We start from the raw sequence: 72,089 nt of genomic DNA, 5'->3' as shown, positions 1-72,089 counted from the left end.
CAGTTATGTATGCATTTGTGAATAGACTGTTTTGTGGCTTAGAGTGTGAGCATATGTCTATTTTGAGTTGTTGTTGTTGTTGCATTGCTAGGTAATTAGCATGCATGATTAGCCTGTGGGGCTGTAGCTAATTCCCATGGTGAGGAATTAGTGAGTGAATTCTTGTGGAATTGTTGCTGATGTTAGCATACTAGATGAGTAGTGTGCATAGTCTAGCCTTTGGGGCTGTAGCTAATTCCCATAGTGAGGAATTAGTGAGTGAGTCATTAGATCTCAATGAGTGGGACTAGTGAGCTCAGTAGCCGTATCCAGAGGGATCGGTGAGCTTGGACTATATGTTCAAGAAGAGTCGGTACCGCATTTCATGGAGTCTCATTGCATAATGAATGCATGGCATAGCCTGTGGGGCTGTAGCTAATTCCCATTGTGAGGAATTAGTGAGTAAATCGTTGTGTTGTGTTGTTGGTGTTGAATATGGTTTGAGGATTATACATATGATATATATTATTGTTGAATATGATGTTGGAGTTAATACTGCCGTTGTTGAGTGTGTAGTCCGGTTAGGGTGATTTGATGCGTTATTTACTTAACATTACATAATGTTGTATAATGCCTATTATATTGATTGAGGAACTCACCCTTACGCCTATTTTTCAGGTAACGAGAAATGAGTTGAGTAGAAGCTTATGCTTGGAGTCTAGAGTAGTTTCTTATGGGTCATGCTCTGATAGATGTAACATCGGGAAGGGATGTTTGACTAATTTGATAGAAATTGTTGAATGATTTACATGTATTGTGCTACATGTTTTACGTTGATGTTGAAATTATTCCGCTGCGAATTATGCAAAAGAACATTATTTTGATTTAAATAAATGAGCATGACAGGATTTATGATGATTGTTGTGAGATGATTGTGTGACACCCTTCGGGGCATAATTACTCTGATGAATATATGTGTATTTTAATTATAATAATTTGGGGTATTTAGAAGGGTGTTACATTAGTGGTATCAGAGCATAGTCGGTCGAGTCGAGTCGTAATTATTCTGTTTTCCCTGTACGGTATAGGTGTTGAGTAACCTATCAGTACTTATTGTTTAGCTTGTTTGGGTTTCAGAATAGAGATGGCTGGAAGAGGTAGAGATGATGCTGCGATTGCTGAGGCTCTGGGTATGCTAGCTGGAGTACTTGGAGGAAATCCGAATGTTATGGGAATGGGAGCTGCTCGTCAGTTGAGTGAGTTCCAGAAGAATAATCCTCCAATGTTCAAGGGAGCATACGATCCAGATGGTGCTCAGAAGTGGTTGAAGGAGATAGAGAGAATCTTCCGAGTAACTGAGTGTGCTGATAACCAGAAGGTCAGGTTCGGTACACATATGCTGTCAGAGGAGGCTGATGATTGGTGGGTTGCTACCCGCACTGAGTTGGAAACTGCTGGAAATGCTGATATTTCTTGGGCTGTGTTCAGAGAGAGATTTCTGAGGAAGTATTTTCCCGAGGATGTCAGAGGGAAGAAAGAGATAGAATTCTTGGAACTGAAGCAGGGTAACCGGACTGTTACGGAATATGCTGCTAAGTTCACAGAGTTGTCAAAGTATTACACTCCCTATAGTGAGGCTGCTGGAGAATTTTCCAAATGTGTAAAGTTTGAGAACGGGTTGCGCCCCGAGATCAAGCAGGCGATTGGATATCAGCGAATCAGGGTGTTTTCTGATTTGGTTGACTGTTGCAGAATATTTGAACAGGATTCCAAGGCTAGAGCAGAGAGCTATCAACAGAGGGTTGATAGGAAGGGTAAGAATCAGATGGATCGTGGAAAACCGTATGCAGCTGGCAAAGGTTTTCAGAGGCAGAGTGGGATGAAGAGGCCTAGTGGGGGAGACTCTAGTGCTCCTGTTAAGTGTTACAGATGTGGTCGGGCTGGACATCGTGTTCATGAGTGTACCAGTGCTGAGATGAAGTGTTTCAAGTGTGGCAAAGGTGGTCATTTGGCTGCAGAGTGCCGGTTGAAGACTGTAACTTGTTTCAACTGTGGAGAGGTGGGTCATATCAGCCCACAGTGTCCTAAGCCGAAGAAAGAGAATCGGTCAGGAGGCAAGGTCTTTGCTTTATCAGGTTCTGAGACTTTTGCAGATGATCGTTTGATCCGAGGTACGTGTTATATTAATGGCTTTCCTCTTATAGCTATTATTGACACAGGTGCTACTCATTCTTTTATATCTTTGGATTGTGCTGTGAAACTTAAGTTAGAGATATCTGAGATGTTTGGAAGTATGGTGATTGATACTCCTGCGAAGGGTTCAGTGACTACTACTTCTGTTTGTTTGAATTGTCCTTTGAGTATTTTTGGTAGAGCCTTGGGATAGATCTTGTGTGTCTTCCATTAGTGCAGATTGACGTTATTCTGGGTATGAACTGGTTGGTGTTCAACCGAGTTTCTATCAACTGTTTTGATAAGACTGTGATATTTCCTGAGATTGAAGAAGGAAAGAGTTTGTTTCTATCAGCCAGGCAGGTGAATGAGGAAGTGGCAGATGGGGCAGAGTTGTTTATGCTGTTAGCGACTTTGGAAGCTAAAGATAAACTGGTGCTTGGCGATCTAGCTGTAGTGTGTGATTTTCCTGATGTGTTTCCGGAAGAAGTGAATGAATGGCCACCAGAACATGAAGTTGAGTTCTCGATTGATTTGGTACCTGGTACTAGACCGATATCGATGGCTCCGTATCGTATGTCTGCTGTTGAGTTAACTGAATTGAAGAGTCAGTTGGAAGATTTGTTAGATAAGAAATTTATTCGTCCGAGTGTGTCACCGTGGGGTGCACCAGTACTATTGGTTAAGAAGAAAGAAGGTACTATGAGGTTGTGTGTGGACTACAGGCAATTGAATAAAGTGACGATCAAGAATCGGTATCCTTTACCGAGGATTGATGATTTGATGGATCAATTGGTTGGTGCTAGTGTGTTCAGCAAGATAGACTTGAGATCTGGGTATCATCAGATACGTGTGAAAACTGAAGATATTCAGAAGACTGCTTTCAGAACGAGGTATGGACATTATGAGTATTCTGTAATGCCTTTTGGTGTGACTAATGCGCCTGGAGTATTTATGGAGTATATGAATAGGATTTTTCATCCGTATCTAGATCAGTTTGTCGTGGTGTTTATTGATGACATTTTGGTGTATTCGAAATCTGAAGAAGAGCATGCTGAACATTTGAGAGTGGTGTTGGAAGTTCTACGAGAAAAGAAGTTATTTGCTAAACTGTCGAAGTGTGAATTTTGGTTAGAAGAGGTTAGTTTTCTTGGTCATGTGATTTCAAGAGGTGGTGTTGCTGTTGATCCTTCTAAGATAGAAGCGGTATCTAAGTGGGAAGCTCCGAAGTCAGTTTCTGAGATAAGAAGTTTCCTTGGACTTGCAGGTTATTATAGGAAGTTCATTGAGGGATTTTCTAAGTTGGCGTTACCGTTGACGATGTTGACTAGAAAGGGGCAAGCATTTGTTTGGGATTCAAAATGTGAAGAAGGTTTCCAAGAGTTAAAGAGAAGGTTAACTACTGCTCCTATTCTGATATTACCGAGTTCGTCGGAACTATTTGAGGTTTATTGTGATGCTTCATTGTTGGGTTTAGGTGGTGTGTTGATGCAGAATAAGCAGGTTATAGCTTATGCTTCGAGACAGCTAAGGGTTCATGAGAGGAACTATCCGACACATGATTTAGAGTTGGCAGCTGTGGTATTTGTTCTTAAGTTGTGGAGGCATTATTTGTATGGATCAAGATTTGAAGTTTTCAGTGACCATAAAAGTTTGAAGTATTTGTTTGATCAGAAAGAGCTGAATATGAGACAGAGGAGATGGTTAGAATTTCTGAAGGATTATGATTTTGGTTTGAATTACCATCCGGGTAAAGCAAATGTAGTGGCTGATGCATTGAGTCGGAAATCATTACATATGTCTATGTTAATGGTGAAGGAATTGGATTTGATTGAGCAGTTTAGAGACTTGAGTTTAGTGTGTGAGAGTACTCACAATAGTGTTAAATTGGGAATGCTGAAGTTAACGAGTGGTATTCTGGATGAGATCAGAGAGGGTCAGAAATCCGATATGCTGTTGGTTGATAAGTTGACTTTAGTGAATCAAGGCCAAGGTGGTGAATTCAGAGTTGATGAGAATGGTATTTTGAAATTTGGTAGCCGGGTGTGTGTTCCGGATGTTGCTGAGCTTAAGAAGAGTATCCTCGAAGAAGGACATCGTAGTGGTTTGAGTATTCATCCTGGAGCTACGAAGATGTATCATGATTTGAAGAAGTTATTTTGGTGGCCGGGAATGAAAGGAGACATTGCAAGTTTTGTGTATTCTTGTTTGACTTGTCAGAAGTCAAAGATTGAGCATCAGAAGCCGTCTGGGCTAATGCAACCGTTGGCTATTCCAGAGTGGAAGTGGGACAGTATCAGTATGGATTTTGTTTCTGGTTTGCCAAGGACAAGTAAGAATTTTGAGGCTATTTGGGTGATTGTTGATAGATTGACGAAGTCGGCTCATTTCATTCCGATCAGAATGGATTATCCGTTAGAGAGGCTAGCCGAGTTGTATATTGAGAAGATTGTAAGTTTGCATGGTATTCCGTCTAGTATTGTTTCGGACAGAGATCCTAGATTTACATCGAAGTTTTGGGAAGGTTTGCAGAAGGCTTTGGGGACTAAGCTGAGATTGAGTTCTGCATATCATCCGCAGACTGATGGTCAGACGGAGAGGACGATTCAGTCGCTAGAGGATCTTTTGAGAGCTTGTGTTTTGGAAAAGGGAGGTGCTTGGGATTGTTATTTGCCTTTGATTGAGTTTACCTACAACAATAGTTTTCATTCGAGTATTGGTATGGCACCGTTTGAAGCTTTGTATGGCAGGAGATGTCGGACACCGTTATGTTGGTACGAGTCCGGTGAGAGTGCTGTGGTCGGACCGGAGATTGTTCAACAAACTACAGAAAAGATTAAGATGATTCAGGATAAGATGAGAATTGCTCAGAGTCGTCAGAAGAGTTATCATGATAGGAGAAGGAAGTCACTTGAGTTCCAAGAGGGAGATCATGTGTTTCTTCGTGTTACTCCGATAACTGGTGTTGGTCGAGCCTTGAAGTCGAAGAAGTTGACACCTCGATTCATTGGTCCTTATCAGATTTTGGAGAGGATAGGAGAGGTAGCCTATCGTATCGCTTTACCGCCGTCGCTTGCGAATCTGCATGATGTTTTCCATGTGTCTCAGTTGAGGAGATACATTCATGATCCGTCGCATGTTGTCCAAGTAGATGATGTACAGGTGAGAGATAACCTGACTGTTGAAACATCACCTATGAGGATCGAGGATCGAGAGTTGAAGCAGTTGCGGGGTAAAGAGATTGCCTTGGTGAAGGTAGCTTGGGGAGGACCAGCAGGTGGCAACATGACTTGGGAATTGGAGAATAAGATGAAGGAGTCTTATCCAGAGTTGTTCGCTTGAGGTATGTTTTCGAGGACGAAAACTCTTTTAGTGGGGGAGAGTTGTAACACCCCAGTTAAAATAAGCTAATTATTTAATTTAAATTAATATTTTATTTATTAATTTAAGTGAATAATTAGAAGTTTGGATTAATAATATTATTATTTTGGAATAATAATTATTGGGATTATTATTATTGGATTATTATTTTTATTATTGGAATAAAGTGGAAATCAGAAAAAAAGGTCCCATTGGGTAAAAAAAAGGTTATTGTTTTCACGTGAAAAAGGAAAAAGAGGCAGAACGTGGAAAAGGGCAAAAAGAGAACCAGAGAACAAGGGTTGAAGGGAGGAAAAGCTTGAAGCTGCAGAATTTGCCGGATTAACTCAGGTAAGGGGGGTTTACCGTTGATTAACGGGTATTGTATGATAATATGTCATGGGTAGTGATAGACCTTTAATTTACCTTTGAATTGGATGATTATGAGGAATTTGTGGAAATAATTGATGAACGAAATTGGGTGATAATCGAAAGAAATTCGTAGGAATTGTATGTGATAATGTTAGGAGTTGTGAAATCGAATAGGGAATGATTCGGGTTAGATGATATGAGTGATTTCTGTGTAAATGTGGACTGTGGAAGGTTAGATCGAATAGAACTCGTAGCAGGAAAAACCATAGCAGATCTGGAAATCTGGCTTCTGGTCATACGCGTATGGCTCTAGGCAATACGCGTATGAGAATGGGCAGTACGCGTATGGATGAGGCCTTACGCGTATGGGAGAAAAAGATGACATTTTGAACGTGAATTGGTCTCTGGTGGTACGCGTAATGGGATATTGTTACGCGTAGCATACGCGTACGAGATAGGTGATACGCGTATGAGTTGGGCGAGGAAACGCGCAATACGCGTATGAGAGTGGGCATTACGCGTATGGAGTTGGCCAGGTTTGGGCAGTACGCGTATGGCATGGGCAATACGCGTATGGGCAGGATTGTGAATTCCTGTGCTGTTGTTGTGCAGTTTTGACTGTTTAGGCTGAGTAGTGAGACTTAGCTGAGGTATGATGTAATAGGGATCAATTCCCGTTGTTTTGAGTAGTATAGGTATTAGTAGAGTGTGCTAATACTGTGTTTGATTTTATGGCATGTTGTGATATGCTTTTGTGATGAATGTATTGACAATATGTTGATGATAGGTGTTGATATGCATGATGCTGTGAATGTATCAGTTATGTATGCATTTGTGAATAGACTGTTTTGTGGCTTAGAGTGTGAGCATATGTCTATTTTGAGTTGTTGTTGTTGTTGCATTGCTAGGTAATTAGCATGCATGATTAGCCTGTGGGGCTGTAGCTAATTCCCATGGTGAGGAATTAGTGAGTGAATTCTTGTGGAATTGTTGCTGATGTTAGCATACTAGATGAGTAGTGTGCATAGTCTAGCCTTTGGGGCTGTAGCTAATTCCCATAGTGAGGAATTAGTGAGTGAGTCATTAGATCTCAATGAGTGGGACTAGTGAGCTCAGTAGCCGTATCCAGAGGGATCGGTGAGCTTGGACTATATGTTCAAGAAGAGTCGGTACCGCATTTCATGGAGTCTCATTGCATAATGAATGCATGGCATAGCCTGTGGGGCTGTAGCTAATTCCCATTGTGAGGAATTAGTGAGTAAATCGTTGTGTTGTGTTGTTGGTGTTGAATATGGTTTGAGGATTATACATATGATATATATTATTGTTGAATATGATGTTGGAGTTAATACTGCCGTTGTTGAGTGTGTAGTCCGGTTAGGGTGATTTGATGCGTTATTTACTTAACATTACATAATGTTGTATAATGCCTATTATATTGATTGAGGAACTCACCCTTACGCCTATTTTTCAGGTAACGAGAAATGAGTTGAGTAGAAGCTTATGCTTGGAGTCTAGAGTAGTTTCTTATGGGTCATGCTCTGATAGATGTAACATCGGGAAGGGATGTTTGACTAATTTGATAGAAATTGTTGAATGATTTACATGTATTGTGCTACATGTTTTACGTTGATGTTGAAATTATTCCGCTGCGAATTATGCAAAAGAACATTATTTTGATTTAAATAAATGAGCATGACAGGATTTATGATGATTGTTGTGAGATGATTGTGTGACACCCTTCGGGGCATAATTACTCTGATGAATATATGTGTATTTTAATTATAATAATTTGGGGTATTTAGAAGGGTGTTACACATCTCACTAGTGTGGGGAAATTTTATTGATTGTTTTCTAATGTCCTTAATAGTATTACCAAGTCTAAAATTAAGATCTCACTATGAGATATTGAAGAAAATACAACCAAACTTGTCTTACTTTAGAGCTTGGGGTTGTCTGGGTTATGTCAGAATTTTGGATCTGAAGCGAGTTAAACTCTCTAGTAGACCCTATGAATGTGTCATCATTGGGTATGCAACAAATAATTAGTCATATAGATGTGATGACAAACTTCATTACGTGTTTTTTATGAGGAAATTAGGATGAATTCGGAAGAATATTGACCAAAAGAGAAGCCAAAGTGTGAAGAAAAAGCATAAATCCAAGACAAGGAAGAAATAAACACTTAGTGAAATTTGTGAATAAAAAATGAAGAAAACAAAAGATTTGCTTCTAGGATTCTCGCGTCTAGGATGCATCTCATTGCGGCGCGATGAGTCTTGCATCGCGACGCGATACTGACTTGTCACGGCGCGACGACTACTTTTTGGTTGACTCGTAATTTTCTATTTAAAGGGTTGTTTGACTACTTTTTTAGGATTATGAATTTTGGAGAAAAAGTGAGAGCTAGGGACAATTAAGAGGTGATTTTGGAGCACATTTGAGACATTTGATAGCAATTATTCCATAGATTTTGATGATGAATACTTACCTAACTCATGGTATTTGTTAATTTATCAATGAGTAGCTAAGTTTCTGTAGATTAAGTCTTTTTGAGATGAACCTTATTATTACTCTATTGAATCATATTTATGTTTTATATTTGTTGAGTACTTTTAATGTTATTGTCTTATTTAAATTGTCCTTGTGTTTAATACTTATTTAAATTAGTCTATTTATCTGATATAGGCAATTTATTCAAGTTTGTAGTTAACTAGGGATATGTAATTAGAAATTGTTACTTATGAATTAACGCACTTAGAACGCCTAGTTTAACTTTGAATTGGCCTAAGGAATTAGGGGATTATCGTATAAATTAGTGAGTTGCACACTAAGGAATTATGTGCAGTAGTTTTGTTAATTCGCAGTGAGATAATAACTTAATTGAAACTCAATAAATACGCTGATCATCAACAGATAAAAATAAAGGAATTCAATAATAAAGACCTAATCTCCTTTCTCATCTTGAATTTCATCCTTATAACTTCCCGTTTTAGAAACACTTTTCTAACGAAAACCCTTCATTTAATTACTTAAATTTGCACATAGTTTTCTTGTTAAATTACAATCATCATGGAGACGATCTTTTTATTATTACTTTAATTGATACACTTGCCGAGAGGTCATCAAGGTGTTATGACTTAAATGCTTGAGCGGTCATAGAATCAAATGATGTTGAATTCTATGAAGACATATTTCCTTTCAAATCAAGAAATAGTGGGAGCACTTAATCAAATCACATTATTGTGATAAGAAGCACTGAAAGCAACGATGTAGTAAAAACATAACTTTTGCGAAGTAAATGAGTAAGAGTTGTTAAAGACCATGGGCCCGATTATGCGGCCTATACAATAGAAGAAGATCCAACAAATATTCTAGAAGCCTTTTCATCTTTGGATGCATATTTGTGGCAATAAGCTATTAACGATGATATGGATTCTCTAAAATTTAACATGACCTGACACTTAGTAGATTTGCCTCCTGGTTGCAAACCAATCGGTTGTAAATGCGTTTTGAAAAAGAAACTAAAACTTGATAGAATTTTTTATAAGTACAAGGCTCGCCTTGTAGCCAAAGGTTTTAGGCAAAGAGGAAATATAGATTTCTTCGATACTTTTTCTCCAATCACTATAATTAAATCAATTAGAGTAATGATTTAAATTATTGTTATTTATAAATTAATAGTACACCAAATAGATTTTAAAACAACATTTTTAATAGTGATTTAGAAGAAGAAATCTATATGGACCAACTAGAAGAGTTTATGATTCATGGACAAGAAAACAAAGTCTGTAAGTTAGATAAGTCTTTGTATGGTTTAAAATAGGTTCTAAAGCAATGTCATGAAAAGATTGATAACATAATGATATCGAATGGGTACAAAGTGAATGAAAGTTACAAATGTGTTTATTATAATTCTGAATATGGAATTTGCACTATCATATGCCTATATGTAGACGACTTACTCATATTTGGATCAAACCTTCATGTGGTTAATGATGTTAAATCATTATTGTGCAACAACTTTGATATCAAAGATCTCGGAGAAGGCAATGTGATTCTTGGAACCAAGATCACTAGATCTGAAAAAGAAATATATTTGGATCGATCTCTCTATGTGGAGAAAATTTGAGAGAAATATATTTATTTTGACTGTATACCTTCATGCATATGATCCTAGTATTGAACTATTTAAGAACATTGTTTATAGTGTTAGACAAACTAAGTATGAGAGGATCATTAACAGTCATAAGCATGTCATTGATTGTATTAGAACCGACATTGCGTATGTCGTAGGATTGTTGTGAAAGTTTATAGGTAGACCGAGCACTGAGCATTAGAAATTCATTTAGAGAGTCATGTGCTACGTTAAGAGGACCATGAATCTCCGTTTCATTATTAGAGATTTCTTGTGGGACTTGAAAGATACAATAATGCGGATTGGAATACCTTATTAGATGATTATAAATCAACTAGTTGTTATATATTCAATATAGTTGGAAGAGTTGTATCATAGAAATAAAATGAATAAACTATCTTGGTTCATTCTGTGATGGAGTGAAATGCTAACATTAGCGACTGCTAGTGAAGAAGCAAGTTAAATGAGATCCTTGCTAGGTGAGACCCATTTATGGAAAAAACATATGTCAATTATGTTGATCCACTGCGATAGTACCGTAGTTATTCTAAAAATTGATAACCATTATTATAGTGGTAAGAGACGTCAAATAAAGAGGAAGTACAACACTATTAGAGATTGTATCTCTAAAAGAGTTGTAAGAGTGGATCATGTGCACACTGATAAAAATTTAGGAGATCCTTTGACGAAATGGTTAGCTAGAGAGAAAGTCCATAATACATCCAATAAGATGAGACTAATGCCTAAAGTGAGATGCTTGTGATGGTATCTCGACCTAATAGACTAGAGATTCCGAGAAATTGGTTCAATGGGAAATAACAAGTTTTGAGTAATATGAGGTGATGATGCTAATATAAATAAGAGAAGCATCAATCCTGAAGAGAAAAGGGGATGAGATAATATAAATTTTTAATGAGATATATACTCTATAGGAGAGAGTATCTAGCTACTTGAGTACTCTTGATATACTCACATGTGTGATTGGGGAACTTAGGTTCGTTCCTATGAAATATCGATGCAAAATTCCTAGAGTCTTCACTAAATTGGGATGGACGTTTATGGCTATTAAAGCAAAGATTTATTAGAATACATCTTAAGAAAAGGTTGTGTGTGAGTTTGATGTCTGAGATAGAGTTCAAGACAATTGTGTCATTCTTGTTGAATTGAAATCCTACTTGTTACACAAAGGTTCTAGTCGTAGACACATTTGTTTATGCACAATCTTAAATTCAAGTGGGGGATTGTTGGAACATGTCAATATTCCAATAGGGAGATGAATTTGAAAAGATTCCTTAAGTCTCCCATTTTTTTTAAAAAAAAGTGTGTTTTTTGTTTGTTAGTTAAAAATATTATTTAATCCCACGTTGCTTAGATTAGAGATGTTAGCTAGCTTACTTCATTATATAAGGAAATCACTAGTTTCATTTTAAAACCCACCAAAAACTTCTATTGAGTTTTTCCTTCATTACTCTTGTAACTTTGCATCTTTTGATTTGTCGAATCGTCAACTTTTCTCTCTTTCTTCCTACTCGTTGAATTTTTCGAATACTTTCTTGAATTTTCTTTAGAAAATAATTTTAATTTATCTACGTTTGAATTGAGAAATTATCAAATAATATTTTTTGGATTCTCTTTGGAGAATGATTTGAATTTCTCTGTTTGAGAAATCTTTTTGAATGGTCAAATAATAATTATTGAATTCTTTTTAGATAATTATTTACAAATTTCTTCCCATTTAAAAAATTATTACGATTGATCTTTATACCAGATAGTACGAATGATATTTATATCATATTCGAATGGTCTTTGTACTATGAAAGGGTGTATTTCTAGACCAATTATCCACCGTGCAAACTGAATTGTTTTATTCTTGAGGCATCGTGTTTGAGGGACTACTTTATAAATTTTGAACAATACCATGAAACGTCTTTAAGAGAGGGACCTACTTCGCGGCTCAAACCAATAATTTCTTCGATGACAATTTTTCAAAAATGTAAAACAACCAACCTATATATAAAGCCACACATGATCAATTGTAATCTATTGACAATATAAAATATTTTACATTAATGATCTTTCAAAATTAAACTTTTTGTTGAAAGGAAGTTTCAATTTTTAAAACAAAATTCTTTTGAAAGTGTAATTAACAAAAAGTCCTACTAACGAGTATAAAATTTTATCTTGAAAATATATCAAACCTTGTCAAAGTAATAGATACATTAATTTGTAGTATATATATAGCCGAAGATTAGAATAATCACAACATAACATAGAAAGTTTACATCAATTTCAGGGGCTAAGAAGAGCAGTTTCCCATTCCCTTATCAAGGATGTGCACTAATTACACTATCAAAATTTTCTTTCCACAAGCTCCTGGCCTTCCTGACCTCATCCAACTGATCATTTGGTATGCTTGTATGAGCATCCAATTTCTCAATCCATTCCGTCCAAGGAACTCTTGAAGGGTCCAAAAACTTCGAAACTTGAGGTACCATAACTGATCTGTAAAAATCATCAACACTCTTATTTATTTCGTCTGATTCAACTATTGTCTGCATTTCAGGTCTTGTTACATTTCCAGGCTTAGTTCTCATTGAGAAGCTGTTTCCTCTTAATAATAGAACTTCCGACGGTGCAAGGGGTAGAATAATTCGCGAGAACTTCGACAGTGACAGTGTTATAACATCTCTTGGAAGTAATCTGCGCTTTACTGCGACGGCAGTCCCCACCATTTTTCTTATCTAGTGGGAGTATAAAAGGAAATATCATGAGTCTATTGTTCCAATCTGTATGCATTTTAATCTTGTAGTAATGTATGAATTTACTGAGGATAAAAAATGTATGGAAGATACCTGATGCAACATGAAAGACTCTCCCTCTATGTAGAGCTCTATATAATTATGTTCTGGCGATCTTTCAAGCTTTCCACAAGAACACTTAAAAACTCTTCTGAAATGTGAAGCATTTAATCTGTCAGCTTCATCAGGTTCATATAACCATTTCGCACGAACAACCGAACTAGAGATTTGATCATGCAAATTTCCTTTGTCGTTATCGGGGCAGATGACAGGTTCGCATGAATCAAAAGTTCCCGAAGACTTTTGGTTTTGGCAGACTATGTTTTCTCTAAGTGCGGCATCAGTTTTAAAATTTTCTTCCTCGTCACTATCCTCGTGTTCTGAATTGTAGGCTGTTAAACTCTCGCCACGCTTTAAATGGGACGATCGACGAGGAATATATCTTCTGTATTTGGATCTAGCTGTATAATTATGAAAAGGATGTCCACCCTATGAAAGGCAGTTACATAAACAGCAGAAAAAAAACATGAAGTATCAGAAAACCTGGACCTAATTAAGTCCTAATTTCGGTATTTACTAAGGCCCTCTTTGAAAAATAACTTAATTAACCGCTTATAATACAAGTGTTTATCATATTGTTACTTAGATATAAGCTATTTTTACAACAAAGGATTAAAAAATGTCAAACTATTATGTTATTAAAGTATAAACTGTTTTCATATAAGCTACCCTTGAGAGCTTATGGAAATAAGCTGAAAACAACTTGGATGTGCCATGTTGTAAAATATTTCACTGATATATTAAAAAGTGATTCTTACATGTTACATCTACATGCTTTAAATAAGAGAGAATAAAAAACCTAATGGGCTTTGACTAATGGGCCTCATTACTAATAGAAATAATTACTATTTACAATCTAATATTTACAACACTCCCCCTCAAGCTGGTGAATGGATATCTATCATTCCCAGCTTGCAAGTAAGTTGCCTGAATCTTTCTGTTGGTAAGCCTTTTGTTAACACATCTGTCAGCTGATGCCCGGAAGGAACGTAAGATGTAGTTATCAGTCCACTATCCAACTTCTCTTTGATAAAATGTCGGTCAATCTCAATGTGTTTAGTCCTGTCATGCTGAACAGGATTATGAGCAATACTAATAGCCGATTTATTGTCACAAAACAATTTCATAGGACCTTCACATTGTATCTTCAAGTCTTCTAGAATTTGTTTCATCCACAATAGCTCACAAATTCCTAGTGCCATAGCTCTAAATTCTGCCTCGGCGCTTGATCGAGCAACTACACTTTGCTTCTTACTCTTCCAAGCTACAAGGTTACCACACAGAAAAGTACAATAGCCTGACGTAGATCTTCTGTCACTCACCGATCCGGCATAATCCGCATCAGTGTAAGTCTCCATAGTTAGATTTCCACCTCTTTTAAACAAAAATCCTCTCCCTGGAGTTGCTTTAAGATATTGTAGAACGCGGTCTACAGCCTGCAAATGTCTCACCCTCGGATCATGCATGAATTGGCTCACCACACTGACTGCATATGCCAAATCTGGTCTAGTGTGTGCCAAGTAAATCAATTTTCCCACTAATCTCTGATATTGACCCTTGTCAACTTTGTCACTTTCCTCCTCAAAGCTTATCCTGTGATTTTGTTCAATGGGAACACTTGTAGGTTTGCATCCAAGTTTGCCAATTTCCTGCAAAAGATCAAGCACATACTTCCTTTGAGAAATAAAGATGCCTTGCTTTGAGTGGGCTACCTCAATTCCCAAGAAATACTTGAGTTGCCCAAGGTCTTTCATCTCAAACTCTGCTGATAATTTCTCTTTGAGGAAATGTCTCTCAATCAAATCATCTCCTGTAACAATAATATCATCAACATAAACAAGAAGTACAGTCAGTTTTCCTCCTTGTGAATGTTTAAAAAATAAAGTGTGGTCTCCTTGACTTTGCTTATAGCCCAAACACATCATTGCCTTTGTGAATCTTCCAAACCATGCCCGAGGGGACTGCTTTAGTCCATATAAGGCTTTCTTCAATTTACACACCTTGTTAGCTCCATTTGTTATGCCAACACCTGGTGGAATCTCCATATACACTTCTTCCTCTAAGTCTCCATGCAAGAACGCATTTTTAACATCAAACTGTTGCAATTCCCATCCACATGAAGCAGCAAGAGATAGTAAAATTCGAACAGTATTCATCTTTGCCACTGGGGCAAATGTCTCCTCATAATCAATACCATACGTCTGAGTATAACCTTTTGCCACTAGTCTTGCTTTATACCGATCAAGTGTACCATCAGATTTGTACTTTACAGTATAGATCCATCTGCATCCAACTGGACTTTTGTCTCTTTTCCTTTCAATAATCTCCCAAGTACCATTTTTTTCAAGTGCTCTCATTTCCTCATCCATAGCTTGGACCCAATTTCTATTTTGCAATGCTTCTTCAACAGATGATGGGATTTTCACAGAATCAACAGCTGCAATAAAACTTTGATATTGTGTGGAAAGATGTTTAGTGGAGACATATTGAGAGATAGGGTGTCGATATAGGGAGGGACAAGATCTTTTATCCTTCCTCAAAGCAATGGGTAAATCAACTGGATTAGTGTCACAAGTATCAGAAATGGCACAATCATCACTAGAGGAATCATTTTCAGTACTTACATCCGGTTCAGGCGATTGAATTTGTTTCTGGAGAAGGTCAGGTTTACTTCTTCTCTGATACACTAGAGTTGGTGCTGGAGGTGCTGATTCCTGTAAAACAGAAGGCCATGAAGGACCAGGAACACTTACTGGCTCAGATTCAGGTGTTGAACTAGGACTCAAACTCAAACTAGGTGACAACTCGGGTTCAAGAGAGGGAACACTGATAGGTGTTCTAGGGAGGCTAGGACCAAGAATCAGAAACTCGGACTCAGACTCTGACTCTGACTCTAAGTCACTTATGTTCTCCCCCTGAGACTGAGAACGAGTGAAATATGACACATTTTCATGAAAGGTGACATCTTTGGAGACAAAGAATTTTCGACTCGGAGGATGATAACATTTGTACCCTCTTTTGTTGGGTGCATAACCCAGAAAGATACATCTGACAGCACGGGGATCCAATTTGTTGCGATATTGTTTGTGAACATGAACAAAAGCAACACAACCAAAAATGCGAGACTCAAGAGTGTGTAAGATAGGAACAGATGGAAAACGTGAAAGCATAAATTGGGCAGGACTTTTATAAGCTCTCTCGAACAGTCTCAAATAAGTTAATCTAATAAGATCCTAAAACTTATTTCAAGATCTAGTTTAGGTCGTATCCTTTTATATTGACTTGCAGCTCCATCCAAATTTTACAACAGTGTGATACATAAATACACACTGTCAGAAATTACGTAATATCAGAAAAAAATTGCAATGAAGTTTCATAATTAATACAAACCAAAATAAATAGAGACTTCACAACAAAATTAGACAAAGATTAACTTTGATACATTGTCAGGGTATAACTGTTTAAATTGTCAATCACTTACAAATCATTATTTGAATGACTTTTAAGGTGGGTATGCTCAAAGTAAAAAATTTAGCAATCAAACGGTTATGATTGATTGGTACTGTCAAACACATAAGGTAAAATGAAAAAAAGTAGATTTGATTATCAGTAACCACACCTCAAATTCTTTGAGAATATCATTGAACTCCGAAAGGTGGTAATCAATTTCGTCGTTGCTAGAGTGGCTTTGAATACCAATAATTTCAGCAGGAAGTAAGTATGAATATTTCCGCAAAATGCATTCCTTTCTGGGATCAAAGCTCCTGCTCCAAGATATAAAATAGAACAATTAGAGAACATGACAAAAGAGCATCAGTAACTCAGAAGTTTTTTGGTAAGAATATGCAAGACAGAAGTAAGAATATAAATAAATAAACACTAAATGATCATTAAAAATGAAAACTTTCACGACAAAATGCGTCATTTCTAAATTCTAACATTATAATATGAATACAGAATAAATGAAATTGGTTTCAAACCTTACCTTTGTGAAGGCAAAACGCTTATAACTTTAATATCACAAGGAAGATAAGAGTTAACGTAATTTGCAAGGGAAAAGCCATAAGGGTCATCATTCCAAGAGTTTTCTGGGATTTCCATTTTAAATGATATCATGGTTGCAAGAGAGTGAACCTAATATACATACAGCATTAAAATAGAATAGCATAAGTCATCATATTCTGGATGCATATGTACCAAAAACAGAACACAACCCAAGATAAATGAAAACAAAAGAATCATGAATTACTCCTTTGTCAGTTCGGCTACTTCTGGACCATCCGATTTTTTCTAAATCCCCTAAATTACTGTCGCGGATGCCACCAGCTTTGAATATCGCTGTTTCTAGTTCTTTCTCAACAGCTACAGTTTTGAAATCATAATACTTTAGCAACAGTCCATTCAAAATAACTAGCCAAATTGAATCACATGTACCAGCACATCAGACATTATTTATAGTTTTTTTAATTATATTAAACTTTGTATGTCTGGTCTACTTAATAAGAACATTGCGTAAATTCACATTTACAGAAAGTTGTTGAGCCTGTAAATATTTTTAAATTTGAGCATGTGTTTGTTTTTGCACCAGAGACACCAAACTCGCGTCAAGCCATGCTTCTGCTATGATTTCATAGAAGCTACAAAACCAAACTTCTACTAGGACGTGGAAAACTCGTGGAGCAACCAAACGGACTTTGATACTCGATATTAAGAGAGCATAGCTCATAAATAAATATTTTTGTTAAGAGTTTCACGTGAGACAATATATGGTGTGAACATGTGCTTATAAGTAGGGGAACAATTTTCATCCTACAAGGTGGTTTAGTAGGGTTAGACTCAACCGTAATTCTTAAAATGGTATTAGAGTATGATTTAAGATCCGGTGGACCACCCCTATCAGGTTTTCAAATTTGATTCATCAATAGTGCATTTTAACAAACATCTTAGACTCAAAAACTACAGTTAAAGAAGCATACTTGAGCGTGTATTTTCATCTCGTTGCATTTGGAGACCTGAACGAAAAGTATACAAAAAACAAGATTATGAATCTATATGAGGAGGTGTTTTGAAAAGAGCATAAAATGGGAATGGTTAGAAGAATGTGACCTCGGTAATTGGTGCCAACATAGGCTATACGCATAACAACCTTTTTCTTGCGAAATGGTTGCCATGAATATGATTGGGGAGTAGGAGAAGATGAGCAGCAACGGAAACATTCCCAATTTCTATTCCGATGAATGAATGTAGTATTTGTGTATGGAGTTTTCCTGAGCAAAGGAAACAGTGCGAGTCGCAGAGATGAAGCACCAGCCATCTTCAATCAACACTCTTTTTTATTTTATTATAATGTTTGACTCCGTTCTACTCAATAACTATATAACTATAAAATGGCTAGGGTCTTTAAATGATTAGTTATATCTTATATTATTTTATAGTTTTCGGTTTTAAAAAAAAACTACTATACATTTTAAATATTCAAAGACCTTGTTGCATTGGAGAACAAAAAATGTGAGATGGATAAGTGTGATTGGACTTCTGATGTGATGCACTAAGTTTTTTGGTATGAAAGAGCGAAAATATATAAGTAAGATTAACATTCCAATGTTTAAGTCATTAACAGAATGAGAAATGGTGAGTAATGGGGATGGATTTGAATTACATGTAAAATGACGCACTCCTCTCTTTATATAACAAATGCGATTATAACTGCTTTGTGTGGAATGCGGTGTGCCATGTTGGGGACTATCTAATTGATCTTAATGGTGTGTGATGAGCTAAGGACTAAGATTATTTGTGTTAAAGAGAATGGAGGTCATTTTTTCTTGAGTGTTTGCTCTTAGGCCTCTCTTATTGGATCTTTTGGACGATACATAATAGTTGCTCTCCAAGCCATTTCCTCTGCCTTGTAGGGGAAAGATTTTGTCGTGCATGCCCCAGAATCAGTCTCCGTTTAGGTCAAGTTAAGGGTAGTGATATAACAGCATTAGCGTTGGGAATTCACGCATGAAATGTATTTTCTATGACATGTGTCTTTTCATTGAGGAACCCTTGACGTGTGCCCCTCGCGTGCCATCAATAATGACCATCTAACCCTAGTAAACTTGAGTATCTGGGATGACTTTTGAGAAGATCTGGACCATTGTTAGTGTTTTCTTCTATCTTGGCTATAGGATATCATATCTCCCTCGTGTTGGAAGCATCCATAAAAAAACTTTTTTGTTTATTTTTTCCACTCTTTACTCGTTTAAAGTTTTGAAGCGTTCTTCTTTTTCCTTCTTTGTGTTTGTGATCACTGCCAGAATTCTTCCACCCCTACCTTTGATTCGCATTCGCTCATATTATAGTTTCATTCGACGTTTGCTCTTATTTTCATTGTATTTTCATTGTATTTTCTTTATTGATTGAGGTTTATTATCCTTCTTTTCCACTTTTGGTGTCTTATGTGTAGTACTTCTTATTATGGAGGTTGCAATCGCCATGCATCGGAAAACGAAGAAGGATATCTCAGTTGTCTAGATGGACGTAGAGATTTTAGAGACAACTTCTACTTTCGCTTATAAAGGCGACCTCTATCGTGCCTTTAGTGATATGGGTGTTGAGTTCGAGAAAGGATAGGAGAGTATGTAGTTAATCTAACAGGTGTGTCATCCCCATTTATTAGTGTTTATTCTCCATCTTTGGTTTTTGCCTTCCGTTCATTGATTTTGAGGTCGACGTCTTGAATTATTTGGTGAATACTCCCTCACAATTGTACCTAGTGGGGTGGGAGTTTATCAATGATTTCCATTAGTGCGGGTAACATGGGGTGTGTCGACCTTTATACTCTTATTTCACTTTTTCAAGGCTTACCACAACATTGTGAACCACACACTTGGGCATGACAACAAGCCAAGTTGAATTAGTTTTACCTTGAATAAGGGTTTATAAAAAAATTGTTTGTGATTAGATTGAACTAAAGTCTATGAGCGGAGGTGAGTATTCCTGACAATAAGTCAAACATCTTGCGTCCAAAATAATCAGAGTAAGGGTATGAATGCTTTATTTTTGCTCATTCTCCACCACTTAAGGCTCGTGGCGCACAATACTAATCGTAGTTTTAATGTGTTTTGAATTTGATTATAAAAATATCGTTTGACGTTGGATCAAGGGTTTGTTTATTTGATTATGAATTTTGGCTAATGAAGTGCAACATGTATGCAAAGTAACCATCGGAAAAATAAAGAGCCTCATTGTAAGGTAGCCCAAGAGAAAGTCTTGTGTGTGCAAAAGTGACCCAAGCTAAAAGAAGGATAATGATTTTACAAACATGTCCCCCCTAAGGTGGTACCATGATGCCATTCTTACAACCGAAATTTAAGTTATATATGAAAATCCAAAGTTAACAGAGTATCACAAAGAAAATGGAAGAGGCTTCCAAGCAAAGGTCCTATGATGAGATCCTTTTAGTCCAAGTTGATTAAGTGAAATGAATTGTTTTTGGTGTTATAATGTTATCATGTTTTTGTTGTTTTTAATGTATGATAACAATAAAGATAAATGACAACAAAATAAATATGCATGATGAGTTTATACAACGAGTATATTATAAAGTAAATGATATAAAAGTAAATAGCAAAATAACAAGGATAATATCAAAGGTTAATGATAATCAAAGTTATTAAAGTTAGGTTAAGTTAGTATTATGAACAATGGACCAACACTTGAGGATTATCTATCCTTAGGTTAATAGATTCAAAATATGGTGCATCAGAGGATAACTTATCACTGATGCAGAGTATTGAAGATGATCAAAGGATCAACTTACAATATATTTGTACCAATGAAAGTTATGCTACCCCAAGTCCATCTATCAATAGATTGACAAAAGGAAGACTATGCAAACTCAAGGTTGAAAGTTTAATGATTGGTTAAGTTGGTTAGGTTAAACAAAGTATAACATCAATGTACAGTGTTAACAAGATAATATGGGTTAGTATACAATATAAAAAAGTAAGTATAAGAGGTTAGTGAGTTAGTATAAACCAAAAGAAATAACAATATATCAGATGAAATCATAAGTTAGCACATGTAAGCAAGACTTCATCTACAAGTCAAATGACCCAAGTTGATTGATGTATGGGTAATTTATCCATGATTCAAAGTATCATGGATGATCACTTGATCATCCATTAGTAGGTTTGAAACAAGGGAGGTTCAAGCAACCCTAAACCAATCAATATCATGACAAAAGTAGATTTCATTATCCCTAAGATTCAAGACCTTATAAGTCCCTTAAAAAATATCCAAATGACTTGAAACTAGACATTATTAAATACTATAGACAAAAATAAAGGGGGTCTATGCTGAAAATATTTTCAGAATCAATAAAATAAATGGGTTAAAAAATAAATCAAAGTTGAAAATAAATAAGGGTGAAAATAAATAAAATGAAAATGAAAACAAAACAAACTAACATTTTGCACACACTAGGAGTTGAACCCCGAACTTTGAGGTCATGGGGGGATCAACCTCTTCTCCCACTGGGCCAAGCACTCGCTTGTGCAAGCAAACACGCTAAATAGAATAAATATTAAAAACAAAAACAAAAATGGGAGCGCAAACCAACTAATCAGGACACGACAACCAAAACATTTGAATTCAAACGCGCGTGCCAACAGTCGTCTTCAATCTTGGAACTCAGAAATCCAAACTTGAAAATACAAGTTTTTGAGCAAATTAAAGCATGAAACTAACTTACAAACATGAAAACAAATCATCCTCCACGCTCATGAACCATTGATTGGCTCTGAGTGTGGAGTATTTCACCACGAACCAGATGAACACAATTAACCTAATTTAAAAATTAAATTCTGAATATGGATTAATCAAAGCTAAAAGTTTGAGGTTAATGATTAGAAGGAAATTTCGAGGTGAATGGTAACTTGTTTGGATGACGGGGGTAAGTGAAACTACCTGATCGAAATCGATCTCAGAGTGACCTTCTGATGACTCAACTTAGCTCAGGTGAGGCTCAGGGAAGGTGAGTTAGGACTTTGGAAAGTTTGAATGGAGGTCCTTAAAGGTTTTTGGGTGATCGGGATTAAAACACTTTGAAACTCGAAAATCCAAACTTTTGTTTTTGTGGCTTTGGCTCGGGTTAGTAACAGAGATTTTGTGGCTTTGGAAGCTTGTGTAATGGTTGGACCACCTTCCCCTATTTATAAGGAATGTGTTGGATGGGAAATTGTGGAGGTTTGCTTTAGAATGGCGTGGAGCTCGAAGCATGCTCAAGGCTGGACATTGGGGGACATGTGTGGTTGTTGTTTGAGCTTGCTTGCACCTCAATTGCAAGTTCTTGAGACTTCACAGATGAATCCCATGCCTTGAGTTTATGGATTCTTATGGGTGACGCATCTCGAAAAATACGATTCCCCGCGATGGTCGCAGAAAAAATTAGTGTTCGAACAGAGTCGCCACCGAACTTTATTTATCCCAATGAAGGAATAGGAAAATATCGATAAAACCTTTAGGAAATGGAATAATGGTCGTCGCAACCATATTTAGGTTCGGGAGTTAATTACGCAAGGGGAAGGTATTAGCACCCCTCACGTCCGTTGTACTCAACGGGAACCTTTTAGTTCAATTTGCGATTTGAGTGTTAATTTATGTTGCTTGTTATCTTCAGGTTATAAAATATTAGAAGTTGAAAAGGATGAGAACCTCATAAAGGAGAAAGAGGAGGTTTTTTATTAGTGCTCGCGAAGATACAGCAATCTCCTGCCTACGTATCCTTATGGTGCAATAAGGAAATCAAAGCATTCGTAGTTCGGGGAACTACGGTTGGTTGGTGTTTTTTAATGAACAATTGTTTAGATCGCATCCTAAAGGCTAAACGTTGACTTGTCTACTCTCGGCGGAGGCTTGAGTACTAGTTTATTATGTGCATTAGAAAGGATTAAATGGTGTTCTTTCTGAAAAGAGTTTAGGTCACACGGAGGTGACACGTTGGATTAATATGTTGGATGTTTTGATTGGTTGAGATGTTTTTTGGTCAGATGACGATCACTCGGATAGTCGAGTAAGACAACTCGTATCCTAACAGTCGGAAAAGGGAGTAGAAAACTCTAGACCACTTTCTTTATCATCCTTAATTATAAAAAGATTTGATAGTAGTTAAAGTGTTTTAAAAGGATGACGAATACTCGGATAATCAAGTAAGACAACTCGTATCCTAATAATCGAGAAAGGGAATAGAAGACTTTAAACTGCTTTCTGTTTCATCTGTATATTTATGAAAATAAGGTTGTATATGTTTGACGTATTTTAGAATGAACGACAAGTACTTGAAGGACTGAGTAAAACGACTCATATCCAAGCATTTGAGAAGAGGAATTGAAAACTCAAGACCATCTCCCTTTTCGTATAGCTATTTAAGAAAATGATTTGATTAAGTTATATGTTTGCAAAAAAATGACAATTGTTTGACTGACCGGGTAAGAGAACTCGCATTCGACCAATTGAGGAGTGAAGTTGAAAACTCAAAGTCGACTCCTTTTTTTCATTTATCTTACTGTGAAAATATTTTGATTTAATCGGGGTTTGGAGATTTGTGGAGGAACGACAATTATTTGACTAACAAGTAAGAGAGCTTGTATTCAAATAGTCGGGGAGAAAAAAATTGAAGACTCAAAGTTATCTCCCTTTTTATTTCTTATTGTAAAAGAATTTGATTTGTTTGTGCTTTGGTGGATTAGAAATGATGGTTGTTCGATTAATTGAGTACAAGAGTTCGTGTTTAAATAATCGAGAATAGGAGTTGAAAACTCAAAACCATTTCCTATTTTATTCCTGAATGAAATAACGTTTAATTGTGACCAGGTATTTTAATTCTTAATAAGGAATACTCGATGTCGGATCGAGGTTTTAAATTTGTATTTTGCGAATGAATTGAATTTCAGTGAATCCATTATCTAATCGATTAATTAATAATCGAATAGGTCTCATTGTAAGAAAGTCCAAGAGTAAACTACGTGAGGTTGATGGCGATGCTTAAAAAGCAATCGACTTACAAAGGTCTTTGAAAAATGGGCTCGATGTTGAATCAAGAAGTTTTATTTGTTTCTTTTTAAAATTGGCTCGAATGATTTTTAAGTCAGTGAAAATGACGTAATTTGTCACAGTTGTAAACTGTCATCTATATGCACTCGAGACTCGGTACAAATAAATAACTACAAATAATAATTTACGTACACTTCACCAAAATAAAAAACTATTTGAATTATAAGTGATGTTAATAATAATATAATTAATTAATTAAATGTTTAGTAGATTATTTTAAATAATAGGTAATTAAAAAACGATGATATAACCAAATGATTGCATATTTGCCATTAAATATTAATAATAATAATAACAACATAACTACATATTTACTATTAAGTACTACTAATAATAATAATAATAATAATAATAATAATAATAATAATAATAATAATAATAATATAGTTATAACTTTGAGGGAAAGTAAATAAAATAAAATAAATGAAATGAAAATAAATAAGATATTTAAATATTATAAAATAATTTAAACAATTAAACTATTTAATTAGATATATATTATAAGTATATAGGTCAAATATATAAATAAAAGAGAAAGAATAAGTCAAGAAAATAAAGAGAATGGGCTAGTGGTGGTGAAAACCCAAACCTAGGCGTTGCTGGATCACAAAAAAGGGTTTAAATAGCAAAAAATGGCTTTAAGCCCGGTCTGAGGGCCCAAAACGTGGGGGGAGGAGGTTGAGATTGACCTTCTAGCGCAGCGTCACTTGGCGTACACGCAGAGGCTCCCAATGGCCATTAAAAAATAGAAATAAGAGAAAATCTCTCATTTGCACATTCTTCTTCTCTCTCTTCATTCATACGCTCTGTAACTCCTTCTTTCTTTCTCGTCACTGCTCACGGCTAACTCTGCTGGAGAAGACGGTGGCGGTCGGCCAACCATGGCGGCGCCGCCCTCTTCTCCGGCGACTCTCCACCTCAAAAACCAAACCTTTAAACACGAACCCCCCTTTATTTTAGCTTCTGAGTTCAAATTTAAACTCGCTTTTTCCGAATTATTCCTCAAATGGCCGGATCGAGGCCCTCCCTCGAAACACCAAACTAAACCTAACCCTAAACTCTCCTTCTCACACGGTCAAACGTAGCTTGATTCGCTCTTAACCTAGACCAAAAAACTTAAACGCCCAAAACCTAACCCTAGATTCAAGATTTGAAGTTCTACAACAAAGTTTTGAAGAAATTAAAAGAAGGATCTCATCCAGTATGAAGAGGCGTAAATGATGATGATGCAAAGACTTGAACGAAAAAGGAAAAGTTACTTGTTTGAAGTCCAACTCCGGAGAAGCTCCCCACCGTTTAAGATAAGTTCTCCATCTTCTTCTATTTTTCGCTTTCCTTTATTTTTTTACTTTGAATGCTGTTGTTGCTTGGCTTGAACCTTAGGGTTTGGAGGTTTTATGGATTACTGTTTTGATTGTTCTCTTGGATTTAAAAAAACGTTTCTTCTGTTTGGTTTGGGTTTAACAGAGAAAAAGTCTTTGATTGTCCTTTTCCGGATTTTTCAGAAACGTATGCTTGGCTTTGTTTGAGTTGGGAAATATTTGGTTATTCTGTTGGATCTATAAAAAACGTGTGTCTTGTTTTCTGTTTGTGGTTTACCAGAGAAAAATCTTTTTAACAATTTCCTCTGAGTTTTTCAAAACGTGTCCCTGTTAATTAATTTTGTTGTTTATATATGCTAATTGTTGGTTCTAAGATAACTTGCTAAGCTATCCTTTCTCCAGATCTTGTGGGATGATTAATCTTATGGACTTGAGGTTGTCAATTTGGATATTGGAATGTGACCTTGAACGTTCTTCTTGGTTTATTGTGTAAAGAGTTTATTCTACTTATTCCATAATTTATTTTCCAGTTTTTAAAGTGCTTATTTGATAAGCTATTTTTTAAATTGTGAATTGGTTTTGCAGGTTTGCAAAAGGTGAATGGACATTGAGTGAAGAGAGGGCGGCGCCAGCTTTGGAGGCTAGAATTGGGGCGTGAATTTCAACCATTGGCTTTGAAGAAGTATTTGAAGACTTGCTGCTTTAGATTGTTGTTTTTCCAGCTTATTCTAACTTTTCAACTTATTTTAAATGTACTCAAAACTTTGTACTAATATTTGGATTTAATTATATAACCCTTGGGATTAATCATGTAAATTTTGCACAACTTAAATTTAGGCTCTTTTGGGTGGTCATGTAGGTACCTTTGGACCATTAGAAATTTGAAATTGATTAGAATACTTCCGACTTTGAAAAATTGGGTTAAACGTGTAACCCCTTGTTATTATGCATTGGCCTTTTGGATCATTCGGAATTTATTTGAAAACCTTGCCTTAACAATTTAATGGTATTAATCAAAAGAAAATTTACTATAATTCAACTTGACAATGGATTGGGTTCAACAATGCAATTTAATGGACTTTTAATTTGATTGATTTTAAACACATTAATATTATCGAAAATAAAATGTGATAAAACATGTCACAGAATGTTGCACTTTCAAACTTTGATCATAGAAACTAATTAAATATCTATGCACGTAATATCTTAATCTTAAACTAACATACTCACTTTGGAGTAGATGCGAGCTTAGCTTAATGATTTTTTTATGAATGGTTTAGAGATTTTGCATACGTATTTGGGACGTGCAAATGGGTTTAATGATGAGTGATCATAAAAACATCCATGTCTCTTAATACCTTACCAATAATCAAATGGATTTTGAATTAGTAGTGTAAAAAGATTTAAACCACATTTTAAATTATGGACACACTTATGTGAATGGCCCTTCTCAAAACCAAGAGATCTCATGGATAAATCAAAATGGACCTTGTTAATAAAAAAAATTCCTAAAATGCACATACCATCCCATACTTCAGTAATGGCAATAAGAGACAAATGTAACATATGTCTTCTTAAGGATCTCAACATATGAAAATGTCACTGAAGATTTGATGTCACCAAGGGCTGAGAAACCCTAAGATAGAACTTATGTCTTAAGACAAAATTCATGCCTTATAACATCTGGTAATGAATGCTGATGAAAGATTTTTTTCCTTACCCGAACAAAATTGGGGTATGACAATGGGTCATTAAGTATAAATGCATATGAGATGATATGTATGAGATGTATGCTCGTGAGTTAAGGTTCAAGGTGGCGACGTGGGGGTACGGTAAAAATGAGGGTATGACAACATCCATGCATCTTTTTCAAACATATGAAACCAAAGAATATACAAAGTAATCTTCATTATCTTCAACCTTTATCTATACATACTCACAACAATATTTATTAGGTGCCATCTAGATTCAGGTTTGATAAGGGCCAATTTAGGATTTGTAAAATCAATTGGGTTGAGATTACTTTGGGGATTTCATTGATAAAAACTAATTGGGCTTTCCCTTCCAATATCAATTGTAATTTGGAGTTTTTTGGCACAATAGTTTGCAATTAAGATTAAGTTGAGTGAAAGCTTTGAAGAAATGGTTTCTGTCAAAGAAGTAGCACAATAGAAGGATCAAATTGAAAATCTTGGGACACTTGATCTTGCTTAAGATCAAGGAAAGAAGAAAAGATAAAATCAACATAAAATCTGGGATTTGGGGGGTTTGAATTTCTATTTCTCTCTTGTATTCAACATTTTGCAAAAATTATTGAATATCTCAATTCCTTTTGGAATTGGGGGCAGACGTTCCCATAGTGAGGACAATTGAAGAACTGTCTAAAGTGGGAAAATTTGTTCATGTACTCTCAATTCTCTCTCAATTCTCTCTCTCCCTCTCTCTCTCTCTCTGTGTGTGTGTGTGTGTATTTTATAATCTGTTCATGTGCTAAAGTGGGTAAAATTTATGCATTAAAGAAGAAATTTTTCCATATTTTCTTTACAATTTGCGAACCCATTTATTATGCAAAATTTTCATATTGATAATTCCTTTGGTGTTGAAATATTTCAAATTATTTTTGTTAAGATAAATACAATATATAAAGTTGCAATTGGATTTTCACATCAACAACACAAAGAAAAAAATCATCTTTGTGTTTATTGCAGACTAAGTGTTTGACAAATCGCCATAGTCTATTTTTGTTTCTTAATTTCATTGGAAATTGATTATCGAAGCGTAAAATTTTTCAAACGTAATTTTGAAAAACTTGTTGATATGTTTTCTCATCATTGTGGTACATTAATTTTATTTTGTTACAGTTTAATACACATATCTGGTTCTTCTTATAATGGTCTAGGATAGACGAATATCGATCCGAAACCGCTTTCACTTACCATAGAAAATATTTTAAAAATATTTTTAATTAAAGAAAATTGATTATCGATCTATTCACCCCCCTTTAGACCGTTGCCCTCGTCTAACATCTTTATCACCTCTTAACCTTTCACCGACAAAAAACTCTAATGGGCATGTTGTTAAAATCGAAATGAACGAATATTACAATGAAGACGCTTCTTCACAAAGATTATCAAATGCTTCTAGTGGTAAATCTTTGTCTTCGACTTTCACTCGTCCGTCACCGGAGAAAGTTGGAATGATACATCATCATTACAATCATGGGTTGGATCAGTATCCAACAATTTCAGATGTTTTATATGTTTGATTATTGAGATATGATGCTACATATTCGACAAATGTGTAGTTTCTCCATTGTCATCAAAATGAAAAAAAAAACAGAAACAATAAAAAAAATCCTTTGTTGTTGGATTCAACTTTAACATATGTGGATTTGTATTCAGAAATCAACGGGGGAATGATGAAACTCAATGGCGGAAGTAATATGCGAGGATTCCTCTTGGATTCAGAACTTCAATGCCATGGCTGGATTCTTTCGTCCGGCTATGAATGGTGTAGCACAAACAAGTGTTTAAAGAGATCCCATGCATTTTCTTTTCCAAAGGATTGTAAAATGATTTTCCAACTTTTAGTGTGTTTGTTGACTTACAAAGTGTATTTAACTAGTCTTTGAAAAATGGGGAGTGATTTTTAAATTATGTATAGATAACGTGTATTGCAATAATAAATAATATTGAAAATTTATAATTAAAATTGAGTAAATAAATGAAAAGTTTGTATTAATTATGGTAAATGTGTTTAGTCCAAAATAACTTTAATTATTTAACAATTTAAACTAACTTAAAAGATGGTGATTAAAGTATTTTGATAGCATATCATTTTTATAGATAGATATTAGATTAAACTCGCAAAGTAAATATTCTCTCATAATGACAAATAATCCCCAGAATTTGTAAAAATTCATTTATCACCCACTTTTATGCAGTTGAATTCAACGGCACATAATCCTAACCGTCCAAATTATTTTTCCACATTTAAATAAAAAACTAAAAATCATTTCAAAATTCTCAAACCGTCAGATCAAAACCGCACTTCAATCCTGTTAAGTTAAGTATCAACGATGTCATGTTATCTCCATCATCTTCTTCTTCCCTCTATCCTCTTCATTTTCGTTAAACCCTATAAACACCAAAAACACCACCCACAAACGACGTCGTCTCTTCAAACCCAATCATGAACCCTTCCACGCTAAAACCTTCTCACACCCACCCTTCCCTTTTACTACCCGCACCTTCTCCGTTACGGACACAACGACGTCGTTTTAGGGTCTCACTCCCTCGATGTTCCTCCGACACTAACAACCCTGCTTCTTCCTCTTCGCCGCCGCAGCGACCGCCGAAGGAACTCAACGGAATCGAGATTCTAGTTGATAAGTTGTCTTCGCCGGCTAGACTTGCTACATCCGCCGTCATCGTTGCTGGCGCGGTTGCTGCTGGATACGGTTTAGGTTCTAGGTTTGGAGGAAGCCGTAATGCGGCGCTTGGTGGTGCGGTGGCTCTTGGTGCTGCCGGTGGTGCTGCGGCTTATGCTTTGAATGCTGCTGCACCGCAAGTTGCGGCGGTTAATTTGCATAATTATGTTGCTGGATTTGATGACCCTTCTATATTGACGAGGGAGGATATTGAAGTTATTGCAAACAAGTTAGTCTTAATTTTATAATTAATTTGTTTCAAATTTTAAGATTAAGGTTAATTACTTGATTTCGATTTGGTTAATTGTGTTTAATTTTTCAGATATGGTGTGAGTAAGCAAGATGAGGCATTTAAGGCTGAGATTTGTGATATATATTCAGAGTAAGCTACGGATTAGTTTATTGTTTTGTCTGAATTAATCACAATTTGTTCTCTAACATAAAAAACGGTGAGAAAGGTCTGCCGATACGTTTTGTCACGGCCGTTTTTGCGGTAGCAAACCGTATTTTAAAACCCTTATGATGATATGACTGTTTAATTTCTGCATTTGTGTAATTGATTTGTATGTTAACTTGCTTAGGTTTGTATCTTCTGTGATTCCTCCTGGTGGAGAGGAACTTAAAGGTGATGAAGTAGATAAGATTGTCAACTTCAAAAGTTCTTTAGGTCTTGATGACCCGGATGCTGCTGCTGTACATATGGAGGTAATTTTGCGTTAGTTTTGCTTATTTATGCTAGATTTGAGGGTATTTATTTTGAGGAGTGAAAGTAGTTCTGCTTCTTACTGGTTTGGTGCTTGTTGACCTCCTCTCCTAGATTGGTAGGAAGCTTTTCAGGCAAAGGCTTGAAGTAGGAGACCGTGAGGGGGGTGTTGAGCAACGTCGGGTATGCTTGTTGTATTTGTTATATACTTGCATTAATTAGCCAAATATGGCAATTTTTTTGGGCTTTAAATGAATGGTAAATACTTGGAACTTGACCATTGAGAGAGTCTCCAGTGCAGGCGTTCCAAAAGTTGATATATGTGTCAAATATTGTATTTGGAGATGCATCATCTTTCCTTCTACCTTGGAAGCGTGTCTTCAAGGTCACTGAATCCCAGGTGTGTGTTATTTCTCAATAGGTATGCTTGGCCTGTGCAATGTGAATTAAATTTGTATTATGCAGTTAGGTTAGAAGTATAGGAGCATAGTAGAATAATCGTGTTTAGGTGTTTTTTCTTGAAATGGGAGGATTAATTTTCTGCATGACTTGCATTTTGCCATGTTTTTTAACATTGGCATTCTGAGATAGATGTTGTCTCGTTTCTTGATAATTATTAATTTTAACATTGTAATTTCATTCATTATTAGTATGTTATTTTTCATTCGACTATTTGACAATATTCTTTTTACCAGGTTGAAGTAGCTATACGTGATAATGCTCAGCGACTGTATGCTTCCAAGCTGAAATCTGTTGGCAGAGGTAATTGTGTAATCAGTAATGTGTTCTGGCCTTTATTTAGAGTCTGTTGGGATAATCAGCTTATTTGCAGCTTATAGCAGAAGTGCTTATCAAAATAAGTGCTTATGAATAAACCTTGCATAAGCTATTTTTATAACAAGCAATAAAATAAATTTAAATTGTTTTTATATGCTATAAATTGTTTTCATTAGCTATCTTGAAGAATTTATAAAACTAAGTTAAATTTTTTTATGAAAAATGTCATAAGCTGTTTTGATTAAGTCTCTCAAGCAGTGTCATAAAACTTATGGCAGTAGAAAAGCTCAAATAAGCTCATCCAAACAGGCCCTTAGTCTTAATGTAATAAATGTGGTCAACACAGCTCATGCTTAGTCTTCATTTCAGGTTGTCATGATAAATTTTAATTTTACCTGTTAATGACTCAACAGGAAATTAGTTTGCCACATTGTTTACAGTATAATAATACTAGTGATAGAAAACTTGTAATTGACACTCATAAAAAATTGAGTGCATCTATTTCGTTAAAGAAGTTAAGAGTTCGGACTGTCTTAAGGCAATGCTGGAGTAATCATATTGAATTTCTCTAAATAAACAAATTCATTTTAAAGCAATTTTAAGTTGTCAATGGGGTTTGCTTCCTTAAGTCTAACCAATAATTTCTTGCCAGATTTTGATCTAGGAAAACTTGTTACACTCAAAGAAACACAAAGTTTATGTCGTCTTTCTGATGAGGTAATTCTTCCTTATTTCTTCTTTTATGATTTTCTAGTAACCCCTTTCTCGGCATCATTCTTGGGTGTAGTATTATTTATTTTATTAATTGAAAAGGAATTTTCATTTTGTAGCTTGCGGAGAACTTGTTTAGAGAGCATGCCAGGAAATTGGTTGAGGAAAATATTTCAGTGGCACTTGGAATACTTAAATCTCGCACAAGAGCAGTGTAAAACTCATTTTTCTCACTTCAAATATTCTTTAATTTTGAGGGATCAGGACAAGTCATTGTGGGTTTTCATTAATGGCCGAGTTTTCCTAGCATGTTAATGCTGCAAAGGGAGGATCCTTGTTAAATAAATAAATATTGAATTCTGGACATGATCTTGCTTGCCATCTGTTCCTTAGTGTTAGTGTTCGTATGTGATGCTTGCTCGAAAGGCACATACTTATACATAGCACGCATGTGTGTCTATACACTATACATCCAAATAGATTAAGTACAGAAGATGTATTAATGTCAATCATCTATGTATGGTTGTACGATCAAGATTGTCTTCTCTCGAGTACACACTTGACTAACATCTCACTTGACTCACATCTTAACCCAACCAAGTTTCTGGAGGAAACCCGGTGAAAAGTTTCCGGCATGTGTTGCATGTTGTAGTCATAAACATGTCCATGCTTCATAGCTGTTCGTTTCTTAATTTTTGCAAATGTATATTTTTCCCTTTCTAATCAACTATGTTTTACAGTCCTGGAGTGAGCCAAGTTGTTGAGGAGATTGAAAAGGTATTGGCATTTAATGATTTACTCATCTCATTTAAGAACCATTCGGACATAGATCGCCTTGCTCGTGGTGTTGGTCCAGTTTCTTTAGTGGGTGAGTTTACTGACTGAATATCTTTTTTTGTTTTTTTTGGTTTTTTGTTTTTGGTTCTTTTCTAGTTTTATATTGAGTTCTTGAAGTTAAATTAAATTCACTTTTGGCGTAGGAGGTGAGTATGATGCTGACAGAAAGATTGAAGATTTGAAACTCCTTTATAGGGCATATGTTTCAGATGCTCTGTCTAGTGGACGCATGGAAGATAATAAGGTAAGTGGACATAACATTCAAATTGAAAAATGAAATTACTAACATGTTTATATTGTTTATCCAAGATTTTTATTTTATAGTTGAACTCGAGCAAGTGTTTGACCTTGTCAAACGATCATTTCGCCCTTGAGTTGGGCAATTTCTTCAGCTGTTTGTTTTTAGGAGTCTTTTGTAGAAAGAATTTTTGAAGTTTCATTGGAATCTTGATTTGGGTATTATATATTTCTGTGTTTGGTATAAATGTTCTGTTTTTTTTGCCAGTAAATGAACACATTCCTTAGGTTAGTTTTGTATTTACATTTCCTGGCAGAACCTCCCACACGGTGGGAATCCAAAGATTCCCATGAAGGTGACAAACTTCTTCTAAACATTATCCAACATTTCCTATGAAAACTTTAGTAGTATCAACCACATTTTACACATTCCTTGGGATTATGATTCCCAATAATGAAAAAATGCTCTGTATACCAAACACCTTGTTAATGTTGCGGTAATACTTTCAGTTGAAGCCGTTTTTATCTTCAGTACAGCGTAGTTTTTTGTTTAATGCATTTATAATTTATAATAAAGTTGGTTGTACTGAGATTCCAGAATGAAATTTTGTTTCTTTTCCACTCTTAAATTACCTGTTTTTGAATTTCTCTTAAACTCAGTACTCTGAAGAATATGTTTTAACTGTTGTTGATATTAAATATGAAACTTCATCTATGTGAATATTTATTGTGATTTATGATTTTTAACATATTTATTATCAATTTCAGTTTGCTGCTTTAAATCAGTTAAAAAATATATTTGGACTGGGTAAGCGTGAAGCAGAAGCTATTTTACTCGATATTACAAGAAAGGTTTATCGTAAACGACTTGGACAGACTGTTTCAAGTGGGGAGTTAGAAATGGCAGATAGCAAAGCGGCATTCCTTCAAAATTTGTGTGACGAGCTGCATTTTGATCCACAAAAGGCCAGTGAACTCCATGAAGGTAAAACTTGAAATGTGTAGTTGTTAGTTAGAATTTTATTTTGGGTAAGGCCTGGATTTAGATTACTGTTAAGAGTCCTATATTAGATGAGACATTTAATCAAGTGATTGCAATCAAATCTACACCTATAAATTCCTTGATTACAAAAACCAACAAACCTAATCATAGAGATATTTACTCAACGGAATATAATTTAAATCTAATGAATATTTTAACAATTACTTTATGTTCTTTTAAGTTTATATTTATATATATAGTCCTTAATCTTAAGGTTATGAACTTGTAAAGATAATATTCAATTCAATTATGTATCTGTATTCGTAGTTGTTCTGACAGTTAGCTTTTTTATACTATGTGTTATCTACTATCATTCTCTATTATGTTTACTATTTTATAACACAATCTAACAGTAGTTCATTGTTTTAAGAAATTTATCGCCAAAAGCTTCAGCAATGTGTTGCTGATGGGGAGCTGACTGATGAGAATGTTGCTGCTTTGTTGAAGCTGCGTGTAATGCTCTGTGTACCTCAACAGACGGTTGAGGCAGCTCATGCAGAAATCTGTGGCAATTTGTTTGAAAAGGTGATAACTTTGTTTGCTTCCCTGTCTAATTTGTCTTTCATTCAGTGTCAAATTTCATATTTCCTTTTGTGCATAAATACAATTCATGTGTATCGTAATGAACTGATATTATGACAGTATAATTCGTGGTGTTATACGCAATAGTTGGCAACATGTCATGTTAATAGGGACTTGGGTATTATGGGGTGTCCATGTCCCTCATTGAGCAGTATGGGATGCATGGTGGAGTATTTAAGTGGCTTGGTTGTTCCTCCTTGATAGCCAGCATCTAAGGGTGGTTTCCCCAAGTTCTTAGATAATGATCACATGTAGTGGTTGTTGTTTGTAGGCTTATAGGGGTTGTCTTCCGGGCATTGTTCTTTCTCACCTTTTATTTCTTGTTTGAAGAGGATGTGTTTTGGTTCTGGAGGTTCTTCCTTCTCTTTGCCAGACATTTCTACTCTATTCAACTATTGGTAATTTGGTGGAATGAGAAGTTGCATTTGTGTCAATATTATTTATATTGGGTGAATTCAAAATGTGGCGAGTTAAAGAGTGATTAACTTAAAAAAATACCGAGCCTAAAAAAACTCAAATGAAACTAGATTTCATTTTTGAAAATTTCATAACATAAAACCCAAAACCACCCGAAATGGGGCTTTAGGTTGTGTATTTGTGTTTTGACTTTGTATTTACTTTCTATCACATCTGTTCGGTAGTTTGATTGTCTTACACATAAATCCTAGATGTAAAAGAAGGCCTGTACACTTAGTTGATGACATTGATATGTAAACAAACAGAATTACTGTTTCAGTCTCTGGTAGACATGGAGATTTTTTATTTATTACTAATTCATGTGTATTCTTTATAGATTGTCAAGGATGCAATTGCTTCAGGGGTTGATGGGTATGATGATGAAACAAAGAAATCAGTAAGAAAAGCAGCACATGGCTTGCGACTTACCAAGGAAACTGCTCTGTCTATTGCAAGCAAGGCGGTGAGTGTATTAGTCAGGAGTTTCGATGCTTGTATATATAAGTCAAAAAGGATTAAATTTCACTATGCTGTTTGATGACATTATTACAGGTGAGGAAGATGTTTATTACTTACGTAAAACGTTCGCGATCAGCCAAAGGTAATGGAGAATCTGCAAAAGAACTGAAGAAGTTGATAGCTTTCAATACCTTAGTTGTAACTAAGTTGGTAGAGGACATCAAAGGAGAGTCTCCTGATGTTAAAATTGAAGAACCTAAAATTGAAGAACCTGAGGAAATTAGAGAAAGTGAAGAGTATGAATGGGAATCACTTCAGACACTCAAGAAAACAAGACCGGACAAAGAGCTTGTAGAAAAGATGGGAAAGCCTGGTCAGACAGAAATTACTCTTAAAGATGATCTTCCAGAAAAGGACAGGGCTGATCTTTACAAGACATTTTTGACTTACTGTCTAACCGGTGATGTGGTTAGGATTCCATTTGGTGTTGAGATAAAAAAAAAGAAGGATGATACAGAGTATATTTATCTAAATCAGCTTGGTGGAATCCTTGGATTGACTGGCAAAGTAATAATGGATGTTCATAGGGGTCTTGCTGAGCAAGCTTTTAGGAAACAAGCTGAGGTACTTCTGGCGGATGGACAGTTGACGAAGGCCAGGGTTGAGCAGCTTGGTAAGATGCAGAAGGAAATAGGCTTATCGCAAGAATATGCTCAGAAAATAATAAAAAATATAACCACTACAAAAATGGCAGCTGCCATTGAAACTGCTGTAACTCAAGGGAAGCTCAATATGAAGCAGATAAGGGAGCTTAAGGAATCCAATGTTGATTTAGACAGCATGGTATCTGTGAGCTTGAGAGAAACCATCTTCAAAAAAACTGTTGGTGATATTTTCTCATCAGGTACTGGAGAGTTTGATGAGGAAGAAGTTTATGAAAAAATCCCATTAGATCTCAATATCAATAAAGAGAAAGCAAGAGGGGTTGTCTGCGAGCTTGCACAAAATAGACTATCCAACTCACTCATTCAAGCCGTGGCACTGTTAAGACAGAGAAATCACAAGGGAGTGGTAAGCAATTTCCTAAATTTCATGTTCTCTTGTTCTAATAGTTTTTAGATTTGGTGATTGTGAATGACCAAGTTTGATTGCTTATTGTCTTCTATGCAGGTTTCTTCACTCAACAACTTACTGGCTTGTGATAAAGCAGTACCCTCACAGACACTTTCATGGGAAGTGTCAGAGGAACTTTCTGATCTATACACTATATATTTGAAGAGTGATCCGAGTCCTGAAAAATTGTCTCGTTTGCAGTATCTGTTGGGCATAAATGACTCCACCGCAGCTGCACTTAGGGACTCAGAAGATAGTTTACTTGAAACTGCCGAGGAAGAGAAGTTTGTATTCTAGTTTTTGTCATGTAATGAAATGTTTGGCAGTAGAGGCATTTTGGAGAAGCCATGATGAGCCCTCATAATTCTGTGTTTTTGTTTTCCATTTGGTTTAGCGGTGAAGAGATGAATGGTGAAGAGATGAATGTTGTGATAGATTCTTGTAGAGATGAGTGCAGTATTAGACGATGAAATCTTAGAAATGGGTTTTGTGACTTTAAATAATTAATCGCTATTTTGTATGAATGAAAACAAGCTAGTTATTGTAGAAAAATGTTTTATTAGAGAATTGAAAGGAATCCAATTAATTAGTTAGAGAAAATTTTAGGGATGACTCATTCATTATACAATATCTTTCTCCTAAACTCTGGATTTTTAAAATTATAGCTTTTGCTTCTAGACGCATTTGGAATGATATTTTTGAGCAAAAGTTATGTTTGGATTCCTTTCAATTCTTTAACTAGAATGAGACCTGCCCGATGCACGGGTTTTATTTTATCATTAATTTTTAATATTTACCTTATCATTAATTTTTAATATTTACCGCTGCATTAATTGAATTGAATTACCCTTTCAATTCCAATTATTTCAATTTAATAATATATTTATACGACATTGTTATATAATAAATTATAAATTATAATTGAAAATTTATGGTTTAATTTATAATATGCATATGTAATTATAATTTAAAAGTAATACATTAGAAATAATTTGAAATATTTGTTGTTCTATTTGAAAATTATAAGTTAAATTTTATTGAGATGAGTTTTTAAATAATATTATAAAATTTAAAATTTATTTTATTTTAAACACATATTTGAAAAAAAGTTGAATTTTAAGAGTAATGGAGAAAATCAATTGATTATTTTGATAGAATTTTTTTTCTAGTAAATTTATTTGAATAATTATTATATGAATTTATTAGGAAATTTGAGAATAATTTAAATTTTAAGGAGGGATAAAAAAGACCAATGTAATTGTAAATAATATAAGAATTATTAAATTTTATCAATTAGTTTGTATCTTAAATGTTTAATGATTGAATAATAGATAATAAATAATTTTAAGGTTAAATTTATAAAGAGATTAATTACTATACACTGTCAGTGTAAAAAGTTTTAATATTACATTAATTGAAATCGTAGATAATTATTATCAATAATAAATAAGAAATATAATTTCAAAATTTCTAATAGTCCTTAATTGTAGGTTGGGGATGTAGATCGATAGATAATTAGTAAATAGTGAGAAATTGAGATTCAATTTGATTTTTTTAAATATGATACTAACTACAAAATTAAAAATTTGATTGGTAGATAATGTTACTAATATTCTAAAATGGAGCTTTCGTTTTATAGAGTCAGAATTTGGATTGGTGAATAATTAAGATAGTGAGAAATAAATTCTAATTTTTTAATAAGTCATTAATTATTAAATATGAATGTAGAATCATAGATTATTATTGGCCACAAGAAAGAAATAAAAAATAAAAAATCATAACAATTGAAACAAAAATTAAATATTATCTATATACACTAATTATAGTATTGTTAGAAATTAAAATTAAATATTATCTATATGCACAAATTATAGTATTATTAGAAATAGTTTGTCTAAAGGAATAATTTTTTTATAAAGAATAAAAACATCAAATATTCCATATCACTAAACCACAAAAATGTTTTAAAATCGAGGGAAGGAAATTAAACCAAAGAATAGCTTCGTAATAATTAAATATTGTTGGTATGGTTATATTCGAAAGAGATCTTAAGAGAAAGAAGAAAATTAAACAAAAAACAATAATCTAATTGGAATGGTTACATCCGGACGAAAACATATGTATTATAGTTCAAAAAATTTGACGATTTAAATGATTATTATTCATAGAGACGATAAACTTTCAAATTGAAGACACATAAATGTGAACTTTCAAATTGAAAATCCGTAAATTTATGTGCATCTTTATTACAACGACAGTAAACAACATATATCAAAATAATTATGAGTATAAAATATAATTAAGATAATAATTAAAATTTATACTAAAGAAATAAATAAGAATTTATATCCGAAAGAAAGCATAAATACTACAATTTTAGAATTATGAAGAAAGAGGAAGGAAATTAAACCAAAATTTCTAATAGTCCTTAATTATAGGTTGGAGAATTTATCTGTTTACCTTCCAAGAGTTTTTGGATTAGATAAAATAGAAAAATCACTTTTTTTTAATCGGTGTTGAATAGTTCACCCATTCATCTCATTTTTTGTTTGGTTATGCATCAAATTCTAAAAGATATGTGTGAGAGAGAAAGTGAGAGGAGTTTATCTATTTACCTTACCAAGAGCTTTTGGATTAGATAAAGATAAAAAAGTCAATTTTTTTAATCGGTGTTGAATAGTTCACCCATTCATTTTATTTTTTGTTTGAATACGCATCAAGTTCTAAAAGATACAGTGAGAAAGTGAGAAGAATTTATCTATTTAAAGAAAAAAGTGAAACAAATTGACTGTTGAAGAATAATAAAATAATATTATTGAAGAAAATCAAAGATCACATATATCTTAATTGAGTTTATAACTGAAACAAAATCTATTAAATTTAATTTATATCCATTTATCTGAATTTATAATTTAAAATTTTATTACATTCACTCTTTCATAAAACTCTTCCTTTTTTAAACATTAATTTTTATAATAATTAAAAGAGTATAACTAAAAATTTATAACTAATATTTATACCAAAAATAAATTGTAACTAATATACAATATAATAATGATAATATTAAAAACTAAAAACAAAAAGTTAAATATGTTAGTAATTACTACTAAAACACAATTTTCAACCACATAAATAGAATAAGAGTAAAATCATCGGTTACTTTATATAAAATTTGAATACTTCGTTCTTTTTCAAAAGTATTAGTAAAATGATTATTAGAAACTTTACTGATAGTAACAAAAAATAAATAATATTATTTAAAGATTTTAAGAATAAAATAATATAATAATATTGAAAAAAATTAATTAATTAATTAGATCAAAATCTCTCTTTTATTAATTAATTAAATTATTATTATTATTATTAGCCAAATATTATATTATTATTTATTATTTATATTAATATTATTGTTAATAGTGGTGACTGATTTGGTACTTTAAGAGTCAAAATATGGATGTTGATAAATAATGGTGTTGGAAGAATGCCACATCAGATTTTTAGTGATGTCGCGAGTAAGTGAATGATTTGTTAATAAAATAGTGTGAGATTCAGTTTTAATATATTATAATAGATCCTATCTTCTATTCTTTTAGTATTTCTATTTTTCTCCTCCACCCTATGTTTTTCCTTCACTTTATTTCATCAAATTCCTGATTATCTCACTTCTTATCCCAATTTTCTTGGTTCCCTTATTTCTCTATTTAATTCAATCCTCTCTATTTTATTTTTATTAAAAAAATATTAATAATAATATAAATTCTATTCCACCTCCCAAAATTCCACTAAAATATTCAAAACACACCACTAGATCATATAATTATATAATGACTCAATAGAATAGTTAAATAAATTAAGGGATTCATTAATATGCATTGTCAGTGTAAAAAGTTTTACACGGTCGATTCATCACCATCACCCGTTTGCATTACTTTATAGATTTTAAAAATAAAAGTCAAACTTGTCCTAATATCCAACGGTTATAATTAAGTGATTGTGTAAAATTTTTTTATACTGAAAGTGTATTTCTATTAAATTCATAAATTAATCAAATGAAAATCTCATAAATCCCAATAAACCTAACAGTGACCAAATAAATCATATAAATTCTCCAGAGGGAATCATAAATAGAAAGTCACTAGGATTAGAAAGAAACGTTGAACAACATAGGGCTTGTTCTTCATAGAAGATTAAGTGTTCTTCAGATGTAGATGTGATTTCGCCGAACCGCGTTGCCAATTTCTTGTGCTTTTATTGGTTTATGCACTATTTTTATTACTGTCATTCTGGTTTAAGAAATGGGTCAGTTGTTCCAACATCGTGTCCAATATCTGTCCCTTAGGAACAAAATTTCAATTTTAGAGAGAGATTGAGAAAGAGTAAAAGTGAGATATTCACGTTTTTGTTGATGTGAAGAAATGAAAGGGAAACCCTCTATTTATAGGTCAAAATATGATTTAATTTAGGAAATAATCCATGAGAAAAATAAATGATCTACTCAATTAGGTACATGTAATAATCGATTATTGCTTTCCAAAATAAAAAGTTTTGATAGAGAGTCATTACCATTTATTAAGATACGATTATAATCAATTATGGACCTGATTCACCCTCATCTAATTGATTGGGTAATTGTTCTAATCGATTAGACCGTTCAAAAAACTTGTCATAGTAAATTTGACAATTTCCAATTAATCTGGCTAGGTTACAAAAATATTTTTGGTAATTTTATTTGAAAATGAGAGGTTTCAAAAATGCTTTTAAGTGTGTGTATGTGTTTTAGCCATACTACTTATGAAAACTCCCTTATATTTTTACAATGCACTGATCACTCGGACATGATCTGGCGAGCTTTCATACTTCCTCTCTTTCACATTCTGAAGGTTCAAGTCCTTTTTGTTGGATATACCAATCAAATAAGAATTTCAATTGAATCTTATTGAGGCTTGAGATAAATTTAATCTGCTTGAGCTAACTTCAATCATTGCTTGATTTCATTAACTTCATTCATTGCTTGAATTCATATGATTGACTTCATGCATAATTAGAAGCAGGTGTTCTCATCATCAAAACCATGATATCATCAGGGATAAATATATATTTCTCATCTACGATTTGATCACTTCCTGATTATACCTCCAAAGACATACTTCCACAATTTCATCATGGAAACATCTTGAAATTCTTCAACGACTGTAACCTTCATATCATACCTCTTGAGTATAGATCTTTGAATTTTTCTTACAAGCTTTTTTTTGAGACATCTTTTTACCAAGATCAAATGAGTTGTTAGCAATGTCACAAAGTTGGAAATTGAATTCAGAGATAGTTTCATCCTCACATATCTTTAGATTTTCAAATTTTGTGGTAAGAAGTTGAAGTCATGACATACGAACTTTGGGTGTACCTTCATGAACAATTTCAACAATCTCCCAAGCTTCCTTAGCACCAATGAAAGTATTAATGATTCTGAAGATATTTTTATCGACTCCATTATAGATGAAATTAAGAGCACCTGGGTTATCAAGTGCAACTTCATCTTCATTAGTTAACTAGTCTTTTTTAGGCTTCACAAATGCAGTGTTATCTTCAACTGTGATCTTTGGTGGAGTACATCCATTTATGACTGCTTTTCAAGTATTTCTATTCATGTACTTAAGAAAGGAAACTATGTGAGCCTTCAAAGAGTTATAATTAATACCATCAATTATTTATGTACTATTAAAATATCCTCCTCATTTAGCATTTTGCATCTTGAAATGAATAAATTAAAACCCCAAATCTCATCGAACCAGAACATGATGTCTATTCTTATACCAATTAAAATTATGATCAATCAACAACAAGATGTAACACACAATATTGACACAATCTGTGAGAAAATATGATTCAGAAGGAGCGAAAAACAAATAAAAAAAATTAAATAACGAAAAATAATTGTTAATTCAATTTGATGCAACATCACCTATGCCTGGAGGACTTCATCCCAATGAAATAAAATTCACTAACTCAAATAATAAATAGTACAAGACAATCTCATCTAAACTCTCCCACTTTAGTTTTCTTTTACTAATACTACCTGTGAATTTCAACCCAGACTCCCCTTGAATCTGAGATTCCCCCACTTTCACTCAAGCACTCTCTCAAGTGTTTGTAAGAAAAACAATTATGTGACGTGATTCAAATCATAATTACAGACCAAATACTTTATCTTTCTAAAATAAGAAATACCCTCTAATATAGAGTATTAAAATGAAAATACAAAGATACACTAAAATAAAATACGACATGCACAAGACTTCTGGTCTTCAAAGAAGGAGAACCATCTCCTTAAATAACAAAAGTAATCCAACCGGAAAGCTGAGTAGGGTTAGATAAAAGTAGAGTTAATCCAAAAAAACAACAAATTGAATGTTCTTCATTAAAACCAAATCCAAATCTCTCTTAATTAAATTATATCCCATCAAAATCTTCTTTCAAATATATTATTAATAAAATCATATTCAATTTTATTTGATTTAAATATTTCTTTTAAACACAATATACAAACTTCTAGAAGAATTAAAGATGAAACAAATCTTGAAATACAATCAAAAGCGAATCAACGAGTGCATGTCAGAGTTAATCACATAGAGGGTGCAGGCCAAAGTTAATCAGAGACACGATGTCTCACAAAAAGTCAAGACATTTTGATTAGCAACTTTTCTAAAAAAGATTCAATTTTATGATAATGGTGTAATTAAAGATGGTAAATAGATTATTTCTATTATGGTAGAATGAAAGGTAATTCAAGAATTTTTTTCGAAAGACGATTATAACATGTAACTGTACATTAATGAGAAGATGTGTAAGATAACCTATCCAGTAACCACTGATATGAAAACGCCCACGAAATAGATAAAAATTAAGAGTGCTCTAAAGAAGGTTATACCAACTCCTAGTGATAATTCTACAAAATAATCACCATTATTATTTTAGCATGTCTACTCACTTTATCCCAATTATGCTCTTTCATAATCCAAAACGAGTTCTAGAAGAGGGTGTTCACATCAACAAACCTCACATTCTCCATCTATGCCAAATATAAAATAGATCGAGGAGATTTCGGTCTTTATGCACAAATACATTGACAAGATTGTACATATGTTTGGTGATGGTAACTACGAATTTCATGTTGTTTTAGAAATTACAAGTATGTGGACGGTGAATCATACACTTGTATGTCAACATCTTATTAATGAGTTAACTTCTCATAAGAAAGATTACATGAAGTTATACGAGAATACACAATAATTCAAAGATACAATAAACTCAAATTCCTACTAGAATTAATTTTTCAATACCAATTGAAAAATATATTTGTTTCCCTAAAATAGGCCATCTTATAGCAAAAGTGCATGCTATATTTTTTTTTTAAAATTTGATTAAGCATGGTTTTTCAAAAATGTTTTCCCCGCTCTAAACTAGCCTACCAAATAATTCTGATGGCTATATTATATGTATTGAATGGATTTCATAAATGAGACATTTTATACAAGTTTACTTTGAGTCACGAACATCTATAGAATGAAGACAATATGCCTTAGAAGACGCATATGATTATGAATATATGGATGAGTTTGACAAATTCAAAAAGATTGAAAATAAATCAAATTGAAATTTTTTAACACGGAAGCACCCATAAATTTACATCAACTGTGTTCATATAGTATTGTATTTATAAAAAGGATTAATTACTATACATTATCAATGTAAAAAGATTTACACTGTCGATTCATCATCATCATCCGTTTGTATTACTTTATAGGTTTTTAAAATAAAAGTCAAACTTATTTCAATATCCAACTTCTAAGATTAATTGACGGTGTAAAATCATTTTACACTATACGTGTATTTCAATTAAACCTTTTATAAAAACGGAGTTACTTTTATATTAAATACAATTTTATATTTGACTATTGTTAAAAATGTGATATGTTATGAAATAGTGTATCATATGAATATATGAACACACCCGACTCAAAAGTTAACACAGTGTAACCAACATGCTTTATGCACATGGTTTCTCCAGATAGTAACTACCAGTTACACTCATAACTAAATTAACATAGTCTAGAAACATTCTTTATAAGTAGGATGTATCTAGAATACCCTGACTCAAAATTAACATCTTTAACCAACATGATTTATAAGCAGGTTTCTCTGGATAGTAAAATCCGGACACACCCTTGAATAAAAAATACAATTATTAAAGATTCAAATGCTAGATTGAAATAACATTCTTTGTTCTAATAACATCAATATATTACAAAAGAGTAGGCAACGTAATACACTTTTGTTTAAACACGTAAAATCAGATGGCATATATAAAATAAAAACGATTTTACTTCATATACCTGCATTCATATCAATACCCCTATATTTTTTTAAAAATATTAATTTTATCCTTAACTATTTTTAATTAATTTACCATTTCACTTTTAATCATTCAATTGAGACTTTCGAAAATTACACTATCCACCCTCGTAATATTGAAAAAATCTTCTGAGATATTTTTTTTCAAACCGGAAGACTTCGTGAAAGACATCCAAAATACTGCAAAACGTATACCGGAAGAGTTACTTGAATTCCGGTTCAATTTTTGAAAAAAAACCGTTCCGGAACACTCATCATATGTGTTTCGGTTAACAAAGTAACATACACCAAAAGTCTTTTCCAAAGACTTCTGGTGTTCTATTTCTGTGATCCGGAACTCTTTCTTGAAGACTTCCGGTTTGCATTTTTAAATTTTTTTTTTTGACTATTTTTTATTGTGCAGGTATGGAAATTCTTCCCCAAATATGTGTAGATACTTCTGATGCGTTTTTAACCACTCAAAGATTTGGTACACGAGAAGAGGTGATTAGATGAATTAAAGAGGTTGAAATCGATAATAAAATAACCGTTATTATCACTCGTTCAGATACGGAAACAAGCAAGAGAGAGAGAGAGAGAGAGAGAGAGAGAGAGAGAGAGAGAGAGAGAGAGAGAAGTAACAAATTAATATTTGGTTGTGATGAAGGTGGGAAACACAAGGATACTGATAGTGGACCCCAAAGTGCGTCAGAGAAATGTGAATGCCCATTTAAAATCAGGTCGACTCCGGCGAAAGATGGGTCTGGTTGGAAGATTGATGTAAAATATGGGGTCCACAATCATGATTTACTTGATAGATTAGAAAGTCATTCCTTTGTTGATAGGTTGACCACAAATGAGAAGCAACATGTCGCTGATTTGACAAAGAGACATGTACCACCTAGACACATATTGCTTTCCTTGCAAGACCGAGATCCAGAGAATGTCACTCGGATTATGCAAATATACAAGCATAAGAGTATGATAGAAAAAGAGATAAGAGGTCCTAGAAGTGAGATACAACATTTGTTTAAGCTTATTAAGGATGCATGCTATGTGTATTGGAGTAGAAAAAGGGATGACTCGGAAGTTGTGAGAGATATATTTTGGACCCATCCTGATTCAGTTAAGTTGTTGAATATTTGTCCTATTGTGTTAGTTATGGATAACACCTACAAGACAAAAAAATATAGACAACCTCTGTTTGAAAATGTTGACATGACATCAACCGAGTTGACTTTTGCTGTCGCATTTGCGTATATGGAGTCTAAGCAGACAAATAATTTTTGTTGGGTATTGGAGAAACTTAAAGAATTATTTGTGAAGAAAGATTTGTGTCCACAAGTGATTTTGATAGATAGAGATCTTGCTTTGATGAAAGCAATTGAAATTGTGTTTTCCAGGTCGATTAATTTGCTATGTAGATTTCACATTAACAAAAACGTTGGTACAAAATACAAACAATATGTGGTGAATGACATGCAAAAGACGATAGACACATTATGGATGGAAGTTGTTTGAGCTAGTGATGAGGTTAAGTATGGTCAACAATTGCATCAACTTGAGAAGACATGTGTTGATTATAGTTGATTTATTAGTTATGTGAAAGACACATGGTTGACTCCACATAGACAGAGATTTGTTGGAGCATGGATTAATCAAGTGCTACATTTGGGTAATACGACGACTAATCGGTATGTGTTATATTTTTTACTATGTACTTTTTTATATGTGATATTTTTAATATTTTTAATATGTTATTTTTAGAGTTGAATCTGCTCATTGGAAGTTAAAGCAGATGTTAGGAAACAGTATAGGTGACATGGCCAAATATTGGGAAGTTATGAATAACAACATGAGGTTACAACTGGGCAACATTAGAGCTTCTAAAAAAAAGTTTTTACGAAGTTGAGCACACGTACATAAGTCCATTTTATGGTAATTTGCGTGGTTCAGTGTCTAGAGCTGCTTTGAGACGTATTACTGAAGAGTTATTGAGAGTTGATTATGTTGGAACTAACATGCAAATATGTGGTTGTACTCTTAGAACATCTTATGGGTTACCTTGTGCTTGTGAGTTAGGAAGATACGCACTAGGTGGTATATCGATACCAATAGATGATGTTCATGTTCATTGGAGGAAACTAACTATGGAAGTTGAGTTAGAGGTAGGTGCAGATGGTGGATCAGAGGTGGATATGACTTGTGCAATAGATGAATTATGGAAACGGTTTAGGTCATTAGATGTTGTTGGAAAAAGGGAATTAAATGGTAGGGTTTGAGAACTTACATACCCCACAATGACTTCATTGTGTCCACCACCCAAGAAATTAAAAACCAAATGAGTATGTTGATAAGGCATCTCAATCTTCACAAAGGCAATCTCAACCATCACAAACTTCGAAGAAGTTAAAATTATCAAAGAAGCAACCACAATCAAAGAAACATTTCACTCTTCAATTTCCTAATCATATTAGGTCATACATTGAAGATGTATTTAATGTTGTATCAGATGGTAATTATGGATTTAGAGTCATTGCAGCATTGCATGGATATGGTGAGGATGGTTGGTCAATGATTCACCGAGACTTGGAGTTGGAAATAATAGACAAGGAAATATCAACTTTGTATGACAAGTTATTTTGTAATCGGTTGGCAGAAGTGAGAGAATCTTTGATGATAGAATCCTTTGGTTCACAGCCACCACAAAAATGGTTGACTGTACCAGATATGGGTTACTTGCCAGAAAATCGCTATAATGTTGTACTTCTCTGTTTAGGCAATCCGTGCATGAATTTCTTTCCTATGACAACAACAAGTTTAACAACAACCTCTTCAGTGACATCTTGAGGACTCCAAAACACACCCCTGATGGGAAAGTGAAGCAGACAAGAGACGTCATCCAAAGTAATGCTCATCTCACCAAACGTCATATGAAATGAAGATGTCTCTAGATGCCATCTTTCCATAAATGCAGATACCAGATTTGTGTTTATCTTATTCAAACTTCTCTGAAGTGAAGATAAGCCAGACCTAGAGACCCAACTCTCTATCTGTTGTAGAAGAGCTAGTGGAATCCTCGATGTTAGGTTAAGTCCGTGTCCAGCAACCTTCAACTCTTTCTCCGGGCCTCTTTCCTGAAAACAATTAAAACACATATTATAAAATATAATATAAAATATTCAAATATTATTCAATTTCAAATATATGTCGTTTATTTACCTCACAAAACCATAAATGGCGAGCAACATAATGCTCGTACTTTACCAAAAGAGACGTATCATACGACTCTCCTGTATAGCCAGCCGACTCTGCTGCAGATGTAGATGCGCCCCGTCCTAAACTACGGTCTGGAATCCTACCGTCGGCACCTCGTTTTCGAACCACTATAAAAAAATGCACCGAAACACTTCTAAAAAGAGTTCTGGTGTGATGAAAATTCAGTTACACTTTTCAAAAGATTTCCGGTTAATTGAATGAAAATCGAAAGTCTTTTACGAAGAGTTCCGGTTAATTGAATGAAAACCGAAAGTCTTTTACGAAGAGTTCCGGTAACCACTCTTCCAAATCGTAAGTCTTTATTAAAGAGTTTCGGTTCAACGCCTCAAATTTGCAGCGAACCAGAAGTCTTCTGGAAAGTGTTGCGGTATGTTGTTTGTGAACCGAAAGAATTACTCTTAGTGTTCCGATTTACAATGGTAAAAAGGTTGTTCTGGAAGTCTTGAAGCAAAAATGAAGTAAAATCCAATTTTTTCAAAAATATACCCTATTTATATGAGGGCATTTTGGTCCAAAAAAATCTATTGTAAGGGTATTGGTATAATTAATAGGGTATGAGGTAAAAGTTTGTAAAACAAGTTATTGTACATAAGTAGATTGATAGTCATAAGGATATAAATATAACTCAAAAGGATTACAAAAATGCAAAAGGTCTATAAAAAGTTCTATCTACTGTGTCTCGAGCTCATAGTTGAATAATGTCCTATTGTAGGGGTGCCTTTATGAAACTCACTTCTACCGATGGCATCATCGACCATAGTTGCGATTCAATAACATCTAGGTAAGACATCCACAATATGGTCCACCCTTGCTTATTCTTAATCTAAAATACCACTAAAAGTAAACGTATACTATACTTAATGGACTAGCATGTGGAACACTACATACATCCTCTAGTACGAAATGCTCATGGTGTTGGAACAAGTTTTGTTCTACAATTATCCTTGAGTTTTGATGATAATAAAGTATAAAAAATAATTTTGTACTCTAACTATTTTGCTAAGTGTGCAGAAAATAGAGAATAAATTCTAACTCTGAAGACGTCCAAACTTTGAACCAAAGGATAAAATTAAAAGTGTGTTTACAAAGAAGAACTCTGACCTGTCAAGCTGAAGAAGAAGAGTCTGAAGAAAGTTCAGAAAAAGAAGATGAGTTGTATATTCTCTCAGGAAAGGCCAACTAACTCTAAAAGAAAAGAAACACGAAGTTTATAGGCCATAAAAGAACAGGTGGACAAGCTGAGTCAACCTCTGGGCAGAAGAAGTCTGGAGTTGGCAAAAAAGTCATCTGTTTTGAGTGCTGGCATCTTGGTCATTAGAAAAATGAGTGTACCAAACTCATTCCTAAAAGGAAATTCTTCATAGAGAAGAAGAAGGTTCTTATGGCTATCTAAGACGACTCAGAATATTCAGATTATGACTCTAAAGAAGAGTAGGTGCACGTGGCACTGATGGCTAGCTCAGAAGCATCTGACTCTGGATCATACTCAGATTCAGACATTAATGAGACATTCTCTAATCTCACTCGCTCTGAAGTAGAGTCTTGTTTCTGTAAAATTCTTAAAAAGTTTCAGAGTCTTCAGAACAGACCCAAGGATCTGAAAGTAATCCATATTACTGACTTTGTAGCCCTTAGTGAGCTGAAGAAAGAAAATTTTACTCTGGAAGATTTTTTTTTTGTTCTTGAAAAAGATAACTCTGATTTAAAAATCAAGAGTAAATAATTTGAAAAGGAGATTCTTTCAGAAGCTCTTATGAACTATGATGATGTCATAAAGAAATATGACATGACACTTCAATTTTTTTTTGCATGAAACATAGACAGAAGCAAAATGCCTTCCATGATCTATGGAGTAAGCATAAGGGTAAAAGAGGTCTTGATTATGTGCCATCCAAACACTTTAGGGTCAAACCTAATTCTAAATAAAAGGCTACAAAACCAAAAGCTCTATACTCCCATTTCACTTATGGGCACACATATGATTTTGATGCACAAAAATCCCAGTTTAAGAAAAACTCTGGGAGAACTAACAAAAAAAGATCCAAAAAGATATGGGTACCAGAAGATGAAATAGTCTATGTTGCAGATATCCATAGCAGCAGAGTTGAAATACCAGTCATGGTACCTGGACTCTGGATGCTTACGACACATGACGAGAAGAAGGCATATGTTCCAAAGTCTTGAACTTTAGCCTGGAGGCACCGTAGGTTTAGCGATCAAACAAGTAAGAATATTGACTCTGGGACTATTGGTAATGGCTCTCTCCCATCTATTAATAATATTTTACTTGTTAAAGGTTTAATGCATAATTATTGTCCATGAGTCAATTAATTGACATGGTTATGATATCATCTTTAATAAAAAATATTGCAAAACTGTTAGTCAGATGTATGACTACGTACTCTTCAATGGCAAGAGAAAGAACAACATTTATAGGACTAGACTTACTAATTTAGAAAATCAAAATTTTAAGTGCCTCATGTCTGTGAACGAACAACAGTGGACCTGGCATATGTAAGAACAAGATTTGGTCATGCATCTGACCTTATGTTTTGATGATAACATTACATAGATTCATAAAGAAATTTTTTGTACCTAATGGTTTTGTTAAGTGTGTAAATACTAGATACAAGTTCTGACTCTAATAAAGTGACGTGTGACATCACCAGACTCTGAACCTAGTGCACTCTGACTCCGAGATGTGTGTTCTAGAAAGATTGCTCAACGCTTATGACACATTCAAGCTCTAATGTTTTGCGCTCAACATCTCTGATAACCAAAGTTCTGAAGACTCTGAAGAACAAGGTTCCGAAGACTCTAAAGACCAAGGTTATGAAGACTCTAATGGCCAAGATTTTAAAGACTTTGAAGACAAGGTTCTGAAGACTCTCTCATACAAACTCTGATTCTTCTTCTATGCATGCTTCATCAACTTTCTATCTGAAGCCACTGAATAATTGAAGACATGATCAAAATGTTTTACGTGAGAAAATAATACACATCACAATATCAATATTCCTTCCATTACACTAATTTTATGGGAAAAGAACTATACTATTGTACCAATGTGTATCCCATTTTCACAGACCGTTATGAAAGGATACAACAACATTTATGAATTCCATTTTTGCCCTCCAATTGATCTTTTCATTGTCTATATAAAGGAGTTTTGGAAGAAAAGAACAATGCAAACGAGAAGAAAAGAAATACTACGTGAACATTTCATACTGTGGACATTTTTGAGAGAAAGAAAAACAAACACACAAGAAACATTTGTTCATACACTTTTATAGAAAATATTTTTGTGTAAAATTCTTTGTAATTCATTTGTATAATCTGCTTTCTCAAAAGCATCTTGTAACATATTTTGTATCTCAATTTTTGAGTTGTATTTTCTTAAGAGACTAGGGTATAGTCAGAATTTCTCAAGAAGACATTGACAGTTGGTCTTTGTGGTTGTAATCAAGTTTGATTATAATTGATTAAGTCCTTGTGATAAGGCGAGATCACCTTGGCGGGTAGGCTGGAGGTAGCTTGGTTAACATTGAACCAGGATAAAAGTATTTGTGTTCATTATTTTTATTCTAAGTTTTCTCCTTGTTGTTTTGGGTAGCAAAAGTTTTTTTTTATAGAAACCCAATTCAAACCCCCCATTCTTGTGTTTCCATTACCTTCAATTGGCATTAGAGCTCCATGTCAGATAAAGATCTAGATTTGTGAAACACAATGGCAGGAGTCCCTTCACCAGCTGCACCCGCATTTAACAATGAAATAAATCACTATAGTACCAAACCCATAATTTTTGATGGAGAAAAACTTAACTATTGGAAGGACAAAATATAATTTTTTTTCTTGGTCATGATGTGGATCTAAGGGATATGATAGTTCATGGCTACATTCATCCTATTGATGGTAGTGATAACAAGTTAGAAAGAAGAGTGATGCCTAATCAACAAAAGAAAGATTATAAGAACTATCATAAATCTAGAACCATTATGCTGAATGCTATATCATACTCTGAGTATGAGAAGATTACAAATAGAGACACAACAAAGTCTATATTTGATTCATTAATGATGAATCATGAAGGAAATGTCAAGTGAAAGAAACTAATGAGCTTTCCTTGATACAAAAATATTAAGCCTTCAAAATGGAGGATAATGAAACAGTTGAGAACATGTTCGCAAAGTTTCAGACTCTAGTTACAGGACTGAATGTTCTGGACAAAGGTTACTCTATTACATATCATGTTAAGAAAATTATCAGAAGCTTACCCAAGAGATGGAGACCTATGGTTACTACGCTGAAGCTGTCTAAGAATCTGAACAACACCACCCTTGAAGAACTTGTAAGTTCTTTAAGAAGTCATGAGATAGAGCTTGAAGAGGATGAGTGTAAAAGAAAATTTAAATAAGTGGCTCTGAAATCTATGGAAAAGTCTGAAAAAACTAAAGCCTTTCAAGCTGAAGAAGAAGAGGAATCTGAAGAAGAAGATGAGTTATCTCTTCTTTACAGAGGAGTTAACCAAATTTGGAAAAAAAGACAAAGCAAGTTCATATGATCAAGAAGGACATATGGTCGCTTTGAGTCTACATTTGGATAGAAGTCAGGTGCTGGAAAAGACATTACCTGCTATGAGTGCAAGTAGCCATGTCACTATAAAAATGAATGTCCTAAGCTGAAGAAAGACAAAACAAAGAAAAAATACTTTGGAGGGAAGAAGAAAGGTATGATGGCTACCTAGGATGACTCTGAATCCTCATGACATGACTCTGAGGAAGAGCAAGCCAACATGGCACTGATAGCACACACATAAGCATCTAATGATAAGACACAATCATAATCAGAATCAGAATCTGAGTAAGACTCTGAAGAGGTATTTCCTAATCTATCTCGCTCTGAATTAAAATCTTGCTTATCTGAAATTCAGGGAAAATATTAGAAGCTTCAGAATAAATACAAGGATTTGAAATAATCCCATGTATCTAAATCCGAAGCACATAATAAGCTTAAGAAAGAATTCTCCACTTTGAATGAAGAATATTCTTAAAAGTGACATCTCTGACCTTCAAAATAAGAGTTCCAAACATGAGGAAGAAATTCTTTCAGAAGCTCATATGGACTATGGAAATGTCTTAATGAAAAATGACAAATCTTTCCAGATATTTATGGCTAGAAACATATATATAAGTAAAATGGCTTCAATGATCTATGGCTTTAGCATAAATGGAAGAAGAGGAATTATTTACATGCCTACAAAAAAACTTATTTTAAAACTAAAGTTAAAACCAAAAGCTCTCTATTCCCATTTCTCTTATGAACATACACAAAATGATTATTCTGCACAAAGACCCAAGTTCTATAAGAACTCTGGGAGAACTAGAAAGAACCCAAAAAGATGCGGGTACCTAAGGACAAGATAATATATGTTGCATAAGATTATAAGATTATAGGTTGCGGAACAATTGGGTATTGTTATCTCTCTTCTATTACAAATGTTTTATTAGTTGATGGATTAATGCATAATTTATTGTCCATAAGTCAATTAAGTGACAATAGTTATGACATAATCTTTAATCAAAAGTCTTGTAAAGTTGTTATCCAGAAAGACGACTCCATTATTTTCAATGGCAAGAGGAAAAATAACATTTGAATGTTATTTCTACCTCAAGGCCTTTGGAAATCTTGAATATTGACCTCTTTGGACTAGTAAAAGCTGCTTCTGTCAATGAAAAGAAATATGGTTTAGTCATTGTTGATGACTACATCAGATGCACATGGGTTAAATTCTTAAGACACAAGGATGAGTCACATTCTGTATTCTCTACCTTTTGCTCACAAGTGCAAAATGAGAAAGACTTTAAAATTGTTCAAGTCAGAAGTGATCATGGTGGTGAATTTGAAAATAAAGATTTTGAAAAACTCTTTGATGAAAATGACTTTTCCCATGATTTCTCCTAACCTAAAACTCCACAACAAAATTTATTTATAGAGAGGAAGAATAAAACTTTGCAAGAAATGGATATAACCATGATCAATGAGACAAATGTGGCTAACAACTTATGGGCAGAGGCAGTTAACACAACGTGTTATATTCAGAACATGATCTCTATAAGATCTATTATGGGTAAGACTCATTATGAATTGTGGAATAATAGAAAACCCAACATTTCATATTTCCATCCTTTTGGATGTAACTTTTTTATTCTGAACACTAAAGACAATCTAAACAAGTTTGATTCTAAGGCACAAAAATGTATAATATTAGGATACTTTGAACGCTCTAAAGGCTATAGAGTGTATAACATTGAAACACAAATTATTGAGGAATCAATTCATGTTAGATTTGATGATGAACTTGACTCTGAATAGGCAAAGCTAGTTGAGAAATATGCAGATCTGGAGATTACCTATTCAGGCTCTGAAGGTAAATAATCTGAAGTTAAAAAATATAAGGCAAAAGACTCTAGAACTGTTCAACCAGAAGTTGTTGAAGTTCAAACACCTCTGAGGAAGCACATACAAAGATCCTCACATTTTGAAGAATTGATTATGGGAGATAAAACTGAACAAGTTTGAACTAGATCCTCATTCAAACCCTCTGAAGAAACGCTTATGGGTTTGGTGTCCCTCATAGAACCTGCATCTGTTGATGAAGCACTTCTGAACACCGAATGGATTCTAGAAATGCAAGAAGAATTAAACCAATTCTACATAAATGATGTGTGGAATCTTGTGCCTAGGCCCAAAGGAACTCATTTCATTGGAACAAAATGGGTTTTCAGAAACAAGTTGAATAAGAAAGGATAAGTGGTAAAGAACAAGGACAGGCGGGTAGCACAAGATTATAGTCAGAAAAATGGAATTGACTATACTGAGACCTTTGCAGCAGTTGCTAGGTTAGAGTATATTCGTCTCTTAATTTCTTTTGCTATTAATCACGAAATCATCTTATATCAAATTGATGTTAAGAGTGTATTCAAGAATGGTTACATAACTAAATAAGTGTATGTACACCAACCCCCTGGTTTTGAAAATCATAAAAATAAAGATTTTATTTTCAAACTTAAGAAATCTTTGTATGTTCTGAAACAAGCTCCTATGCAATTTTATTTTAGAAAATGATTTTACCAGAGGAAAGGTTTATACTAATTTGTTATGTAAGACATTCAAAATTGATATTCTAGTTGTTAAATTTTTTGTGGATGCTATCATATTTGGTTATGCTAATGCTACCTTGTTCAAGGAGTTTGCTAAGTCAATGCAGGCAGCACATGAGATGAGTCTTACGGGAGAAATCAAGTTCTTTCTGAAGGTGGCAAGAAACACAAGAAATGGGGGTTTGAATTGGGTTTCTGAAAATGTTTTTTTTTATAAACCAACACAATCAAACAATAACACAAACAAGAAAAATAACACAGTTATTTTTATCCCGATTCGCTGTTAACAAAGCTACCTCCTGTCTACCCGCGGATAAGGTCTTATCAATGCCTCCCTTCCTGTATCCATTGTCAATGAGAAACACTCTGAGTCTATCATACCAAGCCCTGGGAGCTTGTTTCAAACCATAAAGGGATTTCCTCAACTTATACACATGCTTTGGAAGATTTGGGTCTGTAAACCCTTTAGGTTGTTCAACATCCACTTCCTCATTTAAGTAACCATTCAAGAAGGCACTTTTTACATCCATTTGGAACAATTTAAACTTCAGAATACATGCCACTCCAAGCAATAGTCTGATGGACTCCAGGCGAGCTACAGGGGCAAATGTTTCATCAAAGTCAACTCCTTCAACTTGAGTGTATCCTTGTGCTACCAATCTTGCTTTATTTTTGGTAACCACCCCTTGTTCATCAGATTTATTCTTGTAAACCCACTTTGTTCCAATAACATTTATTCCTTCAGGTCTTGGAACCAGTTCCCATGCTTCATTTCTCTTGAATTGGCCTAACTCTTCCTACATGGCATTGATCCAGAATTCATCAGTTAAGGCTTCTTTGACATTCCTGGGCTCAATCTTGGACATAAAACAACCATGTGAGATCACTTCCATTGATCTAGTTGTGACCCATTTATTTGGGTCTCCTATAATGAGATCTTTAGGATGATCCTTCTGAATTCTGATAGAGGGTCCCGTATTAATTTTGTTAGCTTCAGGTTCAGCTTGAGTGAGTTCACTCTCATTACTTTTGTCTGGGAACTCAGCTGGGGCATCATTTAGAGATGTCTCAACATCGTCTGTGACATCAGTCTGTTGATCATCAACCACCACATTGATAGATTCCATCATTACTTTTGTTCTGGAATTAAAGCCCCTAAATGCTCTGCTGTTTGTTGAGTATCCCAGAAATATTCCTTCATCACTCTTGGGATCCATCTTCCTTCTTTGTTTACGGTCAGTCAGGATATAACATTTACTACTAAACACATGGAAGTATTTGATAGTAGGTCTTCTTCCTTTCCAGACTTCATATAAAGTAGTTGGAGTTCCTTTCTTCAAGGTTACTCTGTTGTGAACATAGCAAGTTGTGTTCATAGCTTCAGCCCGAAAGTGGTAGGGCAATTTCTTAGCATGAATCATAGCTCTGGCAGATTCTTGGAGAGTTCTATTTTTCCTTTCTACCACACCATTTAGATGAGGGGTAATGGGAGATGAGAACTCATGACTAATTCCTTAAGATGAACAAAATCCAGCAAATTTACTGTTCTCAAATTCTTTCCCATGATCACTTCTGATTCTGATAACCTGACTTTCTTTTTCTCTTTGAAGTCTTAGGCAAAGATCTTTGAATACCTCAAATACATCAGATTTTTCCCTTATAAAATTGACCCAGGTGTATCTGGAGAAGTCATCCACCACCACATAAGCATACTTTTTCCCAGAAAGACTTTCCACCTGCATAGGTCCCATCAAGTCCATGTGGAGAAGTTCCAGCACTCTGGAAGTGGTGTCATGTTTGATCTTCTGATGTGACATATTTGTCTGTTTTCCAATATGACACTCCCCACAAAATCTTCCTTCATCAATCTTTAAGTTTGGAATTCCTCTGACAGCTTCAACATATATAATCCTCTTCATTCCTTTAAGATGCAAATGGACCAATTTTTGATGCCATAACTTCACTTCTTCTTCTTTGGCTAGAGTACACATTGATGAATAACCAGTTTCTTGAGAACTCCACATATAGCAGTTGTCCTTAGACCTGACTCTTTTCATGATCACTTCATTTTCTTTATTAGTAATCAGACATTCAATTTTTGTGAAGTTTACATTTAGACCTTGGTCACACAGTTTACTGATGCTGATTAGGTTTGTAGTCAGTCCTTTAACAAGTAGTACATTGTCAAGGTTAGGGACTCCAGGGCAGTTTAGCTTTCCAATCCCCTTGATTTCACCCTTTGCTCCATCACCAAAGGTTACATAGCTGGTGGCATGAGGATGAAGATCAATTAGCAGGTTTTTGCTTCCAGTCATGTGTCTGGAGCATCCACTGTCAAAATACCAGTCTTCTTTGGCTGAAACTCTGAAGGAAGTGTGAGCTATCAGGTTAGTAGCACCAGTCCTAGGAACACACTATTTTTTGTTGACAGGGATGTGGTGTTTGGGTCTAGGTTGATGATGAGAAGGACTAGGATAGCCATACAACTTAAAGCAGAATGGTTTTATGTGGCCAAATTTTCCACAGTAATGACATCTCCATATTTGGTGTTTTCCTTTATGTTGTCTTTCCTTATGATGTTGTGACACATGATGTGACATCTTTGGTTTGCTACCAGTGTGACTACACTCAGGTTTGGATTCATTGAACCCAAGGCCAGACTTGTCTCCTGCCATTTTTCCAGTCTGGAGGATTTTGTCTAAGGTGTCAGATCCATTGTTTAGCATTCTGACATACTTTGTCATCTCATCCAGTTTGGAGTTCAAGAATACTGCTTCAATATTCAACTTAGAGATGGTTTCCAAGTGTTCTATCTTCTCATCCTCCAGTTGTGTTATCAATTTCTTCTGATTTTCCACTTGTTGACACACTTCTTCACTTCTGTAACACAACTTTTTGTAGGTAGTGGCTAACTCATCAAAGGTCACTTCATCATCACTTGAGTCTTCATCAGAACCCCATCTTCCAGTCAAGGCAGTCACAAGATTGGCAGACTATCCTTCTGTTTCACTTTCATCAGACCAAGTAGCAAAAAGACTCTTCTTCTGTTTCTTGAGGTAGGTCCCACATTCAGCTCTAATGTGTCCATACCCATCACATTCATGGCACTGAACTCCTTTTCCTTGTTTGGACTTTTCATCAGATCTTGTTCTTCTTCCAGCATCATTGGACCTACTGATGTCAAATGAGATGTTCTTGACATTAGACTTAGACCTTACATCCATCTTTTTCAGGAGTTTGTTGAACTGTCTCCCCAGTAATGCTACATCATTTGCCAGATCTTCATTAGTATCTTGACCAGTTTCTTCCTCTTTCTCTTTAGTGTTTGACATGAAGGCTATGCTTTTGACTTTATTTTCATATCCATCACACATTCCCAACTCAAATGTTTGGAGGGATCCAATTAGCTCATCCACTCTCATATTGCAAATGTCTTGAGATTCTTTTATGGCTGTCACTTTCATGGAAAATCTCTTGGGAAGTGACCTGAGTATTTTCCTCACTAGTTTTTCATCTGACATCTTCTCACCCAGGGCTCCTGAGGCATTAGAAATTTCAAGGATATTCATATGAAAGTCATGAATATTTTCATCTTCTTTCATCCTCAAATTTTCAAACTTGGTAGTAAGCAGCTGCAATCTAGACATCTTCACTCTAGAGGTACCTTCATGAGTGGTTTTGAGAATATTCCAAGCATCTTTAGCCACCTCACAATTGTTCACCAGTCTGAATATGTTCTTATCAACCCCATTGAATATAGCATTCAATGCTTTAGAGTTTCCAAGGGCTACTTCATCCTCCTCCTTGGTCCATTGTACCTCAGCCTTCTTATCAGTTGTAACTTCTCCTTCCTTAGTAATAACTGACTGTTCCCAGGCTGTTAGAACAGCCTTCCAAGCCTTATTATCCAAAGATTTCAGGAAGGCTACCATTCAAGGTTTCCAGTAGTCATAGTTAGATCCATCAAGAATTGGTGGTCTGTGAACAGATCCTCCGTCTCTATCCATAGTACCAGAAAGTAATGTCCCTAGATCTCACCCAGAACCAGAACAGGATGCCTGCTCTGATACCAATTGAAATTCTGGTATCAGATATGAGATGTCGAAGGTAATGTCACGACACTAATATCTGAACAATATAAACAAGATAAAAGATAAAAAACAATAATACAAGTGACACAAGCAATTGTTAACCCAGTTCGGTGCAAACTCACCTACGTCTAGGGGCTACCAAGCCAGGAAGGAAATCCACTAAACAGAATTAGTTCAAAGACTCTCAGTAAACAACTTCAAGTTACAGTCTTTTCACCTAATCTCTACCTGTGTGACTTCTATCTAAGAACTCTTAGACAAGAGATCCTACTCACTCCTCCTCAATCACATCAGTGATGTAAAAACAAATATTACAATGAAAGAAGACACTCTTTAAGAACACATACTTGATATTGCTTAAAAGCTTCAACCAAGTAAACACACACTCATGCTTCAAAGCTTAGAGTGGACAAATTACAACTCAAAAGTCAGTCCAATTCACTCATCAATAGATAAATGAATGGCTCACAATACACATGCTCACACAAGACTAAAACCCTTATTCTCTCTCACTATTTCGTTCGTTATTTCTTGTGTGTTAAAACCAGGTTTTCTATGCCCTTTATATAGAAGCGTTTGACTGGGCTTGGACATCATAAAACCCAAAAACTATTTTCCATTCGTATCTTCTTATGACAGTTGATCATATCTTGTTGGAAAATAAATCAATCTGGTTTTAATTACTGATTGAATGATGCGTTCAATCTTCACATCAATCACACATAGATGAGCATAAAAAGCGCAATCACAAATTACATAACATTCAGACTGAGTGTTCTGTATACAGATGTCTTGACATCGGGTCTGACATCTCAGCAAATTCCTGCACAATCATATTTTAAACACCCTGCAGGAACCTGTTATCTCATGTCAAGACAACACTTGCGACAACTTGTGAAAACTCTAGGCTTTACCAAAATTTATGCCAACACATAGAACCAACACTTAGCAACCGCTCAACAAATTGAAAAGATAAATTTTTTGAAGTAGAATAATCCCTACTTCAACACTTACAATCCAGGTTGGAAGAATCATCCAAACTTCTCCTGGAAAGATCAGATAGGGAATGTTCCACAACAGGGTCAAGGTCAATGTCAGACTCAATATCAACAACAACAGTAACAACAAGCTCCAAAGAAAGCAAACTGGGAGATTGCCATTGAAAAAATGGCCGCTCATAATATTCAGTTCCAAGAGGAGACTAAAAATAATCAGAAAAACACCATTGTGTCTTAAAAAATCTTGAAGTTCAGATGGGTCAGATATCACAATAGTTGGCCTCAAATTCTCAATATCCAGGTACCTTGCCTAGTGGTACAGTGACAATCCTCGTGAGCATAATAATGTTAACATTATGGTGACCAGAAGTGGCAAGTCTACTGAGAAACCGGAAGAAAACAGTGCAAAAGAAGATGTGTTGTTGGAAGTCGATTTAGAAATAAAAAAACGAAGAAAATGGAAGAGGATGTTGTGATAATGCCTATAAAGGAGAAAGAAAAAGTTGTCAAGCCAATCATCAAACTTCCTTATACTCCTAGACAAAAGAAGAAAGACCAACATGAGAAGATTTTGAGAAGTTTTTGGAGATGTTTAAAAACTTGAGATGAATATTCCATTTTCTGAAGTTCTGGAGCAGATGCCAATATATTCCAAATTCATGAAATACATCATCTCCAAAAAGCGCTCCATAAATATAGACCCAATCATCCTCACTAAAACCTGTAGTGATATTCTCCAAGGTATGAAAATTCCTGTGAAAATTAAAGATAGAGGTTCTGTTATTATTCCTTGCACTATTGGTGGTCGAGAATTCAAGAAGGCTCTGATTGATTTGGGAGCTAATGTGAGTTTGATGCCGCTGTCCATTTATAAAAAATTGGGCAGACACCATTCAAGACACTAGGATGACTCTTCAGTTTGCTGATCACTCAATTAGGCGACCTTATGGAATTGTGGAAGATGTCCTGGTAAAGATAGACAAATTTGTGTTTCCGGTTGACTTTGTCATTTTTGAGATGCCTGAAGATGAGGAGATCCCTCTCATATTGAGAAGAACCTTTTTAGAAATAGGACGGTGTATGATAGACATAGAGGAAGGAACAATGACCCTCAAAGTCTATGATGAAGAATTGAAAATTGATGTTCGGAACACCATGCAATACAAAGATGATGTTGGCACGAGTCACACTGTAGAGGTAATAGATCAAATGATTGCTCAAGGAATTGAAATGAAAACACCTCAGTTACCTTTAGAGGGTGTTTTGAGTTTTTCAATTTTTAAAAGTGATGAAGATGAGAAAGATTCAGAAGTGCTAGCCATGATGGAAGCACAACCTCAGTGGATCAGATCTAAACCACACTGTTGGGAAGATTTAAGGCATCCCAATCATCAGAAAATACCCAAGAGCCTAAAAAGGGGACAAATTTGAAATAACTACCTGAGAATCTGAAGTATGTGTTTCTTGATACTGAAAAGAAGTTCCATGCCATCATCAATTCTGGTCTAAAAAGTTTTCAAGAAGAAGAACTCATCCAAGTACTTAATAAATACAAGAGTGTTATTGGATGGGCAATTGCAGATTTGAAAGGTATTAGCCCGATAATTTGCATGCACAAGATTCTGATGGAAGATGATCATAAGCCAGTGGTTCAACCATAACGAAGACTTAATCCAACTATGAAGAAGTGGTGCGCAAAGAGGTGGTGAAGTTGTTGGATGCGGGGCTGATTTACCCCATATCCGATAACTCATGGGTTAGTCCAGTACATGTGGTACCGAAATGGGGGGAACTACTGTGATCAAAATGAGAAAAATGAGTTGATTCCAACGAGAACTGTTACAAGTTGGAGAGTGTGCATTGATTACAGAAGGCTGAATATTGCAACAAGAAAGGACCACTTCCCATTTGCCATTAATTGATCAAATGTTGGAAAGGTTGACCGATCCTGATTACTATTGTTTCCTTTACGGATACTCAGGGTACAATCAGATTGCAGTGGATCCTGAAGATCAAGAGAATACCGCTTTCACATGTCCTTATGGTATTTTTGCATACAGGAGAATGCCATTTGGGTTATGCAATGCACCTGCCACATTTCACAAGTGTATGACATCCATATTCACTGACATGCTTGAAAAACATATGGAAGTGTTTACGGATGACTTTTTTGTTTTTGGTTCTTCTTTTGATAAATGTTTGACTAACTTGTATCTCGTGCTATAAAAATGCCAGCAAATGAATTTGATCCTAAACTGGGAGAAGTGCCATTTTATGGTACAGGAAGGTATAGTGTTGGGACACAAAATTTCCCACAAAGGCATAGAAGTAGACAAAGCAAAAGTGGAGGTAATAGCTAATTTACCACCACCGGTGAATGAAAAAGGTATAAGAAGCTTCCTGGGACACACAGGTTTTTACCGCAGGTTCATCAAAGACTTTTCAAAGATTTCCAAACCATTAACGAGCCTGCTTGTGAAAGACACACCTTTTCTTTTTGACAAAAAGTGCAGTGAAGCTTTTAAAATCTTGAAGAGGGAGTTGGTGTCTGCTCCGATAGTAATTGCCCCTGATTGGTCTCTCCCTTTCGAGATCATGTGTGGTGCAAGTGATACTGCAGTAGGGGCAGTACTAGGACAAAGAAAGGAAAAGCTCTTGCATGTGATTTATTATGCAAGTCACGTGTTGAATCCTACCCAAATGAGTTATGCAACCACTGAAAAAGAGTTGCTCGCGGTTGTATATGCTTTTGACAAATTCAGGTCTTACCTGTTAGGATCGAAGGTAATTGTTTATACTGACCATGTTGCTTTGAAATATCTTTTTGCTAAACAGGAATCTAAACTAAGGCTGCTGAGATGGATTCTACTTCTGCAAGAGTTTGATATGGAAATCAGAGACAAAAAGGATTGTGAAAATACCGTTGTTGATCACTTATCTCGGATGTCCCAATATAAGAAACATAAGAGAAACATCCAATTAAAGAAGGGTTCATCGACGAATGAATCCTAGATGTTATTGGTGTTCCATGGTTCGCAGACTATGTGAATTATTTAGTAGGTGGTATAATTCTTGACGAATTTGATTCTAACAAAAAGAAAAAGTTTTTGCATGACTGCAAGTTTTATTTGTGGGACGATCCATTCTTGTACAAAAAGGGAATAGACGGGTTAGTTCGAAGGTGTGTTTCGGAGGAAGAACAAATGGACATTCTCAAAGCATGTGATAACTCAGAATATGGAGGACACTTTAGTGGCGATAGAATAATAACAAAAGTCCTCTAGTCTGGGTTGTATTGGCCTACACTGTTCAAGGATGCTCAAAGCATAATGAAGGAATGTGACTGATGTTAGAGGACAAGTAATATTTCGAAGAGAAATCAGATGCCTCAAAATTCCATGTTGGAGGTAGAGTTGTTTGATGTATGGGGAATAAACTTCATGAGACCATTTGCACCTTCATTTGGAAAGCATTACATTTTGGTCGTTGTTGATTATGTGTCAAAGTGGGTAGAAGCTGTAGCATTACCCACAAATGATGCTAAAGTGGTGGTTAATTTCCTCAAAAACTACATTTTCTCTAGGTTTGGGGTGCCAAGAGCATTAATCAGTGACAAAGGTACTCATTTTCTAAACAAGTTGATGGAGAATCTGTTGAGGAAATACAATGTGAAGCACAAGATTGCCACACCGTATCATCCTCAGACGAGTGGACAAGTTGAAGTATCTAACCGACAGATAAAGCAGATTCTGGAAAAGACTGTCAATGCTTCTCGAAAGGATTGGTCAATAAAGGTGGAGGATGCACTGTGGGCGTACAGAACAACGTTCAAAACCCCAATAGGTATGTCCCCTTATTAATTTGTTTACAGTAAAGCATGTGATTTACCGCTTGAACTAGAGCACAAAGCATTTTGGGCCTCCAAATTCCTGAACTGTGACCTTTCAAAAGCCAAGGAATCCCGAATTCTTCAACTACATGAGCCATAAGAGTTTAGAAATCAGGCTTATGAAAATGCCAAAATATACAAAGAGCAAACGAAAAAATGGCATGACTAAAGGATTCATAAGAAAGAATTTTGGGAGGGACAATTGGTGTTGTTATTCAACTCCAGGTTGAAGCTGTTCCCTGGAAAGATGAGATCAAGATGGTATGGACCTTTTGTGATTCACAAAGTATTCCCGCATGGAGCAATTGAGCTCGAAAATACAGCGAACGGGGACACTCTTAAGGTGAATGGACAAAGATTAAAATCATACTACCAAGGATAAGAGAATGGTCCTGTAGATGATGTTCGTCTTACTGGATAAGATGGACGACCGTCGAGCCATGCAACGTTAAACGAAGCGCTTCGTGGGAGGTAACCCATGCATTTTATTTCTAATTACTGTCTTTGTTTTTGTTTGCTATTTTAGGTTGTTCAGGTATGCACAGTGCCTTGCATAAAAGGGTGGAGACACTCACGTTAATGCGGAAGTTGTATAGGGAGGAAAGACCAAATCTGAATAAAAGAGAGAAGAATTTTTTTTGAAGCCCAACGAGCCACTTGACATGGCCATTCGTGTCAGCTGACATGACCACCCGTGTCAGGCCCATGAAGCAGACTTGCAAATGGGAGTAACAACAGCCTGACACAGACGACTGTGGTGCTTGATACGTCCCGTGTCAGGACCGCTTAAGAAAAAAATTCGAATTTCCAGAAGCATGACACGGTCATCTGTGGTGCTTGACACAACCCGTGTCAGGACCACTGAAGCATGCTATTACAAAATTGGACTTACAACATCCTGACACGACCACTCGTGTCAGCTGACACGGCTAGTGTCAGGCCTGCGGATTTGGAATTGTGAAAATTGTTTGGATTCTCGAGTGGACCCCACCCCTCATTAAAGCCCAATAACCATTCATTACACCCACGTAACACATTCCAAAATCTGATTTCCACTCATTCTCCACTCATTATCTCTCACAAACCTCATCTTCTCCACCATCTCTCTCTCAAACACCTAAAATTCCATTAAAACCTCCCCAAAAGCTTCCACCTTTACCACCATATCAACCCCAAATCAAAAACTCCCTTCATAAAACCTTCACCATTTTTCGCCCTCTTCACATCCATAGTGTTTGTTTTTTCTAATTTTAATTTCAAATTTCTCTTAATTTTTGCAGGTACGAAAATGCCCCCAAGGAGGATTGTTCAAGGGAAGCAACAAATGGATAATACTTCAAGGCCACAGAAGAGGAGTAGCCGTAATCCGAATCCACACAACATTATCTTCGACAATCCGGAGCAAGAGCGACGATACTCCATTCATAGAAAGCGGAAGTTAACCCCCACCAGGTACATGTGTGAACAAACCCTTCATGACTTAGGCTTAAAGATTGAAATTTACAGGATGTTCCATGTGCTGGGAATGTTGGAATTCATGAGTCTCGAGGTGCCTACTTATGAACGCATCACACTGGAATTTTTGAGTGCACTTGAGTTCCAAATGGAGAAACGGTGGATTGACACGACCATGTGCTACTATGGTACTCTCCGATTCCGTCTTTTTAATAATGATCATGAGCTATCTGTCGAGAAGTTGGCTGGTATTCTCCGACTCCCACTGTACGGACCTGGTACGGTCCCTGAAGGGTTTGCTCCATACGACTTTTGGACTGTTATTACAGGGATGACTGATTACACCTCCTAAAGTGCAAAGGCCTCGGGCATCCAGAACCATTGCTTCCGCTATGCCTAAAAAGGTTTGGCGTATACTCTATTTGGACAGGGTTATAATACGAGCGTGGCAACTCATATGGAGTTATTCTTCCTGTACTCCGTGGCACAAAATCAGTCCATCAATGTTGATGCCTTTACAGCTGACTATTTGGGAGAGTTGGTCTGACAGACTCTAGTGGTATTTCTGTTGGGGGCATGATTACCCAAATTGCTGAACATTTTGGTTATCATACGGTTTTACTTGAGGAGACCCCTGTGGCAGGTAAGACAAAAATTGATATGTCAGCTCTCATTAAACAAGGTATGATTTCTATTTCTCATGATTACTACTCTACGATGATCCATAAAAGGTTTATCATTGCTCTATCTAACCCTGACAGAGTAAGTATTGCTGATTATGCTAATTGGTTGTATGTGAGTGCTAACCCTGATAAAGAGGAAGGCTACAATGCTGAAAATGTGGTTGCTAGTGAACTGATGAATGAAGATGATCAACAACATGAGCCGTTTGTATCTCCTTCCCAAGATCCAACCCAACAGGGTGCCGGGTCACTGTCCATGAATCACGACCAGTGGGCATGAGTACAAACTGAGCTCAATGACCTTAGAACTGAGAAATCAAGATAAGGAATCAAGAAGGCTCGGTAAGGGGAAGTTTTGGATGAGATGAACATGATGATGCGACAGTTGATGTTGCACTTTCTTCCCCAGCCTCCTTAGTAGGGCACTGTGAGTCACCCTCATCTATCTTGTTCTAAAATATTGGGGCCAATTTTTAGTTAAAGTGTGGGGGAGGTTTAATTATGCTTTTGGTTTTTATGTTCTTTTTGTTATTTCCCTTTTTGTGTACTGTTTCATATTAGTTTATCTGTTACAATTGGGTGTCATTTGCTGCAGGTATTTCAGGTTCTTAGTGTTGTTGTTGGTTAGGTGATGACCATTAATGGTAATGGATGAAAGGATCACTCAACTTACGACTGCTTGTTGTTGAATGATCTTCCCAAAAAGTTGATACTGCTAAAGAAAAGGATCAGACGCAACTGTCTCAAGCTCGACTAACATAGGATCCTTGTGCATCCTGAGCTGAGTAAGAAGCTGCTCCATACTAGAGATACTGTGGATTCCGTCAAGCTGTACCTAATATGGTGAGCACATAAAATCCAAACACATTTGTCATCATGAGCGATATTCAGGTATATCTTTATCATTCTAAGTTTGCGTAAGTTCTCTTGGAATATCACTACATGTATACACATACTGAGGCACTTTGTTTGAGTAATAGCCCTGAGCCTTTCTAGACATCCCTTTAATATTATCCCTTGTTAACCCTGTTTGACGCTATATCCTTTGTTTGTATATATCACCACATGAATGTAATCCGTGGCCCAAACACTTCCTTACCCTGTTAAGAGAAAATGTTATGTTCTTTAAGTTGTGTTCAATTCTAAGTTTGGGATAGCCCCATAAGTATATGAAAGTAAGGTGAGTGTGGAAAAAAGTTAATAAAAACGACCATCGAAAAGAAAAAAAGAAACAAAAGAAAAGAGAAATTTGATGGAACGAGGAAAAGAACTCACCGAAGGATAAACACTCAGTTGGGAATAAAAAAATTAAAAAAAAAGATCTGAGTAACGAAACTGTAAAAGAAAAAGAAATGTAAATGATATGTTAGAACAAACACAGTGAAAAGAATAATGACATTGACTCTGAACCCGAAACCATTTGTTTTTCCTTTTGTTTGTGTTTACCCCACCGTAAACCAAGCCATGTTACAACCCAATAGACCTCAAAAAGTGTGTGTTGTGTGTAATTGATACGAAATGAGAAGCTATTCAAATTTATGAGTCGATATTGCATATTCTAAAATTTGAGTGTAAACACTTTAGCCCAGAGAGAATTGGTGAGAGTGTGATATAAGCTGACAGGTGAAACAGTTAGTCTATGTGGAAGTGCAGTGGAAAATCAATTGTGGAAAGCAGGGACTATGAAAGAAAGAGTGAAGGCGTGTGGAGAAAGATCTCAACAATATTGTGGTAAGAAAATCTCAGTTTTGGGAAGTGACACACTCTGTCGTTTAGAACATTACTTGAAGACAAGCAATGAGCTAAGTTTGGGGTTGTGATTGGTCACCATTTTTACTGTATTTTCATCACTTATTCGATAAGAAGCCAAGGATTCTAGAATACTTTGTTCATATTATGTTACCTTTCAAGTCAATTTTTATTTCTGTAAGTTAATTAAGCGTTTTATCAATTTTTAGTTTTATTTCTTGTTTTCTGGATTTTATGTTTTAGTTGTCTGTTTTGATCCTCTTTAGGTCCAAGTAGAATACCCAAATGACTTAGTACAAGAAAGTCGAGAATTTCGGCATTTGAGGAAAGAAATTACAAAGTTACAGGAAGCTTGACATGGCCACCGTGTCACCTGACACGAGCCGTGTCAGGGTGAAAGCCTAAACAAGCTGTAAGGGAAGGAAGACAGGGGCGTGACACTGTCACCTGTGTCAGCCCACCTGAGATGGAAGCAGAAGATGATGGCCAAGGTAGTGGCGTCACGCGACCACCCGTGTCATCCCAGGCGCAAATTATTTCAGTTTTTTGGCTTTTATCAAGACTTGAGCAACAAGGGCGTTATGGGGATTTCCAACCAATGCTAAGGGATTTTCACTATTTTTGAAGAGGTTCTACGAGGAAAGAAGGACACTTTTTGGCGAGGAGAAAACAGAGCACGAAGAATTGTCAGATGATGGAGAATTAGAGAGATCAAGGAATTCAGAGAGCGAAAGATTTTCATGAGCGGAAGCAATTGAAGATCCAAGTCATCCAATTACTTGTAATGTCTAATTTTTATATTGAATCTGTTTGAACAATATGAGTAGCTAAACCCCCCAATGCTAGGGGGCTGTCCATAATTTATATTTGTAATGACTTTGAGTTTACAATTGCATTGACAATATTGTTGTGCATAATTATGGTAATCTTTTGATGTGTGTAATACTTTCTCTTTCTGAATAATTTAGATTGATGCATGATTATCGATTAGGCTTGATCACCATTGATGAGGTTTTTGTGAGATTACTCTGCAGTAGATATAACCTAGGACTATGGATACCCTGTATGAACCAGATGATTCTTGATATAATAAGACTTAATTTCACCAGTAATTTATCATGGACATAGAAATTAAGGTTGAATGATTAAAGGTTTTCTCACCAATGCCTTGGGAGAAAATACCCTTGATATTTGTTGATCAATAGTGACTCAGAGTTGTCACAGGGAGAAATTATACACCTTCCATGACATGTTCCTTTTTCCTTGCAAATCCTTATTTTTCAATATTTTATTTTATTTTATTTGCCCTTATTTTTATAAGTTTGAATTTAAAACCCCAATACTATTTTTTGTTTAATTGAACAATTATTTGAACTCAATATTAACACACAATCCTTGAGATCGACATTCGGGGAAATTCGCCTTTATCACTACAAAAGACAAAATAGTACACTTGCTATTTTTCCGATCAGTAGTATTTAGATTTTCTATAACACAAGTCAAGGTCAATCATACCTTTCAGATACCTGAAGATCCTCTTAAAATATGTTAAGTGGGATTCGCTAGGATCTGATTGGAAGCGAGCATACAAACAGACACTAAACAAAATTTCAGGTCTAGAAGCAGTCAAGTATAAGAGAGAACCAATCATACCTCTGTATACCTTATGTTCTATCTTATCACTTACCTCATCCTTCTCAAGGATACATGTAGGATGCATAGTGAGTCTTTGACATCTTACATTTTGACATGTCAAACTTCTTCAAAAGTTCCTTGGTGTACTTGCTCTAATGGATGTACGTTCCCTCTGGACTTTGATTGTTATGAATCCTCAGAAATAACTTGAGTTCTCCCATCATACTCATCTCAAACCCTGCCTGCATAGGCTTAATAAATTCCTTGCACAAAGTAGCATTAGCAAAACCAAATATGATATCATCAACGTAAATTTGAATAAGAAGGATATCGTTTTTGAGTGACTTATAGAATAAAGTTATATCAACCTTCCCTCTGGTGAAATTATATTCTAAAAGAAAATTGCTTATTCTTTCATACCATGCACTGAGAGCTTATTTCAGAGCATACAATGATTTCTTAAGTTTGAAAAAAATTCTGGATTTTTAGGATTTTCAAAACCAGGGGGTTGGTGTACATACACTTCTTCAGTAATGTAACCATTCAGAAATGCGCTATTAACATCCATCTGGTATAAGATGATGTTATGATTAACAACAAAGGAAATTAAGAGATGAATAAAGTCTAAGATGACAATTTGTGTAAAGGTTTATGTATACTCAATCCTCTCTTGTCGAGTATAACCGTGTGCTAGCAGTCGAGCCTTGTTGCTTACTACCTTTCATTGTTCATTTAACTTGTTTATGAAGACCCACTTTGTTCCAATAACGTGAGTTCCTTTGGGTATTGACATAAGAACCCACACGTTATTTCTGGAGAATTTATTGAGTTCCTCTTGCATATCTAGAATCCATTCTATGTCCAGAAGTGCTTCATCAATTTATGTAGGCTCTATCAGGGACACCAAACTTGAAAGAGTCTCTTCAGAAGGTTTAAAAGAGGATATGGTTCTGACAGGTTCGAATTTGTCTCCCAAAATCAATTCTTCAGAATGTGAAGATCTCTTTCTGTGCCTCCTTAGAGGAGTCTGGGCTTCAATAGCTTCTGATTGAGGAGCTACAAAGTCTTTTGCCTCAACTTCTTTAGCTGCTGAAGTCTTTCCTTCAGAACCTGAATAAGTGATCTCCAAATCTCCAAATTTCTCAACTAGATTTGACTTTTTATAGTCAAGCTTGTCATCAAATCTGACATGGATTGATTCTTCAACAATCTGTGTCTCAATGTTATATACTCTATAGTCTTTTGAGCATTCATAGTATCCTAACATGATGCACTTCTGTGCCTTAGAATCAAACTTGCTCAAATTCTCCATAGTGTTAAACCTAAAACAAGAACATCCAAAAGGATGAAAATATGAAATGTCGGGCTTCAGATTCTTCCACAATTCATAGGGAGTCTTACCTAGAATAGGTCTTATAGAGATCCTATTTTGAATGTAACACATTGTGTTGACTTCCTCTGCCCATAAGTGCTTAGCCATATTAGTCTCGTTGGTCGTGGTTCTGGCCATCTCTTGCAGAGTCATATTCTTCCTCTCTATAAATTCATTTTTTATGGAGTTCTAGGGAAGGAGAAATCATGGGAAATACCATTTTCCTCAAAAAGTTTTTCAAAATCTTTGTTTTCAAATTCTCCACCATGATCACTTCTGACTTTTATAATTATGAGATCTTTCTCATTTTGCACTTGAGAGGAGAAGGTAGAAAATATAGAATGTGAATCATCATTGTGTTTAAGAAATTTTACCCATGTCCATTTGTTGTAGTCGTCAACAATGACTAGTCCATACTTTTTACAATTGATAGAAGCAGTTTTCACTAGTCCAAACAAGTCAATGTGCAGAAGTTCCAATGGTCTGGAGGTTGAAACAACATTTTCAGCTTTGAAATAAGTTTTAGAAAACCTTCCTTTCTGACATGCTTCACAAAGAGCATCTAAAGCAAACTTCAGATTTGGCAGGCCTCTGACTAAATTAAGCTTGTTTAGCTGAGAAATACTCCTCATGCTAACATAGCCCAATCGTCTAGGCCGCGTCCATTGCTCTTCATTTACAAACATAAGACATTTTACATATTGAATTTTCAAATTATAAAGTCTTATCTTATAAACGTTGTT

At 35.1% G+C, this 72,089-nt stretch overlaps 2 protein-coding genes across 2 annotated transcripts; one reads left to right on the top strand and one right to left on the bottom strand.

The window, feature by feature from the left end:
* Positions 1-12,195: 12,195 nt before the first annotated feature.
* LOC127118466 (putative tRNA pseudouridine synthase) lies at positions 12,196-18,254 on the bottom strand. The gene is made up of 7 exons (XM_051048672.1): positions 17,986-18,254; positions 17,856-17,891; positions 17,129-17,241; positions 16,865-17,013; positions 16,499-16,643; positions 12,874-13,308; positions 12,196-12,762 (listed from the first exon to the last, which is right to left on the bottom strand). The coding sequence occupies exons 1-7, from the start codon at positions 18,191-18,193 to the stop codon at positions 12,346-12,348; spliced, it is 1,503 nt and encodes a 500-aa protein (XP_050904629.1). The 5' UTR covers positions 18,194-18,254; the 3' UTR covers positions 12,196-12,345.
* An 11,071-nt stretch (positions 18,255-29,325) lies between these two features.
* On the top strand, positions 29,326-37,248 carry LOC127118464 (protein TIC110, chloroplastic). The gene is made up of 15 exons (NM_001427355.1): positions 29,326-29,956; positions 30,050-30,109; positions 30,309-30,432; positions 30,545-30,613; positions 30,732-30,830; positions 31,126-31,192; positions 31,860-31,924; positions 32,038-32,132; positions 32,659-32,786; positions 32,899-32,999; positions 33,761-33,977; positions 34,405-34,559; positions 35,410-35,535; positions 35,625-36,602; positions 36,702-37,248. The coding sequence occupies exons 1-15, from the start codon at positions 29,490-29,492 to the stop codon at positions 36,939-36,941; spliced, it is 2,991 nt and encodes a 996-aa protein (NP_001414284.1). The 5' UTR covers positions 29,326-29,489; the 3' UTR covers positions 36,942-37,248.
* The last annotated feature ends 34,841 nt before the right edge of the window (positions 37,249-72,089 follow it).

Source organism: Lathyrus oleraceus, chromosome 2, assembly GCF_024323335.1.
Source record: "Lathyrus oleraceus cultivar Zhongwan6 chromosome 2, CAAS_Psat_ZW6_1.0, whole genome shotgun sequence".
Taxonomy (NCBI): domain Eukaryota; kingdom Viridiplantae; phylum Streptophyta; class Magnoliopsida; order Fabales; family Fabaceae; genus Lathyrus; species Lathyrus oleraceus.
This window is presented reverse-complemented; position numbering and strand designations above follow the sequence as displayed.

What these genes read in the sequence shown, in the direction of transcription:
- LOC127118466 (XM_051048672.1), bottom strand. Translation starts at nt 18,193, where the DNA reads ATGGCTGGTGCTTCATCTCTGCGACTCGCACTGTTTCCTTTGCTCAGG. An exon ending in TGTTGGCACCAATTACCGAG is followed by an intron (nt 17,892 to 17,985) that starts GTCACATTCTTC and finishes CTTTTCGTTCAG; the next exon opens with GTCTCCAAATGCAACGAGAT. An exon ending in AGTCTTTCATGTTGCATCAG is followed by an intron (nt 12,763 to 12,873) that starts GTATCTTCCATA and finishes TACTCCCACTAG; the next exon opens with ATAAGAAAAATGGTGGGGAC.
- LOC127118464 (NM_001427355.1), top strand. Translation starts at nt 29,490, where the DNA reads ATGAACCCTTCCACGCTAAAACCTTCTCACACCCACCCTTCCCTTTTA. An exon ending in TCAAGGTCACTGAATCCCAG is followed by an intron (nt 30,831 to 31,125) that starts GTGTGTGTTATT and finishes TCTTTTTACCAG; the next exon opens with GTTGAAGTAGCTATACGTGA. An exon ending in AGAGAAATCACAAGGGAGTG is followed by an intron (nt 36,603 to 36,701) that starts GTAAGCAATTTC and finishes TCTTCTATGCAG; the next exon opens with GTTTCTTCACTCAACAACTT.